Here is a 72089-nt window from a genome sequence, read left to right on the forward strand (position 1 = left end):
AGTGTAAGTGTAAATGTCCATAGAGTTTAAGTGTAAATGTCATCAGATATGAAGTGTAAGTGTAAACGTAAGTCGAAGTAAAGTGTAAATGTAAAGGGACTGTTCCAAAAGTGTAAATGTCCAAATTATGATGTCCCAAAAGTGTAAGTGTAAATGTAAACATCTAAAAGTATAAGTGTAAATGTCAGGAGAAACGAAGTGTAAATGTGCTGTTGTGAAAGTGTAAATGTCAGCAAAAGTGTAAATGTTGTCAGAATGCTAATTCAAATAAAAAATATAACAATAAAAATGCAAAGGTACAGCACATTTACACTTTTGCTATTGTTATAGTTTTAATTTGAGTTAGCATTCTGACAACATTTACAGTTTTGCTGACATTTACACTTTCACAACAACACATTTACACTTCGTTTCTGCTGACATTTACACTTACACTTTTGGGACATCATAATTTGGACATTTACACTTTTGGAACAGTCCCTTTACATTTACACTTTACTTCGACTTACGTTTACACTTACACTTCATATCTGATGACATTTACACTTAAACTCTATGGACATTTACACTTACACTTCATATCTGATGACATTTACATTTACACTTACACTCTGTGCACATTTACAGACTCGCTAAAACATAATTGAGTTCAACCTGACAGGCAGGAGCTGTGTAGGGAGGTCGAGAAGAGGTTTACACCGTACATTGGGCAGGAGTTTGAGGGGGTTGAGGACGCGGTGACTTTTTATAAGATATACGCCATTGCTTGTGGGTTTGATGTGCGTAGGTACACAACAAAAAAATGGCGTGGCGGTGAGATCAAGTCAAAGCTCGTCGTCTACAATCGAGAAGGTTTCGCTCACAAGACGCCCAGTAAAGATCGGGATGACGGACTGGTTGGGGAGAAGTCACAGAGGATATTCAGGGTCACTAGAGTGGGATGTTGACACGTCTGTCGTATACCTGTCAAAAATAAACTAACTAAACTAACTATATAGCTAGGGAAGTCAGGTCGATCTCCACAGGGAGACAAGATATCTGTAGTGGTCCGTCTATTTGGTCACAAATGGGGGGGGGGGGTTGTTTGAATTGTTATCTAAACTACGAGTTTTTAAGGAAAGAGAAATAAAGGGCAAGAGCAGTAAGGGCAGAGAAAGGAGATAAACTATCAGATAGAGAGGGACATGTCAGGATTTCGGTTCACTACGGTAGTCCAGTGACTCAGCTGTAAATGACTCAGAGGAATTAATGTAAGACGGATGTTGAAAGGTCCTTTCGGTCCACTTTCTATCCTAAAATACCGCTAACTTAATTTTCATTCTCGTCAGGGTAGTCTACTGTTCATAGCAGGCCTATTTAGTCCAATCTTTCGATCTAGGATTAATTTTAGCCAAATTAAAGGTTAACTCAGAAGTGTGCACTCAACTAAGTCGAATAAATACAATTAAATTTCTATGGTGACAGAGCCTTGTAATTAATTCATCTAATTCATTCACTACATCGTCACTTTCCTACCGCAGATCCCCTAATCCTAACATGAAGGGGTTTAGCTACTCATGTCGCTAATTAAACTAACAGCAGATAATTTTCCAGCAGTAAACATAATGAAATAATAAGTAAATTGCATAAAAGAGAAAATAGGGCAAAGGAATTAAATGGAGTAAACAAAAAATTAAAGGAAACAATGATTAATTATTAAAAAGGAAAGAGAAAGGAATTACAATCCAAGCGAATCCGGCGTAAAGAACACAAAATCCGAGTGAAATAATCCCAAGAACAAAGTTACAGTGAAGGGAAATAAGCAACGCAGTAAAGTTTACAGTAGAACGTTTTAGATAATAGAAAGATAGATCCTAATGACCTAGTAAAGCGTGCTTAAATAGCAAAGTAAATAAGTTTAGCGAAATAAACATAACACGGGCTGTTTAGAAGCCCATAACAGCAAAACCAATCGATCGAGTGGATTAAAACCACTCGATCGAGCAAAACCTCATCAGCAACTACTCGATCGAGTAGAAAGTTACTCGATCGAGTAACCTGTCTTTCTGCAAGCTAAGGATCGAGTGGAAAACCACTCGATCGACCACCCTGGGACGTAAAAACCACTCGATCGAGTGGTAGAACTGCTCGATCGAGTACTTTGTCTTCATTTCAGCTCAAGTCCGCGCCTAAATGCCTCGTAATCCGTGCCATGACGCTTCCAAACGTAGTATCTCACTCTGGAAGAATCCCGTCTCCTCTAAATGCATGCAAAAAGGACGAAAAAGGGTATGATTCCACTACTTTCGCGTTCATTTCTACAAAATGGACAAAACGAACCAAAGTAGCCAATTCGGGGCAAAATACTATAAAAACAGTATAAAAATGCATAGAAATACGTGCTGAAATAGGCTAAAAAGACTATATAAAAAGCACGTATCAAATCTCCCCAAACCGAAACTTTACTCGTCCTCGAGTAAACTAAAATGCAACTAATGGAACGGAAATGATAACTCAGGGCTAGCTTAACTTGTCTACTTGAACCAATTTAATGCAACAAAAACTAACAGTTAAAGCTAAGCAGTCAATACGCAAACGAATTATAAGCTGTTCAGAAATATAGCCAAGCTATCGACCTTGCAAGACCAACAAAATCGGACTCTCTCGTGGTCACTCTTCTCTCATGAAGCAAAGGGTGAATGTTATATGTAAAAGAGAGAAGAAAAGACAGTCACTCACCTAACTGCGACCTACATAGCATGCATGCAAGAAAAATGAAAGACAATTCAAGTACTAATGCACACACTCCAACCAATAATGTCCGTCACAGCTGAGGGCTTACAAATAATTTGGGAGTAGTGAGGTTCAGGTGAAAGAGGGCAAAACATGTTATGGAGATGTGGAGGTAAAAGTGTCAAGCTAGTTCCTAACAGGACCATAATGAAAACCATCCGAATCTCAACTGACTGAAAAACTAAGTACAAGTGCCCTTCATTTGGCACAAAGCTCACTAAACTCAAACACAATCTCCTCAAAAATATAGAATAAGAATGGAGGAGTCAGACGGTCACAAACTTTCCTTTTTCAAACACCGTCTGAAATAACTAACTGAGAAAAATCAATTTTTTCAAACTTTCTTTCTTTTTTCTTCTTTTCTCACGTTCAGCTTTTCTTTTTTTTTTCTTTTTTTTCATTTTCTTTTTTTATTCTTTCACTTTCACGTCTTCTCTTTTTTCTTCTTCTTTTTCAATTCTTTTTTTTTTTCACCTATTTCTCCTTCCTTAATTTTCCAACAACTCCAAACACGGAAATACGGGCCAAAATGCAATCGGAAAACTCATACCCAAAAGAACATACTAACTAGCTTGACTAGGCAGGCTTAATTTGGAATGTAGCTAATGGGTCAAAAAGGCAAATTTGGCTAATGTGGAGCTAAATGGGTGAAAAATATAAAGAAAGGGAAATTTGCAAGCACCTCCCTGCATGTGACACCAACCACAAACCCGAATATGTGCATTTGACGAGAAATTGAATGTCATAAAAGTGCAAAAAAAAAAAAATGAACATGCTATGCAAGGAGTACTACTCTCAATTCCTAATGATCTGGTCATGAATGTCACCAGTTATAAGACTCTAAAACTCATAATTTTTCAAGTAGTTTGCCAATTTATCAGGTCAAGTCTAAACAATCAGCTATATTTGAACAGAAACTCGTAGACTATGCGTATGACAAAGCTAATAACTATCAATAAAGTGCAAGACTCAAGTAAAATGACAAGTTATAGTGCATTATCATCATGGAAATCTACCGTTCCGACTCAACCTATATGCAAAAGTAAACGTGAATATTTTTTTGATTTTTTTGAAATTTTCTAATTTTCTAATTTTTGGTTTTTGATGAAATAAACAACAATGAAAGTTGAAAAATAAACGTGAATGCAAAAACAAATGCAAATGCAGACTCAAAAGGATGTAATAAATGTACTTGCGGATAATCTGGGTGAGAGTCGAGGGAAGTGTCCCCTCGGACTGTGACTGTGCCAGAAGTAGAAGCAGCAGCTGAAGTAGAAGCAGTAGAAGTATAGGTGGCTGGGGCTGGCGCAGAACGAGACCGCCCATCTCGACCCGACCCTCGGAACCCGAAGTAGTAGCCCGTCCAGAGATGGTGTGAGGGACCAGGGCTGCTCTAAAAGCAGCTGCGGCTGCTGGCGAGTCCACCACAGGAGTAAAAGTAGTGGCTGGTGTAGGAGTAGGGGCTGTTATGGCCACCACTGAAGAGGAACTAGCAGCAGTGCTAGCAGTGGTGGTGACCGTAGAGGAAGTGGCGGCTGGCGAGCCGAGAAGCGAGCTAGCCGTGGAGCAAAAGCGTACCCGCAGTGAAACTAGGAACACCGGGGTCTGCGGTAGTCACTAAAGTGGAGACAAGGTGGCAAAGAAGAGGGGCCCTTTGTCTCGCATGAAAGAGACGGACTAGAGGTGGAGCTGGTAAAAAGTAACGAACTAGACTCCATCCTGTAACAAGGGTAAGGGGCATGATAAGAAAAATAGCGTCTAAAAGTGGCTTAGACAGAAGGAAAAACCAGCAGAAAACATCATGTAAATCCCCTACCAGTCGAAAAATTCGACTTTCATCACGTAATTCCCAACAATCCTCCAAAATTTCGAATTAAAAACATGCAAATGGTGATAGGGGTGTGATGGTAGTCAACAACAGCAGTGATTTAGCATAATGAAGTCAACTAAGCAATTGATAGCAACAAAGACCAACTGGCAGTCGAAGTTTTCGACTGTAAGAGCCCCTAATAGCATGTAAATGGCGATAAGGCAGCCATAACAGGTAATGTCAACAACAATTAAGCAACAATAACGTTACTAGGTAGATTACAGCGACAAGAACCATAATGACAGTCGAAAATTTCGACTGTCCTGAACCCATATCGCAAAAATCGTGTAAAATTCGAATTAAACATGCAACAGCAGTGGGGAAGGGGAATTGATCATCAAACAAGACAAGTAAGGGCAAACAAAGGCAACTTAAGTCGAAAAATTCGACTAAACCAAAATTTCGAACCCTAATTCCAATTTTTCCTCATAAATTTCAAAATAAACGAAATTAAAATGCATAGAGGATGAAGGAATCACTTACTTGATGATAGAAATCCTACAAAAGCAATTAATCTTCAAACAAACAAGCAAAAGAGGCGATTTTTTGATCTCAAAACCGCAAACCCTAACCCGTTTTAAAAACCGTGTAAACGAGTACAATCAAGGGGGAAATTAAGGGGTTTTGAAAGATTAATTAGCAAGCAATAGATTGTAGGAGGCGGATTTGGTGATTGAGCAAGAAAAAATGGGGATTTGGGGAGCTTTGAATCGCAATAGGGAAGGTGTAAGACGAAAATTAGGGAAAAAAATGAACTTAGACAACAAAACATAAGGGTTTAAGGAAAACTCCCTGCGTCCTGTGCATTTTCACTCGATCAAGTGGTTTTAAACCACTCGATCGAGGACTTTGATGATCCAGTTGCTCGATTGAGTAGAATTCTACTCGATCGAGAAGTCCCACTTATTGCTTTACTCGATCGACAAAAGGAAACACTCGATCGACCATTTTTTCACTCGATCGAGTACAAAAAGTACTCGATCGAGCTCTTTTCCCGCGTAAGCTCTTGAATTTCGTCAATTCTTCCCTTGGAATGCGTAAAACTTCCCCAAACCTGCATAAAAACACGTGCAAAAATATCCCAACATACCAAATACGCATATAAACAGTCTATAGTCTTAAATCTACGCTAAAAACAGTCTATAAACTAATTGTCCTACTAAAAGCAATAAAACAAATTCAACGGAAAATTCAAAAATTATCTGTTACAAAGTGTTACACGGGGCATTTCCCCGTTTAATTCCCAATGCAATTCAGTAGCCCCTTGAAGGGCTCCTGAATGGAGGACGTCATCTCAGCAACGTTGATTGTCCTCTTTAGCTTCCATGAGCATGAATTATCATTTGAAACGGTAGGAGGGGAGTAGTTCACATCCACACAGGCACGAACTTTCCTCATCCTTGCTCCTCTATCACCGTCTTTAGCATCCTTACTTCCAATTTGATTGACAATGATTTGCACAACATCCTTTGTGACTCCTTCATTGCTTTCATCCGTACCTGCAGCAAGGAAAACATACGAACTTTCCTCCTTTTTGCTCTCAGTCTGAGGCGGAGGGGTAACAATTGCAGCACAATACTCCAAATTCTCAACTGGAGTGTCAATAATAGGGTCAATAGAAGAGAGAGCATTGCAAGGCTGAGCTTGCATGGGAGCCCTCCGGGACTTAGACTGATGAAAAATCAGCTCCTCATCCCCTACCTGAAAGGTCAAAGTCTTCCCCCCGACGTCTATAACCGCACGGGCAGTAGACAAAAATGGTCTCCCTAAAATAATAGGGGTGTGTGCATCTTCGGGGATGTCTAAGACAACGAAATCAACGGGAATGAAGAACCTCCCAATCCTCACAGGTACGTCTTCTACTATACCTAGTGGCCGTGATATACTACGGTCGGCCATCTGGACTGTCATGTTAGTGCAACTCAGCTTTGTCAAACCAAGTCTCTTAGCAAGAGACAGCGGTAAGACACTCACGCTAGCGCCTAATCGCATAGCGCATTATCAATCAAATAGTTACCGATATGACACGGAATTGAAAAACTACCCGGGTCTGACTGCTTAGGAGGTAACTTGTTTTGAAATAGGGCCGACCCCACCTCAGTCAAAACTACGGTCTCACTATCACTAATACTCCTCTTACGCGATAAAATTTCTTTCATAAACTTAAGATAAGAGGGTACCTTTGTCAGCAACTCAGTGAACGGCACAGTGACTTCCAGGCTTTTCAGAAGTTCGACAAATTTGTCGAATTGTTGATTGGCCTTTGTATTCTGCAGACGCCTTGGGAAGGGAACCGTGATAGGTATCTCAAGTCCCTTGTTTCTCTCTTCCAATGTGTCTTCCGGAGCAAGTTCTGTATCCTTTGGACGCTTCTTACCTCTCGAACGAGGTCTTTCCGGTGATTTATCGCTTAAACGAGCACTAGAAGGCTCTCGAATAAGCTTCCCGTCATCAAGACTACTCGATCGACCAATATACCCATTCGATCGAGTAGAATCTTCAATAATATCACTCGATCGAGTGAAATTTTCACTCGATCGAGCAACTCCATTTTGCTCTTCACTCGATCGAGTAGATAAACTACTCGATCGACCAGTACCATTTCCTTGATCACTCGATCGAGTGGAAAAATCACTCGGTCGAGCACTTTCATCCCCAAATCTGCTCGATCGACCACCTGAAACCAGTCGATCGAGCACTTGCTTTGCCGTGAGCTCACTTTCTTCGACAGAACATTGTTCATCATCAGTTACAGCTCTCCTCGGGTCTGATTTTTATATTTCTGGTCCCTCATAAGAACGATCGCTTCTCAGATTTATCAAGTTTACCGTCTCGTGTGGATTCTTCTCATTTTGAGTCGGTAATTGACCCTGCTTTCTTGAGGATTGATTCATGGCTAGTTGGGCAACTTGAGTTTCAAGTGCCTTTATGGACGCATCTTTCTGTTGATCACTCAGCTGAAAATGCTTTGTAAAAGCTTGTAACATAGACTTAAGCTCACCAATTTCACTCACCCCACCGGAAGATGATGCACCATGGTTAGGAGGAGTAAAGGAAGGAGGCTTTTTAAAGCCTTATTGATTCTTATGTGGAGGAACATAAGGCTGCTGCTGGTGCGGAGGAGGAGTAGGATTAAGCACATTTTGACTAGTCCACCTCAAATTGGGATGGACTGCCCCTTGATTATTGTAATAGGAACCTCCTCCTTGCCTATATTGCTGAAAGGCAAGGACTTGTTCCTTCTCCACAAGATAGCCTACAGCAGTGTGGCCATCATTACTCCCACATCTCTCACAAGAAACGGTCTCTCCTCTAGTAAGAACATGGACCGTCTGAGGCTCCCCAGCAGCTTGTAACTCCAACTTGTCAAATCTAGCATTCATGGTCTCCAGCTGAGCCAAAACCTGCTTATCAACTGCATGAACTGTTCTAATCCCATCCCTCGGGTTACCATACTCAGCACTGTGATTAGCCATCTCTTCAATTAGAGACCACCCCTTGTCATCATCGGTGTTCTCCTGAAATCTCCCACTAGATGCCGCATCAAGTATGGCTCTTTGGTCGTCATACAACCCATTGTAGAACTGATTAGCTAGAAACCATGGGTCAAAACCATGGTGAGGAATAGACCTTACCAACTTCTTGAATCGCGACCATGCTTCATAGAAGCTTTCATCGGGAGCATGTCTGAAACTAGTAATCTTGGCCCTCAGCAGATTGGTGCGCTGTGGAGGGAAATATCTCTTGTAAAAGGCAAGAGCAAGAGACTCCCAATCTGTAACCCCAGCAGAGTGCGGTCAAGTCGATCACCACTCTCACTGGTGAATCGGCTAAAGAGAAAGGAAATAGAACCTCCTTAATCTTGTCTTGAGTTACCCCCTTAGTGGCGGGGATAGTAGAACAGTAATCAATAAAGGTCTCCATATGCTTCCTCGGATCTTCACCTGCCACACCTCTATAAATATTTCTCTCCACCAGATTGATATAAGAAGGACGGATGTCGAATGTATTCCCATCCTCAGTCTGGAGATTGAAACCTTTCGGAATAGAGGATGCTTTAGGCACTGAATGACTGGAAAGCTTAGGCATCTTTTATGTAGGAATCAGACTGTCTTCGAAAAGAGAGTGATGTAGCTCTGGCTCGAAAGTACTCAAGTCTTCCTTTCGTGATTTCCTTTGCAGACGGAGTCTATGCCTGAATAGTCTCTCTGGCTCTGAATCAGCTGAAACTAATTCAAACCTGTCTGACCTGGGCATAAACAACACTGAAAGAAAATAATAAGAACGGCCTCAAGGAATAGAAATTCCCTGAGACGGATAAAATAAACGGAACGAGAACAAATAAGGCAATTGCCTCACCGGCAACGGCGCCAAATTTTGACACGTCTGTCGTATACCTGTCAAAAATAAACTAACTAAACTAACTATATAGCTAGGGAAGTCAGGTCGATCTCCACAGGGAGGCAAGATATCTGTAGTGGTCGGTCTATTTGGTCACAAATGGGGGGGGGGGGGGGGGGGGGGCTATTTGAATTGTTATCTAAACTACGAGTTTTTAAGGAAAGAGAAATAAAGGGCAAGAGTAGTAAGGGCAGAGAAATGAGATTAAACTATCAGATAGAGAGGGACATGTCAGGATTTCGATTCACTACGGTAGTCCAGTGACTCAGATGTAAATGACTCAAGTGAATTAATGTAAGACGGATGTTAAAAGGTCCTTTCGGTCCACTTTCTATCCTAAAATACCGCTAACTTAATTTTCATTCTCGTCAGGGTAGTCTACTGTTCATAGCAGGCCTATTTAGTCCAATCTTTCGATCTAGGATTAATTTTAGCCAAATTAAAGGTTAACTCAGAAGTGTGCACTCAACTAAGTCGAATAAATACAATTAAATTGCTATGGTGACAGAGCCTTGTAATTAATTCATCTAATTCATTCACTACATCGTCACTTTCCTACCGCAGATCCCCTAATCCCAACATGAAGGGGTTTAGCTACTCATGTCGCTAATTAAACTAACAGCAGATAATTTTCCAGCAGTAAACATAATGAAATAATAAGTAAATTGCATAAAAGAGAAATTAGGGCAAAGGAATTAAATGGAGTAAACAAGAAATTAAAGGAAAAAATGATTAATTATTAACAAGGAAAGAGAAAGGAATTACTATCCAAGCGAATCCGGCGTAAAGAACACAAAATCCGAGTGAAATAATCCCAAGAACAAAGTTACAATGAAGGGAAATAAGCAACGCAGTAAAGTTTACAGTAGAAAGTTTTAGATAATAGAAAGATAGATCCTAATGACCTATTAAAGCGTGCTTAAATAGCAAAGTAAATAAGTATAGCGAAATAAACATAACACGGGCTGTTTAGAAGCCATTGAGCGAGTGGATTAAAACCACTCGATCGAGCAAAACCTCATCAGCAACTACTCGATCGAGTAACCTGTCTTTCTGCAAGCTAAGGATCGAGTGGAAAACCACTCGATCGACCACCCTGGGACGTAAAAACCACTCGATCGAGTGGTAGAACTGCTCGATCGAGTACTTTGTCTTCATTTCAGCTCAAGTCCGCGCCTAAATGCCTCGTAATCCGTGCCATGACGCTTCCAAACGTAGTATCTCACTCTGGAAGAATCCCGTCTCCTCTAAATGCATGCAAAAAGGACGAAAAAGGGTACGATTCCACTACTTTCGCGTTCATTTCTACAAAATGGACAAAACGAACCAAAGTAGCTAATTCGGGGCAAAATACTATAAAAACAGTATAAAAATGCATAGAAATACGTGCTGAAATAGGCTAAAAAAACTATATAAAAAGCACGTATCAGGTGTAAAGCGAGGATACGACTATATATGAAGAATGGTCTTTTATTAATTGACCGGTTCCACGAGGGTCACAATCACGAGCTTATCTCACTTAAGGACAGAGAGTTCCAGAAATTGTCGCGTTACATAACAGATTATCACAAGATGATAATCGTTTCGAACTCAAGGGTTTGTAATATATAATCACTCTCTATACTAAATAAATAATTCCATTCATGTTATATTTATATGACGTATCTGTTAATGATTGATTGGCAGCTGAAGATAGGAGCAACAAAGACATACAGAATCTGCAAAGAACAAGTGAATGGATTCGAGAACATTGGAGCAAGCTTAAATGATTTTAAGAACTTCCATAGGGATGTTAAATGATTCATTCACGAACGGGATGGTCAGTTGTTTGTTGACCATTTCAAGGAAATGTCTGAAACAAGAATAGGTTTCTACTTTGACTATGACCTTGACGATGATGGCAGCCTACGTAGGGCCATATGAGCGGACGGTACTGCCCGAGATAATAACAAAATTTTTGGTGATGCGGTGTCATTTGACCCAACTTACTCCACCAATAAGTATTCTATGGTATTCACACCATTCACAGGTGTTGACCACCATAAACGATCTGTGACGTTCTGTGGGGCTCTAATTGCAAGAGAAGATTATGAGTCATTTAATTGGGTTTTCAGCCGGTTTTTACAAGCAATGGGGGGTAAGGAACCCGAGTACATAATTACAGATCAGGACCCAGGTATTATCAAATATGTCCCTCTTGTTTTCAAGACAGAGCGCCATCGGTTCTGTATGTGGTATATAATGAACAAAATGCCCAGTAAGTTTGGTGTCTCTAGGAGTGATTATAATGACTTCATGTGTAAAATTAATGACATTATATGGGACGATAAGCTTGAAGCAGCAGAATTTGATGGTATCTGGGAGCAAATAGTTGAAGATCATGATGTTGGCGTAAATGATTGGTTTACAGATACGTATGCTATAAGGGGACAGTGGGTCATGGCGCATTGCAAAGACTTGAGGATGGCGTCGATTATGAGGACGACTCAAAGATCACAGAGCGAAAATAGCTTTTTCAAGAGGTTTGAGCATAAGTCAGGAACATTGGTTGAGTTTTGGATGCGTTTTAAGAGCGCTATGGACCAAAAAAGACATACACAGAACCAGCTTGATAACATGGATAAGCACTCGTCCGCAGCGGCGTCAACACATCTGGCATTAGAGATTCATGCTTTCCAGAAATTCATAGAAGAAGCCATCTTCTCAATTGATACATGTAGAACAGGAGGTTTCACTGAGAGAGGCGAGCTAGAGGTAACTACTGTCAAAGATTCATCCAGGAAGAAGAATTTTGAAGTTGCATACAGTCCAGGTAGTTTACACTTCCTATACCTTAACATTTACACTTTTGCAGTTCATAACATTTACACTTTAAAATGATATGACATTTACACTTTACATTATATGACATTTACACTTTCCATGATATTACATTTACACTTTCAATGATATGACATTTACACTTCCTATAACTTAACATTTACACGTTTCCACTTCATGACATTTACACTTTCAATGATATTTACACTTTAAAATGATATGACATTTACACTTTATATTATATGACATTTACACTTTCCATGATATTAAATTTACACTTTCAATGATATGACATTTACACTTCATATAGCATAATATTTACACTTCTTATAACTTAACATTTACACTTTACAGTTCATGACATTTACACTTTACACTTTCCATGATATGACATTTACACTTTTCTTGATATTACATTTACACTTTCAATGATATGACATTTACACTTCCTATAGCATAACATTTACACTTCTTATAACTTAACATTTACATTTTACAGTTCATGATATTTACAATTTACATTATATGACATTTACACTTTCCATGATATTACATTTACACTTCCTATACCTTAACATTTACACTTTTCCACTTCATGACATTTACACTTTCAATGATATTTACAGTTTCAATGATATTACATTTACACTTTCAATGATATGACATTTACACTTTACATCATATGACATTTACACTTTCTATTTTTATCTCATTTAAATTCCTATAACTTAACATTTACACTTCTAATAACTTAACATATACACTTTACAGTTCATGACATTTACACTTCTTATAAGTTTACATTTACACTTCTAATAACTTAACACTTAAACTTTACAATTCATGACATTTACACTTTACATCATATGACATTTACACTTTCCATGATATGTCATTTACAGTTTCTGTTTTTATCTCATTTAAATTTCTATATAATCAGTTACACTATTTTTAACATTCACACTTACATGCTAGCTTTAACTGATGACACAGGTACACATAAAGTAAGCTGCAGTTGTACGATGTCTGAAAGAACCGGAATCCTATGCCGCCATATAATATGGATTTTTTCAGCAAGTGGGATAAATACTATACCAGAAGATTATATTGTAAATAGATGGATGAAAGAGTATCTCCGATTAAGGATTTTCAATAGTAATGGTGAAGGGACAGAAAACATGCAAGTCATCGATGAAAAACAAATTGCAATGTCAATAATGTGGTCAGAAGTTCATGAAGCTGTAAGGCTCCGTCGAGACAAAGGAGTAGCTGATGTTGACGGCTTTTCCGCTGTAATTAGGGCATTTAAAGAGTCGCTGTCACCATTAGGGGAAGTGTTGAATAAAAATCAACAAATGGAGAAATTTTTGAATTGTACGGCATGTGAGGTAGTGACGATATTGCCACCAAAGAATTCAAAAAACAACGGTACCGGAAAAAGATTGTTGTCAGCCAAAACAAAAGCAATGGTGTTAGCTATAAAACCCAAACGTAAGTGTAAGAATTGTAAGAGAATGACAAATCACGACAAGAGGAACTGCCCTAACCCCTTCTCAGCACACACGCCATTATGCGAAGGGTCGTCTGAACCAGAAGAGGATGAAGGAGAGGAGGAGGAAGAGCTGGAATCAGAACAAGAATAGACGTCAGAGCAGTGATAAATGTTGCTCTATATATTTTGAGTGTGTAACTTTAAACTTTGATGTGCTATAACTGGTGCGAGCGATTAGGAATTGGTCTCATGGCAGCGTAACTTTGAACTGCAGTTGGTGTAACTTTTAGTAACACCAACGTTAGAGTTACACTGTCATAAGACCAAAATCTCTATGTTTTATTAGATAGCCAAACATTGTGTTACTTGAACTTATTTTGGATTACTTATGTTATTTCAAGTAACAGTTACACTTATTTTCAAGTAACTTGTGTTAACATTTACACTTCCCATGTCACCACATTTACACTTTACCTTTCATTCACATTTACCTTCCATCTGAAAGAAACTGAAATTCAATTTCAGTGTGTTTACATTCACACTTTCAGTATGATAACGTTTACACTTTCAATAATAGTTTCATCTGAATGAAACTATTCTTCAATTTCAGTGTTAACATTTACACTTTAAGTGTGTTAACAGTTACACTTGCAATTTAGTCACATTTACACTTTGAAAAAACTATGATTATAACTGCCAAAAAATATACCATTACACACATTAATGTAAACATTGCCAACCAAAATACAAATAGTCAATATTCTTTTCTAACTTCAACATTGCCAAACAAAATACATTTCCATCAAAAATATGTCCACAAATTGTTTACTTTTTCGATAACACAGCCTTAATTTTGCGCTTCTTTTGTAACTTGCCCCATAAATCTTCTTTTCCAGCGATAAACCCATTCAACTTTGCTTCAAAAATGTCTATGTTGACATTTATGTCAGCTAGTACAAGGGTCGCCACCAACTCGACTACCAAGTACCGTCGATTCCTCTTCCTCTCCAAGTCTGGATGCTCAAAAGGTTGACCCTCGTACATCAGCATATACATCATACAGAAAATCCCTGATTCTGTTATGTTAGGAAGGGGTGTTTGGCGCCTGAATGGGATTTGCCGATGGTCAAAGCTAGTAATCTCGTACCCCCTGTCCGTTCTGACATCCAAATAATCGCTAACAGCTGATGCCTGCCATTAAAGCACTAACAATTAAATAAACCATATATTGTTCATCTCTTCGAAAATGATTTATTGGCATCACACTTACTTCTTGGCGAGTAACATTGCACATTTCAGACTGCTCCCAGTTGGCATGATGTTGGTAGTCAAGGAGATCAACAGTTTGCGCTCCAAAATTTATACATACGCATGCAAAGTGCCCACCAATGTTGACAGGTATGAAGATAAACTCGGCATTCAGGTTGAAAGTTCTATCACAGTACTGGATGAAGGTATCCCAAATTAGATACAACCGATCAGTGATGGCATTAGACTGTGAGCCTGCTTCACGTATATCCAAAAGCTGTATGATACATTCCTGTTCAGAGAAGTGAGTGAGCCTACATAATAATAGTAAAAATAATGTATGGCTTTTAGGCTTGGGGGGGGTACCATATGACGTATCCCAAAGAAGGCCATCCTAGGAAGTAAGTATTCAGCGGACTCCAAATGGCTCAGCAAAACAGCCCAGGACTCAATGACAACAGGCGACATTACAACTTCAGGAAGCATGGACATGATGTCGGAACAGCGTAGCGCAGCATGCCTACTGTACCAAGATATTGATTCGCTGCAATGAAACACACGTATAGTAGTAAGAAATTGAGAATTAGTTTCAAATTAAATATCGTAACTAATTGACCCTGTTATATGAGTCTGAGAGATACTAACGAATTTTTAAAGTTGTAGTCGTATAACAAGCAATAGTCCACCGCATGCTTTCGACGTGATCGAACACCCCTGACCAAAGTTTGATTGTTCCGTAAGAAAGTCGAAATAACAAGAGTCTCCGTACCAGCAGCCCCACAGTAAATTGAGCATCCCAAGCCATCCCCCCCGCCCCGGGGACGGCTCCTTACGGCTGACAAAGGTTGGCTACCTGAAGACTGCACTGACGCTTGAATAACGACGGGGCTGCTTTCCGCCGGTATGGCTACAGGTTTGACCATAGGGCTTCCTTCTACGCGTTTAGGGGGTGGGTCTGCAGTACGGGGTCGTTTACTGTACGTAATCTCTTCCTCATCGTCCAGACTCCGCTTCTGTGCAGCATTGGAGACCGAATTCAGACCTTGACCATACTTTTCCCTGAATTGGGTTATCCTTGCGCGAACGCTTTCCCTCACTTTGTTATGGTTACTCAGGATAAGGATTGACACCACTTCAGCCCGGATGAGGTTGATAACGTCCATCTCACCTAAGGCGCAGTCAAAAAGCTTCTCATTGAAAAGCAGCATGTGTATCATCATGTACACCCCGCAATCATACACAGAATACCCCCTATCTTGCCATTTAAATTCGACATTGACAAATTTAAACCCGGCGACCTTTGAACCTCTGACAATCCCTTTAGACTCCAGATACTCGCCCATTAAATCACACTGTAAAAGGTATTTCAAAAAAATAGTCAATTTAAAAACAGTGTTTACAATTCCAGAATACATATACACAAAAGAACAAATTAAGGTATGCTATTTATAATTATTACCGCAATACGCGAAATTCCAAAATATGGAAGCTTCTCAAAATCATCGTCGTAGCGACGATTGTCCAAATACTCTATCTGCTCAGATACGAAGTTTATGCATGCACTTTGTAATGATCATTATTGCCGGATAAGAGGGATGAAGACACTGGCGGATGTGACAACAAAGACATAACAGTTACACTCAGTAAAATTTCACATTTACACTTTCAATAATTCGTCACATTTACACTCCCTATGTCATGACATTTACACTTTCCATATCTTCACATTTACACTTTATATGTAAAGACATTTACACTTCCTATATAGTCACCTTTACACTCCCTATGTCATCACATTTACACTTTCTATATAATCACATTTACACTATACATCATGACATTTACACTTCACTATGTCTCACATTTACACTTCATATGTCATGACATTTACACTTTCTTCTTAATCACATCTACACTTTATATGTCATGACATTTATACTTCACAATATCTCACATTTACACTTCGTATTTACACTTATCCCTATCAGAATCAAGTTCAAAAGGGAGACACATTTACACTCTCTATGTCATGACATTTACACTTTTTATATAATCACATATACACTTTCTGTGTGATGACATTTGCACTTTCCATATAATCACATTACACTTTCTATATAATCACATTTACACTATACATCATGACATTTACAGTTCACTATGTCTCACGTTTACACTTCATATGTCATGACATTTACACTTTATTCTAAATCACATCCAAACTTTAAATGTCATGACATTTACACTTTCTATATAATCACATATACACTTTCTGTGTGATGACATTTATACTTTCTGTGTGATTACATTAACACTTCACAATAGGTCACATTTACACTTACCATAGCAGATCCAAGTTGAAATGGAGACAAACAGGATTGAATCCAAGCATCCCACCCAGCCCAGATTTCGTCCTTTTTCTCAAGAACAATTCCTTTCTTCTTGGCTTTCCAAATATCCGCGTAAAGACCTTGTGTTCAAACGAAGGGGCGCTATTAAATTTAGACACTTACGTTACAATTAAATTGAAACTATACAAATTGCATTGAGTGAGGATAGGACAAATACGGTGTGACTAAGCCCGAAGAAACAACGAGAGGATGCAACTGGTGCAGTTTGGCCATACATCATCTTATTGATTAGTAGGCACCAACAATCGATTACAGAAGACATAACTTCTTGTTCAGGTTCAAGGGTTAACATGTCTTCCCGTGACACGAATAAAAAGTCTGAAAATACTGCCAATTCTTCCCTACAAAAAAAAGAAAAAATTATATAAGACGAACATGATTACGACAACTTATAAGTATTAATATGTTTGACATAAAAATTAATCGACTCACCCTTTCAACCAAGCTTCTGATTTGTTAAATACGTAGTCCAGGACGTATTTCCTTTCCTTAAAAACATTCCTAAATAGTTTCTTATTCAGCTGCAGGTCTACAGTAACAAAGCCCTACTCAGGCATGGGTTCCCCACAATCCATGGTACAAGTCAGATTCTCAGGGACAAGCGGGTTGTGCAGAAGGGCGTTCACCTTACTCTTTGACCATGCCACTACCACTCTCTGACCCTTCTTGAGATGCATCTTCACGGTCTGTGGTCGAAACAACGCCCGGCTCAACATCCGGTACTTTCGTACCACTAAATTGGGGTCGGTCAACGGGCTGTTCCGCTCCCGGTGCATCAATTACATCCACAGCCTCGCCAGGCACTAGTCCCACCACCAGTGATTCGGGCCCATGGTAGGGCCCCTGATCTTGAGGCGACTCCATATCCATTCCCTGCACAGCCTCGTCCTGGTCTCTCGGTGCACCGCTAACATCCACAGCCTCGCAAGGCACTAGTCTAACCACCAGTGATTCGGGCCCACGGCAGGGCCCCTGATCTTGAGGCGGCTCCATATCCATGCCCTGCACAGCCTCGTCCTGGTCTCTCGGTGCACCACCCTGTGCCACTTCACCGTCACCGCTATCTGACAACCTTCGCAGCGCGTTGTCAATATCAGTTGTCGCTATAAATTTCAACTGAAATAAAGATGAACCATCTTCAATTGACGGGACTACCACATCCGCATCCACCTTGTTCGCTACTTTTGAATAAGACACTTCCCCTTCACCAGTAACATGCCCCTGTTCTTGAGCCAGCGCCAAATCTATACCCTGCACAAACTCATCCTAACATCTCTGTACGCAGCCCTCTGCCAATTCACCATCACCAATATCTGTCAAACCTTGCAGCGCGTTCTCAATATCAGCAGTCGAAATAAATTTTAGCTGAACTGAAGATGAACCATCTTCAATTGACTGAACTACCACATCCGCATCCACCTTATTCGTTGCTTCTAAATTACCCTTCTCAACAACATGTTCAGCTTTCTCAGGGGCACCGCTAGTAACAGGCACTTCCCCTCCCAAACTTTCCTGCTCCTCGTTCAATGAGGGCTTCGTGTAAGCTTCTTGAACTTCATCCGGGCTATAAATTCTCTCTAGAACCTGCCGATCCGTTAATTGAGTCAAGTCGCCGGTTAAATATAGCCCGCATTCCTCTTCCTCTCGTCGACAGGCATCGTTAAGTTCAGCGGTGTTGTAGAAATCAGCGGTCTCCATTACCTGTGACATCGCCGCATCACCTACTTTATGACCCAAATCAGAATCTTCTGCAAGTGATACAGCCTCTACAGTAGGCGTAAACTCGAACTTTGGAACCTTGGTCTTTTTTTTCTTGCTTGCCTTTGTTTTTTTCTTGGCCCCCTTCCCAACATCTGACAATGAGGGAGCGTTATCATTAGATTTCTTCATTTGGGAAGCTAAATTTCCAACTTCTTCAACATATTCCTTCACCTTTGCACCTTCGAAAAAAGCTTACGTCGCTTGTGACGGAATAAGACCAGTTGAAGAAGTAGCACCTGTTGTTAAATTCTTAATCATTGCAGCTGCATCCGCATACCAGGAATAGAAGGCCACAGTGTTCCTTTGAATCTTCAAGTACAGCTCGTGTACACCCTACAGTTGGTAAGAAAAAAAGATTTAAGAGTCCAGATACACAAAATATACCTGCTCTATATATATATATATATATTAAAAAAAATAGGTCATTAATTTAACATTCATAACATAATACTTACATCTACAGCCCTAGCTTTCAACTCATCGTCATCTTCAACACCGGGGGGGGGGGGGGGAGTTCAATCGAATAAACTTCTTATCGGGTGTTGTACCCGACGTTGAAATCAGAAGAGGCGTAGGGCTTGCCAATGGCGCCTTGGGCGCGCCAGCTATGGCCAACATCGTATTACCAGTGTCCTTCTCATCAGGGGTCTTGTTTTGACATCGGGGGTACTTCACCTTGGACAAAGTTAGTCGACCCAATGGAACCACGTCCAGCTCATCCTTTAACCTCTTCGATAAAGTCTTCAGATCCCAATGCTGAATAAGTGGAAGGCCATCTCGGCAACTCCTACCACGGTCATCATACCGCTAAAAATAAGTAATCATAAGGAAAGGGATACAACCAAGCATATGTGACTGCACGCTGCGAGCCTAGATAAACATTCTAATACATACGAGCACCAGTCATACTCCGGTATCTCACTCGCATCTTCAACCACTTTCAAAAGTTTCATTTCAATGTCGTTGTTCAATGTCGGCGCAAGGAATGATGAAATGCTAAGCAGCACAAACAGGCGGTAGAATTCATCCCCTCCATCTTTGAATTGCTCTGACTCAATATAATTAAAGACGTCTCCTAAAGGAATAGAATCAGAATTTGATTTCACTTTGAACTTTTTGCACCACAGTTGTTTTATGCGCACATATTTTTCATCTTTAGCACCAGGCATATGTCCAGTAGGTACTATTTCCATCTCTCTCTCACCAACAGGTAACATGAAACAGTCATAGACATCATACTTAGTAACCATAAACTCCTTCAACTCCTACGCCCTGAAAACATAAGAACCATTCCTGAAAGCATCGAGAAATTCAGGAACATATGAAAGCGGGAAAGTTCTGAGTTTAAGATGAAGCAGCCCCCCCAAATCAAATCCTGTGTACAGCGGCTCGTTGAGCAATGTTAAGCTTACTAATAAGCTTGTGAAGCCTGTTGGGGCGACACTTAACGGAAACAGTAGGGGTAACTTGTGGTTGTTCTTCGTTTTCAGGTAGTTCTCCATCAGATACCATCTGAATCAGGAAAAAAAAGTACATAAGAAATGCACAATATCAGTCACCCTATAACAGTCTACACATTTACATTTACACTTACTCTATCCTCACATTTAAACTTCCAGTATCTTCACATTTACACATCCAATTTAGTCAAATTTACACTTTATTTGTTCACATTTACACTTCTCCTATCCTCACATTTACACTTCCAGTATCTTCACATTTACACTTCCAATTTAGTCAGATTTACCCTCTATTTGTTCATATTTACAATTCTCCTACCCTCACATTTACACTTCCAGTATCTCCACATTTACACTTCCAATTTAGTCAGATTTACACTTTATTTATTCACATTTACACTTCTCCTATATTCACATTTACACTTTCTATTTGTTCACATTTACACTTTTTTTTGGTTCACATTTACACTTGGGCTGTCCTCACATTCACAGTCCCAATTACATCACATTTACAATCCCTAAAAACAGGCTCGATTGAAACCCTAACAAATACATTCACACTACCCATCAGTTCAGATTTACACTATCAATTTAATTAGCAATTCAAAGACTATCATATTTACACTACCCACTTAGAATTAAATTCAAACATGCTAATGAATCAAAATGTTTATGGATAATCAAATATAATAAAAATCACATAAATTTAAGCATGCAATAAAATCATAAACTCATAAATAACAAAATACAAAAATGAAATAACCCCAATATAACAATTACGACTCAAGGATAATTTACAAATTTAAAAAGTTACAACAAAGAAAAGAATAAAGGATGATCAATGAATTACCTTCAAGTGAGGTAAAGAAACAAAGATAGGAACTACGAGCGGTTGAATGGGATAAAATATAGAGAAGAAAATGGATTTGTTGTATTTGGTAAGGAAGAGGGAATGTAGAAAAGAAAATGGAAGAAATGTGAGATGAAAGACAGGAATTAGTAAGGACGGTTTTTTGAAATTATTAGAGGAGTTGTATGAGAGAGTGGAGGGAAGTTGAATAACGTGTGTATGACTGATGGAGGAACAAACATGCAGAAGTTGAACAGTAAGTCTATCACCCTAAGGGGAGAGGTAAATACTCTACATATTATTATAATGTTAAAAGTTGCTTTTTGGTGTAATCTTAGTCATTCATCCTCACAATCTAAGGGCTCTAAATGGGACTTATGGACTCAATGACTTAAGGTGGACTCATTAGATCTCATTTATATATATGTGTATATATATATATATATGTATATATATATATATATAGTGTAAAGTTCTCATAAGTCCTTAATATCTTTTGAGTCCCTAAGTCCTTATTACGGCCCTTGGATTAGGAAAATGGAGAGTGGAGATTTTCCTACTTTAATCCCAATATAGGCGTGAAAAAAAAAAAGGAAATAGGTTGAGGAGGAGAGAGGGTGTGTATGTCAGTACTATTGCCTATTACCCACTGTGCACACACAAACACATGCATAATCATCCAACAACCTTCCTCAACACAATTCTAAGGAAACTCCACCAAAACACAATTTGAAAAAACTCATCTTCCTGGCGATAATTTTGGCGATAATTTAGAGCAAAACCTACATTCTTCATTTATCATCTTCCTTTATCATCTTCCTTTATTATCCTCCATTCTCACAAACAAACAACAAGACCACCGTCCAACGTCAAAAATGACGGATTTGCAAATGATTCCATTTGGCCATGGTAATTTTTGGATTGTTTATTTATTTTCTTCATTCAAAGTTAGGTTATATATATTTTTTTTATCAAAACATTAGCTTAAATATGAACAGTTGCTTAAATATGAGAAGGAAGTGTATTTTAGGTTATTTTTGAAGCTTGTTTTTTATTATTTGAAATCTGTAAATCCACTCTTTCAACATGAGCTCCAGCATTATAGAGTTCAACATCAACTCTGTGAATAAGAAGTTAAACTTTAAATGTAGTATCTGGTAGAGTTCAACATCATATTTCAGTTTCTTATTTGTAAGAGTGAATGTAGTATCTGCAACGTGACAGTAAAAAGACGAATAAAGTGTAACTGTAACATTCAAAAGTGTAATTCTGACGGATGAAAGAGTAATTTCAGGATTAACAAAACTGTAATTATAATGGTCGTAAATGTAATTTTAACTACAAATGGTGTGATTTTAAGCAACAAAAGTATTATTGTAATTATTATGGTAGATAAGTATAATTGTAATTGTAGTCGTACAAAGTGTTATTTTAACAGCTAAAATTGTTATTATAACAGACAAAAGTTATAAATTTATAAACAATAATTCTAATAGGAAAACGTATAATTGTAACAGAGAAACGTGTAATTTTGACTAGTAAAAGTGTTATTGTAACAGACAAAATCTGTAAGTTTTTAAACTGTAATTCTAATAGTAACAAGTATAATTGTAACAGACAAAAGTGTAATTTTAACAACCAAAAGGGTTATTGTAACAGAAAAGCTGTAAGTTTTTAAACTGTAATTGTAATAGTAAAAAGTATAATTCTAACAGACAAAAGTGTAGTGATAACAACAAAAAGTGTAATTTTAAGGAAGATATAATTTTAACAAATATATGGGTTACTTTAAATTGTTATGAAAATAATTGATAATAATGACACTATTGACAGATAATATTGAGCACAATGGAAAACGAAAGCCGAACGAGGAAGAATTTTGCAGGGACGTTGAAGCTAAGTTCACCCCTTATGTTGGTCAGGAATTTCTGGAAATAGAGGAAGCAATGACATTTTATAGAATTTATGTTGTTGCTTGTGGTTTTGATGTGCGTAAGTACACGACTAAGAGATGGCGTGGCGGGGAAATAAAATCTAAACTGTTGGTTTGCAACCGGGAGGGGTTCAAACATAAGGGACAACTGGAGTGTAGTGGCCGCCAGGACTCAGGTAGGAGACACAAAGTCAGGCGCGTTGGCTGCAAACCGAGAATTAGGCTATTCATGAGGAATGGGGAATTAAGAATTGACAGATTGCACAGTGGCCACAACCATGAACTCGTATCAGCCAGAGATAGAGAGTTTCAAAAGTTGGCATGCAACATAACAGACTATCCCAAAATGATAATCCTTTATAATTCAAGGGTGAGTATTCCAGGTTTTCTGAAGTTAGCCTTCGCCTTCTTGAACTTACAGTTTTGTTGGTTAGAATTACACTTTGTTTGAGTCATTGGAATTCTACATTTGTCTGTTAAAATTACACTTTTGTATGTTACAATTATACATATATCCGTCAAAATTACAATTTATTTTGTCAAAATTACAGTTTTGTTGATTAAAATTACACTTTTCTTGATTAAAATTACACTTGTTTATGTTATAATTTCACTTTATTTTGTTAGAATTACACTTTTGTCTGCTAAAATTACACTTTTTGCTACTACAATTACACTTTTTCTTGTTAAAACAACACTTTTGTTTTTTGAGTTTATACTTTTGTATTTGTTTTAATTACGTTTTTGTTGATTAAAATACATACATCTAAAAGATTTTCAATAATCAACAGCTGAAGATAGGAGCAACGAAGACTTACAAAATTTTGAAGGAACATGTTAATGGGTTTGAAAACATCGGAGCTAGTTTGAATGATTTTAAGAACTTTCACAGAGATGTGAAAGGCTACATTCATGAACGGGACGGTCAGATGTTTGTGGACCACTTTAAGGAATTGGTTGTTAATAGGCCAGGGTTCTTCTTTGACTATGATGTTGATTCTGACGGTAGCCTTAGTAAAGCTATATGGGCCGACGGAATCGCTAGAAGGAACTACTCAGTTTTTGGGGATGCAGTGTCGTTCGATCCGACGTATTCCACCAATAAGTATGACATGTCCTTCACACTTTTCACCGGGGTTGATAACCATAAACGATCAGTCACTTTCTGTGGAGCGCTTGTTGCTCATGAAGATGCAGACTCGTTTAAATGGGTTTTCACCCGTTTTCTGGCTGCGATGGGTGGGAAAGAGCGCAAGTATATTATCAACGATCAGGATCCTGGTATTCTTAAAGCGGTGCCATTGGTGTTCAAGACAGCGCGGCACCGATAATGTATGTGGCATATCATGAACAAGTTGCCAAGCAAGTATGGAGTGACGAGAGACGATTATTCAGTCTTTGTAAAGAAATTGAATGCCATAATATGGGATGAAGACAATGAAGCGGCAGAGTTCGATGCAAAATGGGAAGAAATTGGTAGGGAACACAATGTTAATAACATTGACTGGTTCCAAGAAATGTACGCCAAAAGGAAGCAGTGGGTTATGGCTCATTGTAGGGACCTAGATATGGGGGGTGTTATGAGGACAACCCAAAGATCAGAGAGCGAAAATAGTTTTTTTAAGAGATTTGAGAGTAAGTCAGGAACATTAGTTGAGTTTTCGATGCGTTTTTGTAGCGCGATGGACCAAAGACACACACGTAAAAGCAGTTGACAATTGTAACAGCCACACTTTTCCTGTAATATCAACGTATCTAGCTATCGAAGTGCACGGGGCGCAAGTGTACAGTCATAAAGTATTCGAGGAATTTCAAGAAGAGGCCAAGTGCTCAATCGGCACTTGTAAAAGCAGAGGATTTACTGAGTGTGGCTCTTTAGAGGTGACCACTGTAAGAGATGCAAACAGGGACAGAACTTATGAGGTCACATACTGCCCAGGTATCATTCTGTAGCATTTGTTTGTTAAAATTATACTTTTATCCGTTAAAATTACACTTTTGTTGATTACAATTATACTTTGGGTTGTTAAAATTATACTTTGGTTTGTTAAAATTATACTTTGGGTTGTTAAAATTATACTTTGGGTTGTTAAAATTATACTTTTATCCGTTAAAATTACACTTTCGTTGATTAAAATTACACTTTGGGTTGTTAAAATTACACATTGGGTTGTTAAAATTGTACTTTGGGTTGTTAAAATTATACTTTTATCCGTTAAAATCATACTTTTGTTGATTAAAATTACACTTCTGCCGGTTAGAATTACACTTTTGTGTATTACAGTCACACTTTATTCTGACTGATTTAACTAACATATTACTCTATATTGTTGAACTAGATACATTGAAAGCCACTTGTAGCTGCAGAATGCTTGAGAGTGAAGACATTCTTTGTCGGCATGTCATATGGATTTACTCATCAAACGGAGTGAAGATTATTACAGAACAATGTGTTGTTAAAAGATGGTGTAAAGATGCAAGGTTGTCTAAAATGTTCGATTGTAATGGTGAAGCAACTGAGGACGTTGATATAATAGATGGAAAACAGATTGCTATGTCAGTAATGTGGTCAGAGATTCATCAGACAGTTGGTATGCTCATGGGCAAATTGAAGAATGATGTCGACAACTTTTCTAGTCTAATTAGACAGTTTAAGGAGAAACTTTCACTATTAGGATCACCATTGAATAAACAACAACAGTTGGAGAAAATTCTTGGTTGTTCTCCTAGTCAGGAGATAACCATTTTGCCGCCCAATAAATCCAAGAACAAGGGAAGCGGAAAGAGGATGTTGTCGATGAAGGAAAAAGCAGTTGCTTTGGCAAGGAAGCCAAAACGTATGTGTAAAAATTACAAGCGATTAGCTAACCATGACAAAAGGAACTGCCCTAATCCTTTCGCAGAGCACCCACCGTTGTCGCAATCGTCAGAACCCTCGTTGGAGGAAGAAGAAGAAGAAGAATAAGAAGAAGAAGAAGAAGAAGAAGAAGAAGAAGAAGAAGAAGAAGAAGAAGAAGAAGAAGGCATCTTAGAATAATCAATATAATACCTAATAAGCAGTACATTTTTTTGGGAATGTCTACGCAAAATACGAGGTACAACATGATGTTTCGTATTGTGTTTAGACATCAAACTGTAAGGAAGGCAACTGGTCGCCATTGGTATTACAATGTATTTTGTTGAAGTATTTTGAATAGGACGAAACAGTTATAATGTACAACACCAGAACGTTGAATTTTTCACTCTTGACTATTATGACAATTTATGTTCTTACAATTGCAGATATCTAGGAAATAAAATTGCAATGGCCTCATATCTGGTTAGGGTAGGATTGTTATGATCAGAATTACACTTAAACTCATTATAATTATAGATTATGTGATTAAAGTTACACTTCATCTATAGTAAAGCCTTATAACATAGTTTGGTATAACTATATTTTCATAAAACACCTAAAATTACACTTTTGCCTTTTAAAATTACATTTATATTTTGTGTTATGTAAGATCTATCTGTCACTGCTATGTCCGGTTAGAATTACACTTATGCCGGTTAGAATTACACTTTTGTGTATTACAGTCACACTTTCTTCTGACTGATTTAATTAACATATTACTCTATATTGTTGAACTAGATACATTGAAAGCCATTTGTAGCTGCGGAATGCTTAAGAGGAAAGGCATTCTTTGCCGGCATGTTATATGGATTTACATAAAACACCTTGTCTTATAGAATGTTGAAAGATAACAATAAGCATCTGCTAACATTGTTTACACAAAAACTAACTGTCTAGGTTAAGGTTGCTAACATCTGATAATAATACAAAGTATGAAATAAATGTTTACATAGCCAAGGCAATATTCCCACAAAAACTTAACTACTAGAATAAGGTTGTTATTTTTTCACATTGGCACGGGCGCCTACGCTCACGTTGTAATACCTTCCACATTTTGTCCTTCGTGCTAACAAAAGCTTTGACCTTCTCGAGCACACCTTCGCGCAAGACGTTCATGTCTGCTAGAACGAGGGTAGCTATAAGCTGGATCACCAAATAGTGCCTTGATTTCTTCTTCTCGGGGTCTTCATGCTGAAAAGGAAGACCCTCGTATAAGAGCATTGCCATCATGGTGAACAGACCCGACTCTGGTTGGTTGAGAGTAGGTGACATCCCGCTGAAAGGTATCTGGCGTAACGCATAATTAGGAATTTCCCGTGCTCTAGTGTTCTTCTTTTCCTTAACCCGTGATTCTAAATAATCACTTACTACGCTAGCCTGCAAAACTGATTGAAAAAAAAAAGATAGCATTTGGAAGAAAGGGATGGACAATAACTTACAATTAAACGCGCTGCTTTTCCAAACTGCGACTTTTGCAAATCAGAATGCCTTTGCCCGTCTAGCAAGTCGACTGAATTTGATTTGTGATTGATACATACGCATGCGAAATGGTCGTCAATGCAGAACGAGACAAATAGCAAGTCTGTTTTCAAGTTGACGGTTTGCTCACAGTCGACGATGAAGGTGTCCCAGAGCTGGTACAGGTTGTCATAGTTGTTGTCTGATTGTGTGCCTGGTTGTTCAAACGTCCCAAGTAATCCCAACAGTATATCCTTTTAAAGGCAATAGTGAACATGATTAATGTGGTTACTTTGTCACCTAAAATTACACTATTGTCCCTTAAAATTACACTTTAGACGGTTAGAATGACACTTTTGTTGTTTAAAAGAACTAAAGTGAAACATTCACATAATATAACTGTAATTTAGAAAAGTGTCATTCTAACTAACAAAGGTGTAATAGAAGTGGGTATAAATATTATGCAATGGTTAATGGAAGTACCATGTGACGTATACCAAAGAATGACATCTTCATTTGGTTGCCATATTCCTCCTTCTCCAAATGGTTCATCAAAATCGACCAGCACTCGATGACACTCAACGACATAAGGTTTTCAGGCACCAAAGACATAATGTCAGCTCTCCGAAGCGTTGCGTGACGGGTGTACCAGACCAGCTGTTCACTGCACTCCGTAATATTAAAGAAGTTGTTAATTAAAATAGACTAAATGTGAAAAATAATGTGAGTATGAGCCATTATTAATTCAGATTAACCGACCGTTCATCATAATTGTGGTCATCTAACAAGCAATAGTCGGCAACATGCTTCCTCCTCTGTTTAATATCCTTTATTAACGCTTGGTTGCTCCGGAGCATCTTTAACACCACATTTGTGTTGAGACCACCTCTACCACAGTCGAGAGAGCAGCCCAACCCGTCCCCCTTTCCACGAGGATGGCTCTTAACAGAGGATAGGGCTTTACCAAACGGAATGCGCATGGTAACAGGTGTCGCCTCCATAACGGGCTCTTCAGATTTAGTTACGCGAGCACGTTTTGTGGATTGCGGCCCTATGTCACCATCTGTTTTCCTCTTAACAGCATTCAACTTTCTTATCAACGGATGTCCAGCAGTTGCTTTGAAATAACCAACCCGCATCATGATCTCTTCTCTGATATTGTTAATGTCACAGAGGACGAGTATTGCAGCAATCTCAGCACGGTACAAACTCATAGCATCATCTTTCCCGAGGTCACATTGAAAAGGGCTTCCGCGGTAAAACATCATATGTAGCATCATGAAAACACCACAGTCATTTCTCGAATACCCTTGACCTTGCCAACTGAACTCAATGTTCACGATCTTAAACCCGCTGACCTTTGCCCCCTTAGACTGCCTTTTAGACACCAAATACTTCCCCATTATATTTGCCTGAACATGAATACGCGTCAGTGTGTTAACGTAGTATGACCCATATAAATTGGGTGACTTTTGGATATCGGACACTTACCGAAATACGTGTTATCCCTCCGTAAGGGAGCGTTTCTAATGGGTCATCGTATGTGCGGTTGTCGAGGTAGTCAATATGCTCGGTGAGAAAGTTGATGCACACGCAGCTGTAATGATCACCGTCACCAGATAACACGGCGTAAAGATCTGCATCGTGTGTCGCTAAGATCAGTAAAAGGAATCCTTAAAAATCATGATTTAGATTACATGTTTTGTTACCTACCATGTCCGTGTCAAGCTGGAATGGTGCACAACAGGTTTCAGCCCATGCATTCCAGCCACAAAAAATGTCTTCGTCTTTGTTCAATACTTTCCCAAGCTTTTGAGCCTTCCAAATATACCTTGCGGGGTCCTTTAATTTGAAAAGTGTTAAATGTGTGATCAGATAATTAAAAGAGCTATTTTATAAAAATAAAGTGAAACTTTAACCAAAAAAAGTGTAATTGTAACACGCAACAGTGTACTATTAACACAGAAGGGTAATGTTAAAAGTATAATTTAAACAATAAAAAGTGTAATTCTGACGGCCAAAAGTATCATTTTAACGGACAAATGTGTAATTTTAACATAGAAAAGTAACATTTTAACTTTAAAAAGTATAATTCTAACGGACAAATGTGTAATTTTAACACACAAAAGTAACATTTTAACTTACAGTGTGACTTAGGCCAAAGAAACAACGGGATATGTCCGAAGGTTTCATGATGTGGTTGAGTAGCAAGCACCAACCATCAATAACACTTGTCATGATTTGTCGCCCGAGTTCAAAGTTCCAATATCTTCCGGGTAATGAAATAAAACTCGCTAAATTGGACCAATCGTTCACTACAACAAAAACATTTACTTAGTCAACATATATATATATATATATATATATATATATATATATATATATATATATATATAATTAGGAATGTTAAGGGCCTCTTGTAAAAAATAATACACTTACAACTCGGAAAACGCGTCTGACTGATTGAACGCATAGTCAATCAAGTATTTCTTGTCACTAAACATTGGCACTAGGAGCTCCTGACTGAATGCTAGGTTTCTCGTCGCAAAGCACAATTCAGGAGCAGGTGCCCCACAATCAATAGAACACCCAAGGTTCTCAATGACGTGATCCATGCACGGTAAGGGCTCGCTCGAGTGAAGTAAAAAAGGATGGTAGCTCAGATCACTGTGAGGGACGTACGGTACCGGGATAGGAATGTCAGCGTTCTCTGCCTCTGGTACTACATCAGCTGTTACCTCTCCGTGGTCGATAGTCCCTTCCAAAGACTTCACGGCATCATTCTCCACTGCCGCATCTGTAATAAAAATAGTGTAATTTCATCATCAGAAAGTAAGTGTAACTGTGGCAGAGAACAAAATAAAATTTAGTAGACAAAAGTATAATTCTAATAAAATAAAGTGTTATTTTAACAAAAAAAAGTGTAATTTTAACCAAAAAAAGTGTAATTCTAGCAGACAAAAGTGTAATTCTAACAAAAAAAAAAGTGTTATTGTAACTAAAAAAGTGTAATTTTAGCAGAAAAAAATGTAATTCTAACAAAATAAAGTGTTATTTTAACTAAATATTGTCTAATTGCAGCAGACAAAAGTGTAATTCTAACAAAATAAAGTGTTATTTTAACTAAAAATTGTCTAATTGCAGCAGACAAAAGTGTAATTCTAACAATATAAAGTGTTATTTCAATAAAGTGTCACTTTAACTATAAAAAGTGTAATTTTAACTGTCAAAGTAGTATTTTTAGTGCAAAAAAATATAACTTCATCCATGGCACTTCTAAACTCTAAAGGTCAATGGATTACCTCCGTGATCCTTCAGTGCAGCCCCATCCACCACCTTCTCTACCACTGTCAGAGGACTTGCATCCAAATTTGGCTCATCATTATTCCACCCTGACTGATTTTCAGCATGCACAGATGTTGGGTCCTCCTGGAACAGCGCGTTTACGTCCGCACTAGAATAGACAGTACTTGTCCATTCTACGTCCATAAATTCATAAATTCCTTTGCCTGCAATGCAAATACATATTCCGGCTGCTCGTTACCCTTTAACGACCGCTCATCAGTCGTTGCGCATCCGCCGTTTCCGGCCCCCTCTTCATAATATTGAGTTTCTTTTGAAGCCTGTTCGGCTGCGCGCTCCGCTTCACATATCTCAGCAGTCGAGAAAAGGAACTAAGTGGCAGGGGGCAACTTCTTTGTTCTGAACTTCCACCAAGGCATTTTCCGCCTTCTCAGACTCCCCAGCATCAGGCCCACTAAATTCCAAAGATTTAGTATCCACTTGTACAACATCATTTAATGTTGCAGTAACCACTGTTGTACTTGCACATTGGAGACCAAGCTCAGCATTACCCTTCCCAATCTTGTCATCATCCTTGTCCGTCTCGGCATTCACAACTTCACTCACATGCACTACCGTTCCCGTAGCGTCAGGGGCCACTTTCGACAATTCTGGTACCTCTCCAATTCCTTGGTCTTCTCTGGCCGGCATTTCAGCTCGGCGCTCTGGTTCAATAATCTCCGCAGTCGAAAATAGGAATTGAGTGACAGTTGGATCAGCGTCGGTGGGCCCATCCTCCTCATTTTTCTTATCAGCTATCTGAGGTTCCCCAGCAACAGGCACCCCCATGTCCATAGTCTGCTCTTGTTCCTTTGCAAGAAAGATTCGCATAGAACTTCTTCTCAGCCTCATCAACCTCTTCTTTTGAATAATACTCTTCAAGAACTTTCCGGTCAAATTTAGGTGGTTCGTCAACAGCCACCTCCTTCCCAACTACCTTCCTCCTTTTGTAAATAACGGAAATATCACGAGTACTACCAATGTCCACGTTGGTGTCCTTACTGTCATCCTCTCTGTTAGCAGCGTCCTTAAATTCAGCCGTGTTGTAAAATTGCACCGCCTCCATTATCTGTTGTGTAGACACCTCCCGTGCTTTGTCACTGGCTAGTTCATCCCGAACAATTGAGGCGGCTACCGTGCCTTCGAGGTCTATACCAACATCTACAGTCACCTCTTTCTCATTATCGTATCCATCATCCTCCATATCATCACCATCCTCCTCATCCTCAACATGATCACCATCCTCCTCATCTCCCTCGTCCTCATCACCATTGTCCTCCTCTTCATCATCATCACCACCTTGCTGCTTGTATCCCTCGTCATCTACCTCATCATTCTCGATCATCAACACTGGACTTTGTTGCAAAGAAGACAGCGCCGATTTCACGGAATGATTTATTCGTTCAGCTATCTCCTGCATTTCCACAGCATAATCCTTCATCCTTTGGCTTTGAAAGAATGATTGCGTGCATTGTGTAGCGACAGGGTCACTAGAATAGTTCAGACCTCCTGTTAACCTTTTGAGCGTCATGGCTGCATCTGCATACCATGAATAGAAGACAGTAGCATTCCTTTGCATCTCCAAGTAAAGCTCATGCATATCCTACATTAAAAAACAGATAATTGGACAAGTGTTCAGTCAAAAGTGTTCATTCAAAAGTATAATTTTAACTTTGACAAGTGTAATTCTAAAGGCCAAAAGTATAATTCTAACGGACAAAAGTGTAATTGTAACATACAAAAGTATAATTTTAACTTTAAAAAGTATAATTTTAACGGACAAAAGTGTAATTGTAACATACAAAAGTATAATTTTAATTTTAAAAAGTATAATTTTAACGGACAAAAGTGTAATTTAAACAAACAAAAGTGTAAATTTAACAGTTTTTTATTGTAATTTTAACTTTAATAAGTGTAATTCTATCAGATAAAAGTGTAATTTTAACTGACAACCTTGTAATTTAAACAATTACTGATTAATATCGCAATTACAATTGTAGTGTAATTGTAGTGAAAGAAAGAGTAACTTTAAAACATGTAAATTAGCCTTGACAAATCAACAAATAACACTTACATCTACAGCTAGAGCTTTCAACTCCTCGTCATCATCAACACCAGATGGGAGTTCAATCTCGATGAACTTCTTCCTGTCTGAAGTTGAAGTCACTTGTAATGCCGCATCACTAACCATATTGCCAATGGCCAACACTTTGCTGTCATTAGGCACCCCGCCAATGCTTAATAATTCCTTTTGAAGGCACCGAGGATACTTGACCAAGGACCAAGTTTGCCGACCCAAACGGTTCTTGTCAAGCTCACCATGTAGTCTTTCAGAAAGCGTCTGTCGGTCCCAGTGCTTAATGAGAGGGAGGCTGTGGGGACAACTCGTACCACGGAAATCGAAACGTTGAAAGTACGTAATCATTAAGAAGGGGATACAACCGAGCAGAGTCTGTTTATTTTCACCAGTAGCTGCCGCAGCCTTCACCAAATGTTCCAACACATAACTACACCAATCATACTGCGTAATCGAGTTCACATCTTCAACGACTCTCAAAAGCTTGAAGTCAACCCCGCTGTATGACGTTGGAGTTAGGAATGATGACATGGCGAGCAGAACAAACAGCCTGTAGAATTGAGGACCTCCTTTTTTGTATTTTTTTCTTAAGATATCTTGGAAGACAATTCCTAAATTAATGCCTTCATTAACCCCTTTTATGTTGTACCCTTTCCGCCATTTATCTTTCAATTGCTTGTTCTCCGGCGCTTGAGAATCCTTTTGGCGGCCCGTAGGTACTAGATCAACTGTTTTAGGACCAAGTGGTAAGATAAAACAGTCATACACGTCATGCTTGGTGACCATGAACTCCTTATCTTTAGCTACCCGAAAAATATACGATTCGTCGCTGAATGCTTTGAGAAAATCTTTAGAATGACCCATTGGATATGTTTTGAGCTTAAGCTCCAAAATACCACCGAAACCGATCCTCCGTACCGCATCTCGCTGGGCATCATTAAGCTTTTCAACGAGCTCAACAAAAGTCTTTGCGACGCCGGCACTTGACAGACACCTTTGCTATTTTGTTCTTGGCTGGTTTGGCCTCAACGTGATCTGACATCTGCTGAAGAAACAAGTATTAATTAACAACGTGACATATAGACCTTACATAACACAAAATACAAATAACAGTAATTTTAAGTTTTTCAACCTCGCTCAACAAGTCGCTTCTTCAACTTGACAGCACCTTTGCTTTTTTGGTCTTGCTCGATTTAGCCTCATTTCCATCCGACATCCGTTAACATTACAAAAAATTAATTGTAGCAGATAAAAGAAAAATTCTAACAAAAAAAAGTGTAATTGTAGAAAGATAAAGTGTAATTTTAGCAGACACAAGTGTAATTCTAACAATATAAAGTGTAATTTTAGCAGACAAAAGTATAATTCTAACAAAATAAAATGTTATTTTAACAGACAAAAGTGTAATTTTAACAAAAAAAAAAAGTGTAATTTTAGCGGAGACAAAAAGTGTAATTCTAACAATATAAAAAGTGTAATTTTAACAGCAACAGTGTAATTTTAAAAAAAAAGTGTAATTGTAAAAAGATAAAGTGTTATTTTAGCAACAAAAGTGTAATTCTAACAAAATAAAATGTTATTTTAAAAGACAAAAGTGTAATTTTAACAAAAAAAAGTGTAATTGTAGAAGACAAAAGTATAATTCTAACAAAATAAAATGTTATTTTAACAAGCAACAGTGTAATTTTAGCAAAAAAAAAGTGTAATTGTAGCAGCATAAAGTGTTATTTTAGCAACAAAAGTGTAATTCTAACAAAATAAAATGTTATTTTAATAGACAAAAGTGTAATTTTAACAGAAAAAAGTGTAATTTTAGTGAAAAAAAGTGTAATTCTAACAAAATAAAGTGTTATTTTAATAAAAATGCATGTAATTTTAGCAAAAAAAAGTGTAATTGTAGCAAAGATAAAGTGTTATTTTAGCAACAAAAGTGTAATTCTAACAAAATAAAATGTTATTTTAAAAGACAAAAGTGTAATTTTAACAAAAAAAAGTGTAATTGTAGCAGACAAAAGTGTAATTCTAACAAAATAAAGTGTTATTTTAACAAGCAACAGTGTAATTTTAGCAAAAAAAAAGTGTAATTGTAGCAGCATAAAGTGTTATTTTAGCAACAAAAGTGTAATTCTAACAAAATAAAATGTTATTTTAACAGACAAAAGTGTAATTTTAACATAAAAAAGTGTAATTTTAGCTGACAAAAGTGTAATTCTAACAAAATAAAGTGTTATTTTAACAGCAACAAATGTGTAATTTTAGCAAAAAAAAAGTGTAATTGTAGCAAAGATAAAGTGTTATTTTAGCAACAAAAGTGTAATTCTAACAAAAGGGTAATCAAAAGTGGGATTTCTCAAAAAAATCTGGATAAACTGTAATTTTAACAGAGAAAGATTAATTGTAAGCAACAAAAGTGGGATTTTTCAAAAAACTCTGTGTAATCTTAATGAATATGAACATATGTGCTAAAAACGTTTGTTGACAAAATACAGTGATCAAAAATAAATGTCCTACATGTCCTAAATGTGCTAAAAATAACTGGGTAATCAAAATGAAGAAAGCAAATACAGTGATCAAATAGAACATTACAGCAACAATGGTGACAAAATACAGTGATCAAATACAGTGCAATTACATAACAATGTCCAATAAATTAAAAAAAACGTCTAAATAAATGAAGAGAAAAAAGCATAAAACTCTAAAAACCCAAAAAAAAAATCATAAAACTCTAAAAACCCAAAAACAAATTACCTTCTGAAGTAATCTGAATGGACGAAAATGGCAGCTTGCAAGTGAGAAAAGAAAATGGAGAAGAAACCGATAATAAGGTAACAAAAAAGCGATACAATTGGAGGATTTTGAGAGCAGTTTCGTTCTTAGGCGGTTGAAATTACTGGGGTTTAATTTGGGGGAAATATTTTGGGGGAAAATTAATTTTGAATAATAGAGAGATGATAAATGGGGGGAAGTCAGTAGGACGTGTGTGTGATGTTTTGATTGACAACTTGCATGCATGCTAATAACCTATGAGTGGTAGGATGAGAGAGGTAATTGTTTTAGCCATTAGAATAATATTATTAGTTGTTTTTTACTTTTAATCTAAGTCATTCAATAACATGATCTAAGGGTAGACAATGGAACTCATGGACTCACATGTAAAACATGGAGTTAGTTGATCTTATTACTATATATATATATATATATATATATATCAGGGTCGTCCCGGAGCTATCGGGGGCCCTGTGCGAGCTTCCAAGTTGGGGCCCCAAATATTACAATAAGAAAATATAACATGTTACATACAAAAATTATTTCCAGTGGTTCACCATTATAGAAGTTCACTTCAAAAAAAGTGTTTCCAATAGTTCATACAAAATATCTTAATAATAAAGTCAATTCACCATTACAAAACTTCACTCAAAAATTAAGGCTCTTTTTGTACTCGATGAAGCAAAGTCATCAATTAGTTCTTCGTAACTAAATTTTTCCAAAAGATTATTCTCGATAGTTATCATCTCTAATCCATTGAGTCGATCTTGAGACATTGTAGAGCGCAAATACAATTTCAGCAACTTGAGCTTTGAAAAGCTTCGTTCAGCAGATGCGATGGTGACCGGAATCGTCAACAAAATCCTGTAAGCTGTCATTGCATTAGGAAAACAGTCACCAACTTTTTTCATCAATTTAATTATCTCAAGAGGACCCATCTTTTCCTTAGGAATGAACTCTTTAAAAAATTTCAGATCCAAATACAATGAATGACCATCAACATCAGACTCATCTTTACTTTTAAGTGCATTCTCAAGGTTAATGCAACAAGACTCTAACATTGAATCATCGACAGAGCACAACTTGTCAGTGGAGAACATAAATCCGAATATATTTTCATATTCTTTGTATTGTTCAAACCTTTTTTTGAGTGAAGATATTGCTTGATCAATAAGATACAAAAAATAATGAATCCTAAACGATTCTTCCTCGGATATTCGCGATGAATCATCTGAGCTCTCATCAAACTGTTTTTTCCTTCGGATTTCACGTCTTTTAGGAAAGCAAGGATCAATATTCATATCATTAGCTATTTGTTTGGCAGTGTCGGGAGCTTTAGAAAAACCATTTTCTCTATACTTCTCAAAAGTTGAAATTAATGCCTTCACTTGTAAAATAGCAACATCAATGAGCATATCTTTTCTTTGCAAATGTTTACTAACCTCATTAACAAAGTATAATATTTCATACCAAATAACTATTGACACAATAAACTCAAAATTACCAAGTTCATTCATTGCTAGAGATTTAGCTTCACTTCTAATCTTACAATCATTATCCGCTTCTCCAACTTCAAGCAAAGCTTCTCTAATTTCCATCATTTGAAATCTTATTGCTTTCACACTATCAATACGACTTTCCCAACGTGTGGCCGACAATGGTTTAGGAGTCAAACCTTTCACATTATCCTTTAAAATCTGCCACCTCTTTGTAGAATGAGCAAATAATGTATAAATCCGTTGTATGATTCCAAAAAAGTCTGTGGCCTTAACACATGTATTTGCTATATCACACAATGCCAAATTTAAACTATGACAACTACAAGGTGTATAAAAAGCTCTTGGATTTAAATCTAATAATCGTTTTTGTACTCCTTGGTGTTTTCCTTTCATGTTAGAACCATTATCATAACCTTGGCCTCTAATGTTATCAATATCAAGATCAAGCGATTTCAACTCATTTTGTAAGGCATCAAATAATCCTAAACCAGTAGTATCATTTACATGTAAAAATCCTAAAAAAGATTCTTCAACTATAAAATCATCCAAAGAATTATCCACATATCGCAATATCATGGACATTTGCTCGTTATGACTAATGTCAGGTTTACAATCAAGGATAACAGAAAAGTACTTGGCTTGTTTAATTTTCTTGATAATTACAGATTTTATGTTAGAAGCCAACAAATTTATCAACTCATTTTGGATTCTATGACCGAGATAGTGATATTGAGTATCTTTGCTTGTTATACGACTCACATGCTCTTGGATAACAGGATCAAACTCACCTAACATCTCAACTAAACCCAAAAAGTTCCCATTACTAGTTTCATACAATTTCTCATTAGAACCACGAAAAGCTAGATTACGTTTTCCAAGGAATTTTATAATTGAAATAACTCTTATTAGAACATTCTTCCAGTATTCTTTTTCTTTTTGTGAATGTTTTTGAGCTGCTCCATCAATTGCTTTATTATTACCTAGTCTAGAACGTAATTCATACCAAGTCGTCATACTATTAACATGTTCTACACTCGTTTCATGTTGTTTAAGTCTTTCACCAAGATTAGCCCAATTATTAAATCCTCCCCTTACTAATTCACCTCTTCCTTGCCATTTTCTAAATAACTTGCAACAAAAACAGAACACTTTATCAAGATCTTTAGAGTAAACAAGCCATTCTCTATCACATTTTTCGCCATTTAGTAGAATTCTTGTATAAAATTTTGATGAGAAGTGTCGATTTAATTTATCATTAGGCCCATTCTCAATACTCAAATCCCTCTTTGGACCCTTAACTGCTAAATCGTCTACTGTTTTAGCATCTAATTTATCCCAATTTCTAGGATCATACATATCACATTTAGAAGTATCAAAACCAACATTGTTAACATTAGCAGCATGATTAATGGTATTATCATCATTTTCTAAACTCTCATCATGTACAATATGATCAATGTCATCCACATTAATTTCAAAATTTGTATGGTTGATGTTACTGGCATTTTTATCAATTGGCTTATCAAGTGGTACATTACTACTAACATTATCATCATTTTCATTCAAATTCCCACCATTATCAGCATTAACATCTTTTATTATAAATTTATCAAGTTCACCCTTTTGAGATCTAGTTAACTCTTCAATTTTTTTCTTTTTCTTACGTTTTTCATAACCGGAGTCGTATTTTCTAGTTTTGGAAGACATTTGAATAACAAAGCAAGTAATTAGATTAATAAGATGGTAAGAAAACACCTGATTATTTTGACTTGTCACAAAGCATTCAAGCTTATTGCCAATTAATCGTCAAGACTCCAACTCTCCAAGCGCTTTCAGTCTTTCCTGTACAAACAAAGAAAAACATAATCTTCATCAAGTACTAGAAAACGATGATTTTGATCAAAACAAATTAAATCACACAAAATTGTAATCATATAATTCAATAATTCAACAATAAAACAATTTTAAAAATTAAAAAAAAAACGACAAAATTACCTCATAAGCGAAAATAAGTCTCCAAGTTTACTGTCATACGACTCATACTGAGATTAAATTGATTGATATTTTTATGGAATTTGATTTTAATTAGGAAGGATTATATTTGGGGAAGTAAAAGGGGTTTTTTTTGGGAGGTGTATATTGTATTGGAAGATATGAGTAAATTAAGATTTTGAGAATTAGAAAGATTTTGGGTAATTATTGTAGTGGTTGACGTTATCCCTGCTCAACGGATATTTACCAATTTTTTTTTTTTTTTATAATAGCAAAACATGTTGGATTGGGCCCTAAATTTTTGGGGGCCCTGTGCGGCTGCCCAGGTTGCACACCCACAGGGTTTCGACTCGATATATATATATATATATATATATATATATATATATATATATATATATATATATATATATATATATATATATATATATATATATATATATATATATATATATAAGAGTTTCTTTGAGCGATCAAAAATTAATTTAGGAAAGTATCATAAATAATAATTTTTGATGTAAAAAATAAAGTGAAAAATCTTTTAATTATTATAATATATATATTCCTAAATTATATTAAAGTGATATTTCCAATTTTTATATCAAACTTTTACATTTCACTTGGCAAAAAAGTATCGTTAAAAAAATTATGAAAATAATATAATTAGTTTCGTGGTAAACAAATGCTATCATTAGAGTATAGATTTCATATTATTTGCACATATTAAAACTTTAGTATGTAAAATTTTGTATTTTTTAGTATGTTTTCTCCCACATTGGAAAATAACGTAGATGTGGTGAATATACTACATATAAATAGTAGAATTATCCCACATCAAAAGATTAGTATAAGGTGATGGGATCCTATGATTATAAATAGGAGGCATATTTGGAACTTATGATTATAAGAGCTTTTAAAATTTTCTATCATTATCTACGATATGATATAAAAATTAAAGTGGAAGCCGTTGGGAACTACCCGGGAAAGAGTTAAGAACATAAACAAGAAAATCAAAAAATACAAAACTAAAAGTTTTACTAATGGTAGTTTTCTAACACAATACAAAACTAAAAATTTTACTAATGGTTGTCTTCTGAATGCAGTAATAGAGCGTTAATGAGGTCGTTATATGTACGATGTAGAGATCCTTATCTAATGATCAAGACTAAGTGGTTTACCTTCAAAGAAAAATAATATGTATACAATAGTGGATTTTTTTAAGAAGAGACATGTACTTCTTGGTATGTTATATCTTTCACATTGAAAAATAATGTAGGCATGATGAACATACTACGTCTAAATAATTAAACTAGTTTTGTGACCCGTGAAAATCACGGATTTGATTGTTTTTGTTCTTTTATTTTTGCAGTATCGTTCATGAATGTGTTATCCGGCTTGTTTGTCTTCTTACTTATTATCTTGAAGATATGTTGGTAGGATACCTAAGCAAGAGAATAAAGAGGGTTCTGCCACAGTTCCTAAGGATAAGTATATTAATATCTAAGGGGGGTTTGTAAATTTATTATATTAGAGTAGTTGGAATTTGTTGGAAATCACAAACTCTTTATTGAACAATGACACCAAACCTATGAATCCCTCATTTTAAAGAACATATGAATGTCCATTCTTTGATTTCGAAGGCTGATATTGCACATAAATTAACTGAGCAATTGTATTGTCTTGCGTTTCATCAGAGCACTTTAAACAACTTATTCTCAAAGCCTAGAAGCAAAAGTAAACACAAATTATGGGAAAACGTAAAATTGCATTCAAAAAGTAGAATATTAAGTTTTCAAACTACTTTTATTTTTCTACGGTCCTCGTCTTCTTTGTACTTTTACTGATTGTTGTCTTGTTGTGTTAATCACTGCCAGTCCCCTTTCTATTTTTGTTCCCTGCTTTTTTTTTACGGAGTTTAGATTGTCTTTGGATTTCGAGAGCGCTTGGCTTTGTCACGGTGGTTATTCAGTTCACTCAACATTGACGGCTTTTGGCATTCTAGTACTTGATATATTGTTTTCAGTGTTGTTTTGGTGCGTTCTAAGAACCTTAGTCTCATTTTTATCCGGCAAAAAAACAAAAGGTTGGAGACTTGAACATCTAATTCTATTCCTTATTACCTAACGTATTCTAGTGAAAAAAGAAATGTAAAATAAAGTAAACATGTAAAATATATAAATGAATGGATAATAATAATATTTTATAACTGAATTTTACATATTATCTTTAGTCAATTAGAGACGATATGAATAATGCGTAGAAAGCGCTCTGTTAAAATACAACTTATGTTTATCTTACTAATTAGGCTAAAATTACAAGTTTATTTTCTTAAATGCAAAAGAGTTTGTTAAACTTTTTCAGCAAATAATATATTTATAATTCTTGTCGATTTGTCACTCTTGCAACATCATCCTTGTAAATTCAATTGAATTCCAATGTACCGGGAAAAATATTATTGAAATGATTTTTGTATAACGAAAGACCTAAGTAATATACTTAAATTATTAGAAAGGAGTTGATGACATGTGACTTATACAAATAAAATTTTAGAATAAATACGCATTCAATAATTTTTAAAATAAATTTCGTGTGAGCAATTTTTTAGAGGATACACGAGAAAATGTATATGTTCAACAATGACATCATTCTAATTTCATTTCTATATCTCTTTTCAATTAGAGTCATCTCTATATCTCTTGTTGTTGGTGAACTTTTATGTGAGAAGCTTTAACGCCTATCCCAATGAATTCCAAAGAAATAAGGATGCACAATTTGTATTATTATACTTCCATTTTTTTAATTATCACCTCATTTACTTGTGCACAATAATTAAGATTAGGAAAAAGTTTGCAATTGGTGGAGTAATGTGAGAATTTTACCCTTAAACGATGACATTTATTTTGTATTTTTTAAAAGAGTTATAAGAGGCATTTGGTAAAAAGCACGTCCCAATGTAGAAATTAAAGAAAAAAGAGTGATAGTATAAAAATAGACAAAAAAAAGAGAAGTGGAGTGATAATTAAAAAATATTCATAACAATTGATTATGAGAAAAAAAAATATATAGAAATCATTACAAAAAAAAAAACATTTCTCGAAGAAATATTGGGAGTGTTAGAAGAAAATATTTGATGGAAAACAAAACTGATTTAAAGGCTTGAAAGCATTCAAAGTTGAAACAATGGATTGGAGAATGATTATCGGATTCCAATAAAAAAAACCATGCAAATTATTTACCTTGATCCGCATTAAAAGATCCAATTTATATCCATGGAGCATATAACTTCAACACTTCCATTAAAAAATTTGATTTTATATTCTTGTTTGTCGAATAACATATTTGATTTATAACCTGATTCACAAAATACAAGTTGAAGAGTACGCGGAAAAACTAATAAAGTGCACGAAAAGGTGTAAGACAATTTAGTAGAATTTAAAAAATTTGTCAATTAATATTCCAAGGGCTGGAATATAAAATGTAACATTTCTCCAATAATTAGAGATTCATACTAAAAATTTAATATTGCGCATACACCATAATAATAATAAGAAAAGGAAAACTCAATAAAAATGAAAAATATATTCAAATCAAAAGATAATTGCAAAGAAGTTTCATAACCATTCTTTCCAGGTTTCATGCAATGTTTTTTATATATGAGTATTTCATCCTCCTGCAATTTTAATACAAACACAACAATAATAGTTAAATATGATTCTAACTCTTAATTAGTTCAAAACATAATAAGAATAAAAAAAGTTAAATAATTCAATTGGTTATATATGCATACTTTACCTACCAACTTTTTGGATAAAAATGAAAAATAGGATTGTTGTAATATTTATAAAAAAAATTTTTTGTAATTAAATATCTAATTAATTTTAAGAATTTATTTGAGAGAAGAAGAATGTTTCGTGAACTAAGGGGAAGATAACAAAAATTATGGTGAAATAAATACAAAGTATAATAATTATGAGGAAAAATCAAAAGACCATTTATTAAATAAAAGAAATAAAAAATAAATGAATAGGTAGATTGATACCAAATTTATGAGAGGAAAATAAAGAGTTTGTATTAATTTTTTTTTGTTTTTTTTTTTTTTGTATTTGCAACTAATATTTTTGTATTTTTTTTTGTATTTTATAAGTATGTAACACATGGTATTTAGAAATTACTTTTATTTAGATAATCAAGTATCTAATATAATTGAATTATTATTAACCAATAGAAAAATTACACAAAAATAATAATTAAATATGATTATAACTCTTAATTAATTAAAAAAATAATAAGAACAAAAAATTTAAATAATTCCATTGGTTATATATGCATACTTTACCTACCAATATTTTGGATAAAAATGAAAAAGAGGATTGTTGTAATATTTATATAAGAATTTTTTTATAATTAATTATCTAATTAATTTAAAAAAATTATTTGAGAGAAGAAGAATTTTTGTAAACTAAGAGGGAGATAAAAAAAAATTATGGTGAAGTAAATACAAAGTATAATAGTTGTGAGGTAAAACCAAAATACCATCTATTAAATAAAAGAAATAAAAATTAAATGATTAGGTAGATTGATACAAATTTATGAGAGGGAAATAAAGAGTTTGTATTAATTTGGTTTTTGTGTTTGCAACTAATATTTATTATTTTGTTTGTATTTTATAAGTATGTAACACTTGGTATTTAGAGATTACTTTTAGTTAGATAATCAAGTAATTAATATAATTGAATTATTATTAACCAATAGAAAAATTACGCGTGTATTAAAAATTAAATGCTTTAAGTAGGCTTTTAACTATATTGTATAGATATAGATATAGATATAGATATAGATCATATTTATAGATTTACATATGTATTCAATTTATTGATATTGAGCAAGTTTATTGCAATAATATTTAAGAAGGAGTTGCACATATAAATAATTTTAAATTAGAGTGGTGTAAATTTTTATTTTTCGTTTAACCAATTATACTTTTAAAAATTAAAATAAAATGTCAATGTTTTTTTTTTTTGCAAGAATGGTATGTCTCATATATTCCAAAAAGAAGGAGTACATGAGAGTTCTTACAAAGTAATATCCCCTATACAATATTTCTAGTGTATATAGATCTCCTATACAACTTTGCTATACAGTATGTACTGAGCTATTCTGAATTTAAAGCAGCCAAAACTTCATCATAGATGGTTTCAGGGGCAGAATTAAGGAGCATTGCACTAACAGTGAACTGAATTCTTCTAATCATAGTTGCTGTAAAAATGTCAATGTTTAATGTTAAGTATGTTATTATTTGCTCTTAATATTTACAAATTCTTTATTATTTCATAAACGACGTAAAATTATAATTATGTGATATTTATTTGTTACTTAAAATATCCTAAGAATAAACGTAGAAATTTAAAATTTGGTATGAATTTTGATTTTTAATTATTTTTAAATTTATCTAGAAATTAAAAATGCATGCCAAAATTTAATGCCTTTTATACTAATTTATTTTTTATGTAAATATTTTTAATTTGTGTATCGCTATAAATGGATCATTATACGAACATGACTTACCCTCTTAATTAAACACGTCACACTACATGGAGAATTGGTGACATGGAATTTTTGTAATGCAAGGTGGCATTTAGTAATGCGAGGTGGCATTGTCTATGTGGCCTTTAAAGTTTAGCCTTTTAATAATATTTATAGATTATGTATCTCATATCGAAAAAATAGTATACGGTAGGGTGATTCTATAAATATAAATTGGAGACATCCTTGAAACTTAGGTATTAACCCAAAATTTTTTGATATAAAAGATATGTACTTTTTAGTATGTTATATGTCCCACATTGAAAAATAATGTAGGTGTGTGAATATATTATGTATAAATAATAGAACTGTCCCATATATATATATATACATTTTCTATATTATATTAAAGTGATGTTTATAATTTTGATATAAAAACTTATATTTCATTTGACAAAAAAGTATCGTATGAAAATTATATAATTAGATTGTGACAAAAAAATGCTATCATTAGAGTGTAAATTGTATTGTATTTTCTCATTATTAAATCGGGTTGATGTCAAAGTAGGTGCGAAAAAAAATGGTATACTTAGTACGTTATTTGTCCTACATTGAAAAGTAATGTAAGTGTGGTGAGTATGCTTTGTATAAATATTAAAATTGTCCCACATCGGAAGATTACCATAAGGTAGGGTGATCTTATGATTATAAATAGAAGTCATAACCCAAAATTTTTTGATATTGTCAGAGAGAGCTCTTAAAAGAGTTTGTATTACTGTCTCTACCATAATGATTTATAACCTAAGTTAATCTTTATAAAATAATTTAATTATTATAATATATACTCTGTATTTCTTATTTTATATTCAAGTGATATAAAACTTCTACATTTCATTTGGCAAAATAATGTCGGTAAGAAAATTATGAAAATAATATATTATATTCATGGTAAGAAATGCTATCATTAGAGTATATATAAATTTCATATAATTTGCACATTACAGATGGTGTATTTCATAGTATGTTATATGTCCCACATTGAAAAATAATATAGGTGTGACAAATATACTCCATATAAAAAATAGAATTTTCCCACATCGAAATATAGAATAAGGTGGGTTGATTCTATGATTATAAATAGAAGGCATCCTTGGAACTTAGTCATCAACCCAAAATCTTTTGAGTCTCTTAAGTATTGTCTTGGAGAGCTCTTAAAAATTATATCTAATAACACTATATTTATCCATTTTTGGCCCATACTTCATCTCTTATTTGATCAATTTAATAACTCGATTAAGTTTTATTTAGTCGTTTTTGAATAAAATAGAATATTAGTGATTTTATGTTAATTTGTGTTAAGCTATATTATCTTCCGGAATTTCGGTACTGCTTCCGTCTTTTTGTCATGTAGGTACCGAGACGAGTGAAAACAAGTGCAATAAGACGAGCCAAAACGGATCAAAGAAAGATGAAAAAGAAAATGAGCTAAACGAAGACTTGGGCCGTCAATTTTGAACTGCACCAGTTTACACACAATTTTCCTTGAATTGGACTGCCTTGGTATGGTAATGTGGACCTATTGCGTTGTACTCCGTAAAATTTGTAATGCTCCACTCATTTTTTGGTGTTTCATAAAAAAACAAAAACAACAATTATTTTCCAAGGGGTTGGGATTAGATAGAGTTAGGCAGCTCTTCAATTTGTTTGGTGTTCTGGGCAGAGAACGAGAAGAAGGCGAGAAGAGTATTATTAGTTGAAGGCATTTTAGATCTAGTTCTGAAATAAATCAAAATTTTCACTTCCTTTTTGTTGTTTTAAGCTTAGATTATTAGCTTATTCTTTTAATTTCAACTTTTGTATGAAGAATTACTATTTCATTTCCTCCTTAATTCAAGTGGGTAACTAATTTTCTCACCCTTTTACTTCATTTCAAATTATTATTTATATCACTTTATGCAATTAGTTACTTAAAGTTTCAATCTTTACCCTACTCTTGTCATGTTTTGTGTTATAATTAGAGTAGTGGGTAGTATGTTTAGTGTTAACTATGTCATGTTTAGTCATTAGATTAATTAAAGTTTAAGTCATTATTACTCTATCATGTTTAATTTCATGTTTAGTATAGTTTTTAATGTGTCTTGTGTTAGATTAATAATGTCTAGTGAGTAGTATTTTCACTAGGGTGTGATTATACCCCGACATGAGTGTTTTGTTTAATTAATTCTACTTGGGTGGTTGTATAGGGGGATTAGTTGGGGTTAGTTATAGGAATTGATTTATTAATGCTCTATTTGGAACCATAGTTGACTCTTGACCCTTGTCCATCAATGAGAATTGATCAGGTTAAGACTAGACTACCCTTTTTAGTCCAATTGCCAATTTGAGTTGAATCCGGGAGGGAGAACTTGAGGAGGGTGCCAATTAGTTATTGGTTTGAACTTCACCTCTGGGAGAAGGGTTGGGATGACCGGGATTTATGGTAGACTTAATGACCTTGACCAATACTTGGGGGCTTTGAGAATAGCGTGTGTTCTCGGGTAGTTGAGTGTTGTGTTGGGGAGTCCGCCTTACGAGCCCGGGAGGGAGGTAGTTCGGGGTGACTGGTGTCCTACTATGAGCCCGGGAGGGAGTTAGTAGGCGAATTAGAGGCGTTTCTCCCTAATTAGTACCCCTAGACAACCAAATATAGGAATTAAGTGGTGAAACACAAGTGTCGGTGGTTGAAGTCACGCCCTAGTCCTCTCATTTACTGATTAAAACCCGTATTATATTGCTTGTTGCTTAATCTTAGTACTCACTTAGTTCATTTATTCCTTAATCTTTAGACTAGTTGTTAGATAACACCCAAACCCGTTTTTATTTGACTTGGCTAAACCATTGAATGTAACAATTAATAATCTAATTTGCTCCTCGTGTTCGACCCTTACTAGTGCAACGATACGTGCACTTGCGAGGTAAAACTTACACCATCAAGTTTTTGGCGCCGTTGTCGGGGAGCAATGGATTGATATTAGTTGTTTTGTTCTAGTTTAGACTAAGTCTTTGTTGCTTTTACCGTTTGCCTTGCTCCCACTTTCAATATCCAAACTCCCTCAAATCCAAATAGGAGTTAATTTAAATTAGCTCTCCCAAACATACATCTATGTAGCATACTTTATTAGTTTTTGCATCTAGATTACTTGTAATATATTAGCATTAATTATCATTTAGTTTGCATTCATGTAGGTTGCATTAGACTTTAAATTTTGTAATACATTGTCACATGTAGTTGCATTCATATAACAAAAAAAAAAAAAAAAAAAAAAAAAAAAAAAAAAAAAAAAAAAAAAGAAACAAACAAAAGAAAATTGAAAATTGAAAATTGAAAAACCCAAAAATACGTCCTTTTATTTTGAATAAAAAAAATGCCTCTTAACCACGCTTCATCCGTCATTGGATGTTGTAAATATTAAATGTGGGGAGGGAAATATCCACTTTGTGCATATTGTTAATATTTGTATATATCCACTTGTATATATTTGAAAAAATTTCAAAAATGACTACAAATCGAAAAATTTCGAAAACATTGAATTGTATATACATGTGTTTGGCTAACAAAGTGGCATAGGTACATTAACTATCCAAGGCAAAAAGGAGACTAGAAGGCCGCTTGGTATAGACGTTCTTATCTCTTTCTCCTTTTCCGTTCTTTCTCTTTTTATATTGTTGTATAATATGGAGGAGGATGGGATTTTTGTGCCTTGGATGTTCCTTTGGGGAACTTTGGATTGTTGATGTTGATGTGTTGCTAGGATTAGCCAACTTATTGCACGTTTCGTTTCATGTTTGTTTAATTTTCGCATGCATTTGTCAAATCTATATATGTGTTGTTTTTACATATAGTCTTGCATAAGTTTGTACATAAATGTTTTGCTTGAAATATGGTCAAGGGAGGGAACTAAATACCCCAAGGATGAACATGTTCCAATTGTGCCTTCCCCCTCCTCGTGGCTAGCACCCGTGAACATTTGGTTATTCATGGGAAAAGGAGTTTGTCTAACGAGTCTAGACCACCTTGTGAGACCAAAGACCGTAGGCTAGACCTAGGTCTCGACCTAGCTACTCATATGTGAGAATTAGAGCCTCCTAGGGTCGGTGCATTCATACCCGACCCCCGTTTAGGATTATGAGTAGGCCTCCTCGCGAGACGTGTTATGTCTAGACGCATAACTGTGTCATTCCGTCCTTAGACCGTGAGTTGCTTTCTTTTTATGCACATTTTAATGAAACAAATTTGTTTACATATACTTGAACCTCACATAGCCTAAATAAGTCTTGTTTTGACCCTTACATTAGTTCCCTTTTTGATGCACCCCTTTTGAGCCTTAGCCTATTTCATTTGGCATAACCACAATACAAGCTACATTCCATAATGACCTTAATCAAGAATGAGTCATACTTGTAGTAGTGAGCTAGGAGGTGTGTTGGGTCCTTTATTAGTGGCTGACATGAGCATTCTCTTGGGTCGGAATTTTGGTTTCAATTTGGCATTTGCATATAAATATGAGGTTTTGAAAAAGAAATGAAAAACAAAAGAGAAAATTAGAAAAGTTTTGAAAAATACAAAAAGAGGGAAGTTGTGATTGTAAATACTTGTTTTAGAAATAGAGAAAGAGCAAGCAACACTCCTACTCATCATTTAAGGGGTAGAAAAAGTCGTTGCAAGAATAATGGGCATTTGATGTTTTTTCAAAGTGAGTCGAGTTTACACATTTTTTGCTTGATTTTGGGAAACCGAACTCTTGTTAGGGTGTAGACGTTACTCATTTGTTGAAACAAGGGGAGGATTTTCATGTTTTTCCAATTTGAGTTGGGTTTATGCAATTTTTGCATAGTTTTGGTAATCAATTGTATGTTACGGCATAAATGTGTCTCATGTGTTGCAATAAGAAGTGGGAAAAGTGGTATGTTGACTATTCTTGATTTGAACCTCACATATCCAAACGTTGCTTGCAACAATACCGTTTCGTCCTTCTCCCTAGCCCCGTTACAACCCTTGTTTCATATTGTGTGCATTGCTCCATTTTTGCATCTCACTTGGTCATAGGATGGTCTTACACATTAGATTGTGGACACGTTCTCATGAGTCGTAATAAGAAAGTGTTTTGGCTACTTTTGTACACAAAAACACACGTTCTTAAAACGAATGACGAGTGAAAACCGTGAGGATGTCGTTGACTTGGGTACTTTTAATCATGGGTCTTCGGTTGAATCTTGTGTCGATCTTATAAATCTTAGAGGACTAACTCCATTTCCCCTTTCCCCGCTATTGAATTTGTTTCTTGAGCTTTGGTAGTCACATTTGGGTTGTTTGGGGCACCCTTAGGGAGTTGGCACCTCCGTTGGAATTCTGAGACGGTATTTCCCAACCAAGACCATGTTATTGAGACGAAAACTAGGCCACTTAGATGAAGAAAGTGGACCATTTTTGTTAGATGCATTCTATTACTTGCTTATGTGCTTACATGTTGGATGCATTGCATTTTTCCGCAAGCCCCTACTTGCCTTGTAAGGAAGCACATACCTCATTGTGTTTCGTTGTGTGTTGAAGGGACGGAGCAAGGCCCGTTAATTGCCTTGTGTCGTATATGTTTAGTTAGATAGTTTAAATAAGGGTCTTTCGCTTATTTAATACTTACTCGAGGACGAGTAAGAGATAAGTGTGGGGGGATTTGATAACACTATATTTTACCCATTTTAGGCCCATACTTTATCTCTTATTTGATCAATTTAATAACTCGATTAATTTTTATTTAGTCGTTTTTGAATAAAATAGAATATTAGTGATTTTACGTTAATTTGTGTTAAGCTATATTATCTTCCGGAATTTCGGTACTGCTTCCGTCTTTTTGTCATGTAGGTACCGAGACGAGTGAAAACAAGTGCAATAAGACAAGCCAAGACGGATCAAACAATGACGAAAAAGAAAATGAGCTAAACGAAGACTTGGGCCGTCAATTTTGAACTGCACCAGTTTACACACAATTTTCCTTGAAGTGGGCTGCCTTGGTATTGTAATGTGGGCCTATTGCATTGTACTCCGTAAAATTTATAATGCCCCACTCATTTTTTGGTGTTTCATAAAAAAACAAAAACAACAATTGTTTTCCAGGGGATGGGGATTAGATAGAATTAGGCAGCTCTTCGATTTATTTGGTGTTCTGGGCAGAGAACGAGAAGAAGGCGAGAAGAGTATTATTAGTTTAGGGCATTTTAGATCTAGTTCTGAAAAAAATCGAAAATTCCACTTCCTTTTTGTTGTTTTAAGCTTAGATTATTAGCTTATCCTTTTAATTTAAACTTTTGTATGAAGATTTACTAATTCATTTCCTCCTTAATTCAAGTGGGTAACTAATTTTCTCACCCTTTTACTTCATTTCAACTTATTATTTATATCACTTTATGCAATTAGTCACTTAAAGTTTCAATCTTTACTACTCTTGTCATGTTTTGTGTTATAATTAGGATACTGGGTAGTATGTTTAGTGTTAACTATCTCATGTTTAGTCATTAGATTAATTAAAGTTTAAGCCTTTATTACTCTATCATGTTTAATTTCATGTTTAGTATAGTTATTAATGTGTCTTGTGTTAGATTAATAATGTTTAGTGAGTAGTATTTTCACTAGGGTGTAACACCCCGTATTTAATAATATTTTATTATAAAAGTATTTTACTAAATTAATTATTTTGGAGTTTAATAATATATTTTGAATATATATATTTATCGCTTCCGTTCACTATTTTATTATTTCTCATTTTAATCTACTTTTGATTGGGTTAAAATGTCCGTGCACGATTTTACTATTTTAGTATAATAATTACTTTTCTAATATAAGCTCTCCTAGTGTTTTAATAATATCCAATTGGTTTGTAATAAGATAATCCATTGTATGAACTAATGGACCCAAAGCCCATTAGTTAATCTCATTATAAATAGAAAATCTAACATAGTAAGCAAGCTGCTCTCTCTTTTCTTCCTCGTGAAGAGTGCCGCAAGCCTTTTCCTCTGTTTCTCTCTTTTGTTCTCTTTTCTCCCTTTGACTCCATTGTTGAATATCTTCCCTTCCTTCAAACTCATACACAAATTATATTTCCATAATCCTTGCTCTTACCTCTACATCATATTTATCTTCAAATAATTTTATGGGGATTATTTTTATATATGGACCTATACACCTACCTTTAAGGTCTCTTATTTTATTGGGTAAAGAAGAAAAAGAGTCTTTCACATCGTTTTCAAGGGTTTCGATTTGTGCCTTTCTTTAGTGACGGTTTTTGCGGACGTTGACACGTGTTGGATCGAGACAAGGATTTGATGGTCGTGTTTTTCATGAGGGCTTTCATTATTAATTTGGATCATTAATTGCTAATAAGGTAACTAGGTGTTTTCTTTTAATTATGTTTATGCCAATTGATGTAAATTACATGATTTAATAATTGGTATGTGTTTAATTGTTTATTATCATGTTTAATCGCGTTTATATGTCTACGCATGCGTTCTATTGTTTGAATTGCATGTCATATCTTGCCTATGCTCCGTTTGGCTGTTTGGGGCGTGCGGCTAGGGTTCCCAATGGAAACCCTAGTGGCGGCTTGGTAGGGTTTATGTGAAGGCCTAGAGTTATAGCTAAACTAGTATAACCTTGAGTATATGGCTCAATGTTATAGCTGGGTTGGTACAACTCTGAGGTTGTGATAAAGTTATGGGTGGAGCCGTGTAACTTTGAGATTATGGCTCAATGTTATAGCTGAGCTACTATAACTTAAGTCACATGTCGATGTTATAGCTAATGCTAATGTAACATTAGGCTAATGAAGTCAATGTTATAGCTGAGCTAATATAACGTTGAGTTACGAAGTAAGGTTATTGTTGAAATTATAGTTGGGGTACTATAACATTGAATGGTTAATGTTAAAGTTATAGCTGGAGTACTATAACATTGAATGGTTGATACTTGTTTCACATGTTGGGTTGTGTAAGGTTATTATATGACAATGTGTGCATTTATCGTTGGTTACTCTTATTCATATGTTGGTAGGATAGTCAGTTAAACTGTTCTACTATATCGAGTCGTGATGTTATTTACGCATGAGTTGGACAGTCAGTTAAACTGTGCATTTGCATGGGTTGGACAGTCAGTTAAACTGTTCTTCTGAGTTGAGTTGTGATGTGGTTCACGCATGTCGTGTGCAGTCAATTAAACTGTGCATTTATTTTTTGGCTGGTCGAATAGATGACGGTAGTATCAGTTAAATACTATCGGAATGAATCAAGAGCTGGTCTTCGGAGGTTTATTGGTCTATGTTCGGGGTGGCAGATTCGTCGATTAAACGTTCGGGTCCCGAGTGTCGTTCGGTGTCTGATTAATGCATCGAGAGGTCTGGCCAGGTCTTAGGCATATAGGCAGTGGTGATACGCTATCCATAGTACCGTGGAGTATCAGTTAAATACTTCACAACCGATGGTTCGTCAGTTAAACGTTCCATCTGCTAGTTCATCAGTTAAATGTTCTAGCGGCGTTCGCTCTATTCGCTATGCTTTGCTGCTAGCTTTGTGCCTTATGTGTTGTGGATCATATCTACTTTGGTTTGTAGGTGTCCATCGTCTAGTTCTTGCATATGGTCTAAGTTAATATAGTCGCATTCGTCTAGTGTTATGAATGTCATGAGTAGTAAGTCTGAGTTTGATTTTCATGAGTATAGATGATCTCACATGTTTAATGTTTATGCATTTCAATTGTTATTGATTATTGGTTATATTCGATTGTTGTAAACATGACTGAGAGAGCATCTAGTTACTCCCGACTGATTGTCGACTCCCATTCTCAGGTTGAATGCTCGTCGCTGTTTGGAAGATGTTGTTTGGGATGCATCGAGGGGCGAGACGAATAATAAATTAAGAGTTTGCTTTTATGTTTGAGAACCTTCGAATAAATTATTAGTTGGTTTTGGTTTTAGTAATAATCCGGATTTGCTCAGGTGTTTCCGCCACCTAGACCCATTTGTTATCACATACTCTGATAAGATCTTTATATCATATGTTTTCCTTTGTTTTATATTCCGGGTTGTTACAGTTGGTATCAGAGCGAACACGCTCACAACTCTCGCTTAGTTGATGACTAAAATAAATTGATTTAGTAAATGAGTGAGAGTAAATGGGGTAGAAATAATTAAGGGTTTGATTGTTTATGCGTTAATGTTTCCGATCGCTATCAATTGTTTTACATGAGTTATTTTTGTACTTGTTTTTCGTTCCTTAATACTTTGTATTGTTATTATTTTTATTACCTGTTTTGGTTCATGTATTTGTTTGTTTATGTCTTAATGTTTATCGTTATTAACTTTATTAAATGTATAGTTCATGTATTATATTGTGTTGTTTATGGCTTGATGTTTTGTTTCGTCACTAATTGTATAAAATGTGTTGTTCAGGTATGACTTTTTCGAACATTCTTTGTTGATTCTAAAGACGGTCAATTTTCAAAATGTCCTTTGCATGTTATGTCTCGTGCATTTTGGTTATATGTCGGTCAAAACTTTTAATCCTTGATAACCTGAGATTTACTCTTATCGTACTTTCATCCTTTTTGGATCATTTGGTGGTGGTGTCCTTGGTTGAGGTAAATTCGAAGTTGTTTCCTTGTGGTTAGGATTTGGGACAACAAGTTAGGATTGATGGTAGTTATGGATGTTCAAGTATGAAAGAAAAGAGCGTTTATTATTATGGGTTTGGTAACGAACAAGTTTACTTTGGAATTAAAGGTGGTTGAGATAAAGTCTCACTTGGGATAGTGGTTGTTAAGTTCTTTTATGTACTTGTGGAAATCCTTATTGATGATAGAGGGAGATGATTTGTGGCATAAGATGTATGATTGTGGTTTCATGGTTTTACAAGAAATGAGAGATATGATAAGTAGATTTATCTTATGATATTATTTGGGAATATCGTGGCTTATGCTCTTAATGGTTAGATTTATTATTGAAGTTTCTCTTGTGTTAAGGGAAAAGTTATGCGAGTTATTTATGGATCGAGAGTAGAATAATGGACATGAATTCAATGTTATCATGAAGTTAAGATTGAGCACGTTGGGAATTTTGGAGACTATGCTCATCTTTAAATGGAATACCATATTTGAGGAGTAAGAATCGTTAATGTCTATTAGGGAGTTGTGAAAAATTTTATGATTTATCCATTGAGGATTTATTTACTGATCGTACGTTTTAAAGGATTGTTTTTTAGAGAGACAAGTTGTAACTTATGAACTTGTGAGATATTAATGTTAAGGTGTTCAAGTGTTGACTTAGTGAGCGACCATGTTGACGATGGTTATAATGAATTGTTGTGTTCATCTTTTGAGGGTAAAGAGATTGTTATGGATTGATTCATTAAGTGTGATTAGATGGAGTTCTTGAGAGTGAAGGACTTGAGAGTTGAGGGTTGTGAGAGTTTGTGATCTTGAGATTTGATAATCTGAGGATCTAGTGATTATAAATGGGCAATTATTTAGAGATTTATTGGTCCTGAGTTATTATAGAGATATGATGAAAGGATGTTACAATACGTTGTTATCTTGAGTGATAATTGTACGATATTTGTAAGACCTTGGTTATCGTGCTTTATTTATTTTATCTTAATGTATCGTCTTCGGGTAGATAAAACTGTTTTAGAGTCGTCTACTCTTGTCATCCTTGCACGTGTTAACCATGTCCTCTTCTATTTGAGCCTTCAGACCAAAGGTTTCTTTTATCTTTGTCCTCTGTTTGTTTCATCTATCGTTGCACTCTATTTGTTCATTATTTCAACTCTGGTTTCCTTGTTCTCTGACTTTTGTAATTACCCTTTTCACATTGATTTCTCTCTAAGCTTTTACTTTCGAAAGGAATGTGTTCTTTTGCTTTGTGGTATTGCACGAAAATGTTTTGTTTTGGTTTGCAAGTTATTTATTCTTTCATGTCAACTTGAAAACTTTTGAATTCTCTCTTTAGAACTACTTGTGATCATCTCGTAGTGGAAGCTTGGATCCTTTGGAGGGTAATGTTGGATACCTCGAGATTGATGTTTTGTTGAGGTTGATAACATAATGACATAGTTATGTGTGAGTATGAAGTGGGACAACGTATAAAGTTTTAGAGAAGGAGAATTAGAGGTCTTCTATGAGCTTTGAAAGTTTTGAGGATGTTATTCTTTGAGGGTACATAAATGTTTGTGTGCTCTATCTGAGATAAAATGTTTTAATAAAGAGTATGAATGATTAATTGAAGGACATAGATTCATACGATCTTGTGGTGGACTTGTGATGTTGAGATGATATTCATGGATAGTAAACCGTGATTAGAAAATGAGGTTATAAGTGTTGTTGTTATATAGACACAGATGATAAGATTTGTACGGTGATATCATTTTAAGAGCGATGATGGAATTGCGTTATCGGTGGATAAATGTGTTATGGTACAATAGGTACTAGCTTAACCTATGGTGTATGATTGTTGGGTGCATAATAATGTTGTGATCATGAGTGTTCAAAGGAAATGATTGGGTCTAGCGAGTGCGATAAATGATTTTGTCATGAGATTGAGGTTGCATAGAATTTTGAAAGTTTAGTCGGAGTTTGAGGTTTGAGATTGATGACTTTGGAAACTAGATGTACATCGAGAAGCATCGAGATTTTTATATTAGACTGTTGAGCTTAAGAGTTGTGAATGGTAGTAAGCACTACTCGCTTTGGGGATATTAGTGTAGGAGTGATTCTAATGGCACTCGTGAGTGAAAGAGTTTTCTCATTCGAAAGATACTTTGGTTTAGAGATTATCTGTTTGGGACTTTAGTCGATGCGAGATACCTTCTGGTTAAAATTACATGTAAAATGGATTTGGAGTTTTTGTTGGATCTTATTTGGGCTCGGAGTGATAGTAATAAGATTATAAGGGGTCACATATGATTTTTATGATGGTTAATGATACTAGAGAAGTATTTGAAGTACATGAAGACTAGTGGTTAGAAGTTCATGAGATGAAATGTTGTACCTTGAGGAATATCACTTAAAGGCGTTGAGTGTACTTGGTGAAAGTAAAGCAATCATCGATATTACGGCATATGAGATGTGGTGGTCTTTATGAGCGTTAACAATATGATTAAAGGTGATGCTTTTGTGAAAACGTTATGGTCTAATGACATTTGGGTCATATCAAGATAAGAGAGAAGCTATTCGGGAAAGAATAAGCTTAACGATCATTTTGGGTTGCGATGGTTGGAGTCTGATATGACTTTTGAGGTTGTAGTGTATGTGAAGATGATAATAACATTGAAGGGTTCAGATACTTCCTTTGATTTGAGTTTGGATATGGATCAGAGTGCGCAATGGTTAGGATTCCGAGATGACTTTTATTGATGATCACTTGTAATTCTTACCTTCTTTTGATCTTATCTGTGAAATTCAAGTTTCGAGGTCGAAACTTCTTTTTAGGGGGTTGGATTGTAACACCCCGTATTTTATAATAATATTTTATTATAAAAGTATTTTATTAAATTAATTATTTTGGAGTTTAATAATATATTTTGAATATATATATTTATCGCTTCCGTTCTCTATTTTATTATTTCTCATTTTAATCTACTTTTGATTGGGTTAAAATGTCCGTGCACGATTTTACTATTTTAATATAATAATTACTTTTCTAATATAAGCTCTCCTAGTGTTTTAATAATATCCAATTGGTTTGTAATAAGATAATCTATTGTATGAACTAATGGACCCAAAGCCCATTAGTTAATCCCATTTTAAATAGAAAATCTAACATAGCACGCAAGCTGCTATCTCTTTTCTTCCTCGTGAAGAGTGCCGCAAGCCTTTTCCTCTGTTTCTCTCTTTTGTTCTCTTTTCTCCCTTTGACTCCATTGTTGAATATCTTCCCTTCCTTCAAACTCATACATAAATTATATTTTCACAATCCTTGCTCTTACCTCTACATCATATTTATTTCCAAATAATTTTATGGGGATTATTTGTATATATGGACCTTTACACCTACCTTTAAGGTCTCTTATTTTAATGGGTAAAGAAGAAGAAGAGTCTTTCACGGCGTTTTCAAGGGTTTTGATTTGTGCCTTTCTTTAGTGACGGTTTTTGGGGACGTTGACACGTGTTGGATCGAGACAAGGATTTGATGGTCGTGTCTTTCATGGAGGCTTTCATTATTAATTTGGATCATTAATTGCTAATAAGGTAACTAGGTGTTTTCCTTTAATTATGTTTATGCCAATTGATGTAAATTACATGATTTAATAATTGGTATGTGTTTAATTGTTTATTATCATGTTTAATCGCGTTTATATGTCTACGTATGCGTTCTATTGTTTAAATTGCATGTCATATCTTGCCTATGCTTCTTTTGTGTGTTTGGGGCGTGCGGCTAGGGTTCCCAATGGAAACCCTAGTGGCGGCTTGGTCGGGTTTATGTGAAGGCCTAGAGTTATAGCTAAACTAGTATTACTTTGAGATTATGGCTCAATGTTATAGCTGGGTTGGTACAACTCTGAGGTTGTGATAAAGTTATGGGTGGAGCCGTATAACTTTGAGATTATGGCTCAATGTTATAGCTGAGCTACTATATCTTAAGTCACATGTCGATGTTATAGCTAATGCTAATATAACATTAGGCTAATGAAGTCAATCTTATAGCTGAGCTAATATAACGTTGAGTTACGAGGTAATAAGGTTATTGTTGAAGTTATAGTTGGGGTACTATGACATTGAATGGTTAATGTTAAAGTTATAGCTGGAGTACTATAACATTGAATGGTTGATACTTGTTTCACATGTTGGGTTGTGTAAGGTTATTATATGACAATGTGTGCATGTATCGTTGGTTATTCTTTTTCATATGTTGGTAGGACAGTCAGTTAAACTGTTCTACTATATCGAGTCGTGATGTTATTTACGCATGAGTTGGACAGTCAGTTAAACTGTGCATTTGCATGGGTTGGACAGTCAGTTAAACTGTTCTTCTGAGTTGAGTCGTGATGTGGTTCACGCATGTCGTGTGCAGTCAGTTAAACTGTGCATTTATTTGTTGACTGGTCGAATAGATGACGGTAGTATCAGTTAAATACTATCGGAATGAATCAAGAGCTGCTCTTCGGAGGTTTGTTGGTCTATGTTCGGGGGTGGCCAGATTCGTCAGTTAAACGTTCTGAGTCCCGAGTGTCGTTCGGTGTACAGTTAATGCATCGAGACGTCTGGCCAGGTCTTAGGCATATAGGCAATGGTGATACGCTATACATAGTACCGTGGAGTATCAGTTAAATACTTCACAACCGGTGGTTCGTCAGTTAAACGTTCCATCTGCCAGTTCATCAGTTATATGTTCTAGCGGCATTCGCTCTATTCGCTAAGCTTTGCTGATAGCTTCGTGCCTTATGTGCTGTGGATCGTGTCTACTTTGGTTTGTAGGTGTCCATGGTCTAGTTCTTGCATATGGTCTAAGTTAATATAGTCTCATTCGTCTAGTGTTATGAATGTCATGAGTAAAAAGTCTGAGTTTGATTTTCATGAGTATCGATGATCTCACATGTTTACTGTTTATGCATTTCAATTGTTATTGATTGTTGGTTATATTCGATTGTTGTAAACATGACTGGGAGAGCATCTAGTTACTCCCGACTGATTGCTGACCCTCATTCTCAGGTTGAAGGCTCGTCGCTGTTTGGAAGATGTTGTTTGGGATGCATCGAGGGGCGAGATGAATAATAAATTAGGAGTTTGCTTTTATGTTTGAGAACCTTCGAATAAATTATTAGTTGGTTTTGGTTTTAGTTTTAGTAATAATCCGGATTTGCTCAGGTGTTTCCGCCACCTAGACCCATTTGTTATCACATACTCTGATAATATCTTTATATCATATGTTTTCCTTTGTTTTATATTCCGGGTTGTTACAAGGGTGTGATTAAACCCCGACATGAGTGTTTTGTTTAACTAATTCTACTTGGGTGGTTGTATAGGGGGATTAGTTGGGGTTAGTTATAGGAATTGATTTGTTAATGCTCTATTTGGGACCATAGTTGATTCTTGACCCTTGTCCATTAATGGGTCATATGTGTTGTCTTTTTTTCTGTATGTGTGCTTATAATGTGGCATTTTGATAACATGAATAGATCGTTTCAATGATTATATAAGGAGTTGCGTGTATTTTTATGCGTAGTTATGTTTATTTTGTTAAACTTATAAAACTTGTATATTATGTTGGGAAATTGAGATGAACATGCGGGTAGTTTATACGAGTCTGCATGACTCAATCGAGTGGGGGGGGGGGGGGGGAGGGGCACTCGATCGAGTAGGTGAGGCACTCGATCGAGTGGGTGTGACTCGGTCGAGTAGGTAGTTTGATTTTTTCGGAGGTAAGGTGTTTTTGGGTACTCGATCGAGTACATAGGGGCACTCGATCGAGTAGGGGGCGCTCGATCGAGTGTCTTGTCAGCTCGGTCGAGTATGTTTTTGGGCAGGAGTCTGATTAGGTTCTGGAGTCGAGGCACTCGATTGAGTAGGTTGGGCACTCGATCGAGTGGCCTCAACTCGATCGAGTGGGTTCCGGTACTCGATCGAGTGGGGTCTGTGCAGGTGATATACGTGTTTTGGGTGATAGTATGCGTTTTTATATCTACCTTTTCTTATATAGTTACCAGATGCCGCCAAAGAGAAACGCCCTTTATGATAGAGCTGAGAGCATGACCACCGATGACATAGTTAAGATGTTGGAGCACCAAGATGCTCTTACGGAAGCTTTGAAGAGGGTGGGGAAGGATAAGGATGTTGATCATCCAAAGATTAGTCTCTACATAGCGAGATTTAACCCAAAAGAGTACAAGGGGACCGGGGAGCCAATTCTTCTGGATAATTAGCACAGAGAGATGGATAACATCCTGGATTTGGTGCACTGGCCGGATGAGATGAAAGTGGAACAAGCTGCGTTCTACTTGAGGGAGGCAGTAGGAGAGTGGTGGGACAAGGTAAAGGTGAATGCTAGAGATATGTATGCGAGGCAGGGGTTACCAGCTATTCCTTGGGAAGAGTTTAGAAAGGCTATGAGGCGAGAGTTCGTGCCGGAGCATGTGAGGAGTAAGCTGAGAGAGGAGTTCGATGGGTTTAAGATGACAACTGATATGACGGTGGCTGAGAACTACCGACAGTTCAATGAGAAGGCTAGGTATACTGAGGATACGGGATTGAGTGATGAGAACCTAGCTCTGAGGTTTGAGAAGGGGTTGACCCCCAAGATCATAGAGAAGTTACCCGTGGGAATCCTTACGGATATTAAGGAAGCTTATGAGAGAGCTGGGAGAGCTGAGAGGCTGGTAGAGATGACCCGAGAGAGGGGTGGTAAGAAAAGAAAGGTTGAGAGTGAGGGTGGTGGCCAATCAAACTACAAGAAGGGCAACCACACTCAGGCTAGGGCATATTTATCTGGTTCGGGGTTTAGTGCTGGGCTTCCTATGGGCGTGGCCGTGGGAATAGTAGCAGTAGATGGGGAATGACCTGTTTTAACTGTGGCAGTGTAGGCCACAAGAGACATGAGTGTACCAGTGCGGTGCCGGGAGGTTTTCAGAGATCGGCTCAGGGAAGCATTTCTCAGGGTCCGACACAGAGTTATGCGAGCAACAGACCAGCTGGGTCATGGAACAACATGGGAGGTCAGAGCAACAACGGTGGGGGCAACCGCAATGGCGGTAACTCTTATCAGAAACCAGCTATGAACACCACCAACAACCAGGGGTCGGATGCTAAACCGGCTACTTCAGCTAGTACTGTCCAGGGAGGTGGGCAGAAGACCAGTGGCAAGTTGTTCATGATGGAGAAGAAAGCACCTGAGGACGATGCTCATGTTATCACTGGTACTTTTCTTGTTAATGGTGTTTATACCTTTGTTTTGTTTGATTCGGGGGCATCACAGTCGTTTGTATCTTCGAGTCATGGTAAACAGTTGGGACCGACAGAGTATGAGTCTGTAAGAGAGGAAGTTTTTATACCTTCGGGTGAGTCTGTATCGTGTGGGAGGTTGTATAGAGATGTATCCATGATAGTTGGGCAAGTTGATCTACCTGTAGACTTGCTAGAGTTTCCTTTAGACGGTTTTGAGATGATAGTCGAGATGGATTGGTTGGAAAAGTACAAAGCTAAGATAGACTGTCATCAAAAGAAAGTGTCTCTGAGAGGTCCTAAGGGCATTAGTGTGTCTTATCGTGGGTTTGTTGTCAAACCCAAAGTTAAGTTGATTGCAGCTGTGACCTTGAAGTCCTATCTGAGGAAGGGGTGCCCGATGATCTTGTGCCATGTGAGAGATGATAGGATGGAGAGTCCGATAGTTGATGAGATACCAGTTGTGGGGGAGTTTCCAGATGTCTTTCCAGAGGAGATTCTGGGGTTGCCACCGAAGAGGGAGATAGATTTCAGTGTTGAGCTGAAACCGGGGACGAGGCCAATCTCTAAGGCACCGTACCAGATGGGTCCTAAGGATTTGGAGGAGCTCAGGAAGCAGTTATATGATCTTATTGAGAGGGGATACATTAGACCTAGTGTATCACCGTAGGGAGCGCCCGTTCTGTTTGTGAAAAAGAAAGATGGGAGCCTGAGGTTGTGCATAGATTACAGAGAGTTGAACAGAGTAACGGTGAAGAACAAGTATCCTCTGCCAAGGATAGATGACCTGTTTGATCAGTGGAGTGGTGCAGCACTCTTTTCCAAGATTGATTTGAGGTCGAGGTACCATCAGGTGAATATTAGAGAGGAGGACATACCAAAGACAGTTTTCACGTCGAGGTATGGCCATTATGAGTATGTGGTGATGCCGTTTGGGTTATCTAATGCACCTGCTGTGTTTATGGATTTGATGAACATAGTCTTCAGTCAGTTTTTGGACAAGTTTATGGTGGTTTTCATCGACGACATCTTAGTCTATTCTAAGACTAAGGAGGAGCATGAGGAGCATCTCAGGATTGTGTTGCAGACCTTGAGGGAGCATGAGTTGTATGCCAAGTTGTCCAAGTGTGAGTTCTGGTTAGAGAAAGTTGCCTTTCTAGGGCATGTGATTTCAAAGGAAGGGGTAGCTGTGGATCATGCAAAGATTGAGGCAGTTACCAAGTGGGAAGCACCAAAGAATGTAGCTGAGATCAGGAGTTTCTTGGGTTTAGCTGGATATTACAAACGGTTCATGAAAGATTTCTCCAAGATTTCTAGACCTATGACAGCTTTGATGAGGAAAGAGAACAAGTTTTGTTGGGATGAAAGTTGTGAGACGGCGTTCCAGACATTAAAGGAGCGTTTGACCACAGCTCCAATCTTAGCATTGCTTGAAGGGAGTGAGAACTTTTAAGTGTATACAGGTGCTTCAAAGAATGGTTTGGGATGTGTGTTGATGCAGAACGGTAAAGTAATTGCCTATGCTTCTAAGCAATTGAAGCCTTATGAGGAGAATTATCCTACACACGATCTGGAATTGGGTGCAGTTGTGCTTGCTCTCAAGATTTGGAGACATTACCTTTATGGAGGTGACCTTTAAGGTATTTTCAGATCACAAGAGTCTCAAGTACATCTTCACTCAAAAGGAGTTGAACATGAGACAGAGGAGGTGGATGGAGTTGATTGGCGATTATGACATGGATATTATCTACCATGAAGGGAAAGCCAATGTAGTTGCAGATGCTTTAACCAGGAAGAGTGTACATTCTTTGTGCACAGCAATATCCTTGATGAGGTTGAGATATGAGGTTGGGAAGTTTGGGATACATATGATCCAGAAAGGGGATGCCATGAGAGATTTGACAGTGCAGCCTGATCTATATGATGATATTCGAGGTAAACAGGTGTTAGATCCCAAGATGGTGGAGTGGAGAGCTGGAGTAGAGAAAGGAACCGTGTCTAGATTCTCTATTCATACAGACGGTAGTTTGAGGTTTGATGGGAGATGGTGTGTCCCTAATGATGAGGAGCTGAAAAAACAATCATGACAGAGGCACATTGTACACCATATTCGATACATCCAGGTGGTGACAAGCTGTACAAGGATTTAAAGAAGACTTTCTGGTGGCCTGGGATGAAGAAAGAAACAGCTGAGTTTGTGGCCCGTTGTTTGACATGTCAGAGAGTTAAAGGAGAGCAGCGGTGGCCACAAGGTAAGATTCGGTCTTTAGAGGTACCTGAGTAGAAGTGAGAATCCATTTCCATGGATTTTATCGTGGGTTTGCCAAAGAGCCAGCAGGGTAACAACATGATATGGGTTATAGTGGATCGACTGACCAAGTCAGCTCATTTTGTGCCAATGAAAGATAAATGGACTAAGGCACAATTAGCTATGGCTTATCGGAAGAATGTGCTAAGGTTACATGGGGTGCCTAAAGACATAGTATCTGACAGAGATGCGAGGTTTATCTCAAGGTTTTTGAAAGAGTTGCAGGAGTCTTTGGGAACGACATTGAAGATGAGTACAGCATTTCATCCTACAACAGATGGTCAGACAGAGAGAACAATCAAGAGTCTTGAGGATATGTTACGAGCTTGTGTGATGTATTTTGGTGGTAGCTGGGAACAGAGGTTAGATTTGATTTAGTTTTCCTACAACAACAGCTATCACACTAGTATTGGCATGGCGCCATTTGAGGCTTTATATGGGAGGAGATGTAGGAGTCCGATTTGTTGGGACGACAGTGCTGAGGCAATGGTTTTAGGACCGGAGATGATACATGAGATGGTTGAGTAGATTAAGATGATCAGGGAAAGGATGAGAGCAGCTCGGGATAGGCAAAAGAGTTATGCAGATCTACATCGTCGGGATATAGAGTTTCTGGTTGGGGACAAGGTTCTTCTGAAAGTGTCTCCTATGCGTGGAGTCATGAGATTTGGGAAGAAAGGCAAGCTGAGTCAGAAGTTCATAGAACCATATGAGATCTTAGACCGGGTTGGAGAGGTTGCTTACCGTTTGGCTTTACCGTCTTCTTTGGATTGGTTGCATAATGTGTTTCATGTATCTCAGCTACGGAAGTATGTGAGTGATCTGTCACATGTGTTAGAGGCAGAGAACATAGAGCTAGATGAGTCCTTGTCTTACCTTGAGGTGCCTAAGAATATTCTTGACCGGAAGGTTAGGAAGGCTAGAAATGGTTAGACGGTCTTGCTTAAGATTCTTTGGTCTAACCATGAGGTTGAGAAGGCTACATGGAAGGCAGAGGAGTCCATGAGAGAGCGCTATCCGTTTCTTTTTGATCAGGAATGTATGGTTACGGGGACGTAACCTTGTTTCTTTTAGGGGGTTAGGAGATGATCGCGAAGAGTTTTTGCATCTTTTTATGTTGTTTTTGGTATAGTTAGTAGTGAGTTGTGTCGGGTTGAGTTTGGGTTGGTAGCATGTGTCGGAGTTTTTGTGTTGAGTTTTGTTTTGGTTGTAGTGTCGGGAGTGTGGTAGTATGTTTTTTATTTTGTTGTGGTTTGAACTTCGGGGACGAAGTTCTTTTTAAGGAGGGAAGACTGTAATACTACGGTTTTATGAGTCTCTGGGTACTCTATCGAGTGGGCCTTACTCTGTCGAGTAAGGGTGTTTTGAGTTACGAAACAGTAGTCTGCCTGTAGGGTACTCGATCGAGTAGCCTTGGCACTCGATCGAGTAAGTGGCACTCAATCGAGTACGTTAGTTACTCGATCGAGTAGCTTGGTTGACGGGTAATATTTTGATGGGTTTTGTTAATGACGCGGATTAGTATATATTTTATATCGTCTTTTTCCCTAAACACTTTTCATAAATCTAATTCACTCAAAGGAGGTTTAAAACTACGTTGTTCTCTTCATCCGCGTTATTGACAAATCCCGGAGCTTGAGAGGTCGGATTTCATCGTTCCTTGTGTCCTTGTAATCCTTGCGTCAAGGGTAAGATCTACATACCAATTTTGTAGCATTTAATTAGCTTTGTTTAAAACCTAATTTGGGGGATTGTGGGGTTTTTATGGTTAGTTTTGCTAGTAGTAATTATGTGATCATGTGATAGGAGGAGGATTCGTAGAGGAGAGGTTTTGATACAGCTGTTGAGATCGTCTGCTTGTGTTTGCATTCCAGGTAGGGTTTCCCTACTCAGTATTAGTCACATAATGTGGTTTGGTGTTAATTGTGATTGTTGTTAAAGTATAATATTGGTACTGTGACGGTTGTTGGATTTTATCATTATTGATTGTTATTTATTGTATCTGTCTGTGATCTTCAGGGTGCGTCCCTGGCTGAGTTGAGTCACTTGCGGGAGTGGCTTCATGCCCATGATTCGCCTTCTGTGGAACCCGCCACAGAAGGGATGTGCACATTAATGGATTTGGGTTTACCGCTCGATGGAGATCAGCGGGGCTTAGGTGGGAACGACTGCGGTCCTCCACTGGCGGCGAGGAGTAACCTGTTGCGATGGGTAATCTGGCAGGGCTACACACTTTAGTGTGTAGTCAGTATTGAGGAGTTGGTGATGGAGTTCGGGTTGATGTGACGATTGAGCTGTGTTGATTTCTTGTCTGGTTGTATTTATATTATTGCGTGATTAGTACTGACCCCGTCTTTGTTTTATAAAACTGTGGTGATCCATTCGGGGATGGTGAGCAGTTGTTGAGCAGGTTTGATATGGTGCTTATGGGCTAGCTGGGATGAGTCATCACTTGCAGTTAGAATTGTCTTATGCTGTTGTCAGACATTTTGTTTAGCTATTAGGCCTTTGGATTTTTGGAGAACATGTATTATACTTTTATCAGTTTGGTTTTGGATTGTAATCACTTAAACGTTTTTACTATTTAAATTATGTTTCGTTATTGTCTTTTGATTTTCATTGCCTCGGGAAACCGAGATAGTGACGTTCTTATACCTGAGTGGTCCTGGTAAGACACTTGGAGTATGGGGGTGTCACACAGGTAGACGAAGCCATAAAAAGAGGAGGAAGGAAGCTGGTAAGGGACAAAGTGGGCAGCTACCTAAGAAGCCAAGGATACAGAGGACATGCAGAAAATGTGGCCAGCTAGGGCACAATGTCAAGACCTGCAAGAACCAGAATAAACTGCTGTACAACCAACCAAACCCATATGTGAATGGACAGAAAGACATAAAGCTCAAGTTGAAGCAAGAAAAGCAAAGAAACAGCATGATGCTCAGGTGACTGCCATGATTGTTGGAGGCAGTCAACATAGTCAGCAGCAAAGCCAAGGCAACATCAGCCAAACAAGTCAGCAGCAGCAAACTCAACCTCAAAGCCAGGCAGGGAGGCAGAGGAAAAAAGTCACCAGGAAGTAGACAAGTTCATTTCATTTAGTTTGGTATTTGAAATATGTATGGACAAGTTCATGCTTTTAATTTGGTATTTGCACTTTGTATGGACAAGTTTGGTTTTAGCAATGTAAGACAAGTTAATGCTTTTAGCTGTTTGCAATGTAAGACAGGTTTGGTATTTGCAATGTAATACAACTTGAAGCTTTTACTTGTTTGTAATGTAAAACAAAGTTAAGTAGATGATAATTCCAAGTATTTTTCTATTCATTGGAAACAACCTTTCCTTACATTATACAAAATGGCTCATGTGTACATAATAATCACGAGGAACTACATAGATGAGAAAGTCTAACTAACTAATAATTAAACAACTTAGCCAACAATATAGCAACAACAACCAACAAAATAATTGACACAATCTTGCAAAAGGAGCCTTTTCCTTTTTGCTCATACAAAGGGAATATTAAATCCCTTTCAAAATGCTTGATCTTGGACCGAAGTAAACCATTTTCAGCATTAAAGGTTTCAACCTTCACCACCAAGTGTTCATTCTCAGATTTCAACATGTCTTTCTCACTTTACAAGAGTTTCTTATCCAACATCAGCTCCTTTATAACATTTTTCTGCCATTCACTCTGACTTTCGTCTACCCAATGCCAAAACTGACAATGGCGAAACTTGCACGTCATGAATCTTCTTCCGGGGTTTTCAGGGGTCCATGATTTCAGTATAGCAATAGGTACCCGACAATGACATTTGGGGTTTTGGGGGAAGATCCATTGTGCCTGCCTCATTCAACCTTTTTTTAGTCCAATTTCCAATTCGAGTTGAACCCGGGAGGGAGAACTTGAGGAGGGTGCCTATTAGTTATTGGTTTGAACTTCACCTTTGGGAGAAGGGTTGGGATGACCGGGATTTACCGTAGAATTAATGACCTTGACCAATACTTGGGGGCTTTGAGAATAGCTCGTGTTCTCGGGTAGTTGAGTGTTGAGTTGGGGAGTCCGACTTACGAGCCCAGGAGGGAAGTGGGTCGGGGTGACTAGTGTCCTACTATGAGCCCGAGAGGGAGTTAGTAGGCGAATTAGAGGCGTTTCCCCCTAATTAGTACCCCTAGACAATCAACCCGAACTCGACCACCAACTCCTCAATACTGACTTGTGGACAATGGGGGCCCACGGGGCGCTTGGGAGAGAGAACAAGCGTTTGCATTTTGTTGGAGTCGCCACCCATTTTTATGGGAAATTGGAACCGTTCGAATACCTCGTGTCATGTCAAGACACAAAGTAGAGGCATGAACACTAAGCAATCGTTACCCTTTGCATTCTATGTCTAGAATGACTCTCGTGGATGCCAATGAACACGGATGTTCACAGAGATCTGGAGTAAGGGGTGAGGGTACGTATTAGGAAGCTCTTTTGATCGAACACCTAATCCCGCCCGCCTCGATAGCAGTCTCTACTAATGATTAGGGACATCATCTATACTCGATATATCGTCGATTATATACATGCAATGCAACATACAAATTTTAATCCTAGCATGTGAAGATTAACTAAGTCGGTGAACAATTAATTTAGCACACAATTGGGTCAAAGTAGGATTTAATGCTCAATTACATATGAAAGCGTGCAAATAAATTACAAATGCGATAAATAATACAATAATAGAAAATTACAATAATTACATTGGGTTTAGCGATTTATGTCGAAAATACCTTTGAAACGGATAATTTGAGAAAAACAATGAATAAAGGAATTAACGAACAGAAGTTAAGGGGATAATACGGTTAATAGTTAATTATACGTAAGCTAATTAAACTAGGTCAAGCAACAACGGAGGTTCAGAGACAGAACCCATCCTGGAACAGGCGCAGCAGGACTGCGCCCTCTGGAGGCGCAGCAGTTGCTGCGTCTGTTCCAAGGGTGAGTTCTGGCTGTGAAGCCGGAACTGCAAATCGTTAATGTTAATTGGTTAATTTAAGGATTGATTATGATATTTACTCGGATGAAAGTGATTAATAGGTTATTTACATGCGATTGATGGTCATAAAAGCAATAAAACATAGATGAGACGGATGCAAACGGATTATTTACATGAACGAACGATTGATTAGTGACATAGGTGAACAAAATAGGTTAAACATGACGAATTAATGACGAATTAATGACGAAAACGACAATAGACAGATGAAAATATACCAAAGATTGAATTCCAGAAACCCGATATGAACAAATCGAATTCCTACAACCCGGATTGAATTTTATGACGAAAACCCGCAAATATGAGATTATAAGGGATTTAAGTCGGATTTAATGATGAATTATGCGTGTGAATGAATGTTAAATAATATACATGAGATTATTAGACTATTGTATCGAAGAATTAAAGAAAACAAACAAAGATTGACGAATTACAGAGGACGAAGGAAGAAGAAAGGAAGCAGGAACTGCGGCAGCCTCACGAAGAGGCGTAGCAGGAACTGCGCTCCTTCGAAGAGGCGCAGTAGTTGTTGCGTCCTTTCTCGACGGTTTGTCTTCTGGAAATCCGTAAAAAAAAGTTTTAAAGCACGGTTTTAGAAATCGGTTTTAAAGATGTTTTCGACATAAACCTTACATTAATGATGATACAAAAAGTAAATAATAAATAAAGAAGGATTTACACCCTCAGACTTACATGTTTGACGAAACGAGAAGAACTAAGTTATCGATTAGTGATGCTCGACTCGAATGTAGATGAAAGTGCCCTCGTAAGAGGAAAAACGGTTAGATTAATTAAGTTGATTATTGTGGAGTTGGTCAAATTGGTCGGTCATGCAAACGAGGCTGGTACTCAGAAGGATCCGAGCTTACGTGGTCGAATGTTCAAGCACGTAGACGCCAAAAAGTAAGAACAAAGGTCTAGAATGCAAAGGGAGAAGAGAAGGGCGGACACTCGCGTGAGAAATATGAGGAGCGAAGGCTCCTATTTATACTAATCACGTGAAGGAATTAGAGTTTCGGAGAGACTTTGGAAGTGAATCTCGGAAAGATATAAAAAAGATACGAAAAATACGCAGAAAAGGGCCCGGGAAGAGGCGCAGCACCTGCTGCGTCTGTTCCCAAGTGATTTCCTCCTGCGGAAGAAAGATTTCCGTGTTTAAGTTATGGAAGGACGAAATAATTTGGTTTTCCTTAATATTTTGTATGAATATTACGGGAAATTGTTTACCAAAGAATAAAGATTGTGAAATATTTATAAAAATACGGAATAGAAATATCCGGAACATTCCAGAACATTCTGACTCGGGATTTAACGGTTATCAGAAAATGGAGACGGTTTTAGGCCCGGACTCCAAATGTACTCTAATTACTGTCAAAACGACCGTATCGGCACGTAGATGACAACTAAGAGGTAGACATCAGTGTTTGAGCAATCACTTGACGATAAACTTATGAACTGTCACAAATCGTTCCGCGTACCAAACATGCGGCCCAATCATCACCGGGTGGTTTGCGGGAGGTGCAGAAATGAGGTATCTACAGAGCCTCCACTTTGACTGAGGCTTGGACAAGGCGAAAGTCAAAGTATAGCCATCAGGTCAATCGAAGATTACAACCTGACGACTATGGCGACGCGAGGCGGCTCAAGGGGTCTGAGCCAAGGACCTGTCGTCGGGAACATTTTAGAGTCTGTCGACTATCGGAGAGGGTCGTTTAAAGTCCATTAGACTACGTAAGGAGGCTCGTCAGCCATAAGAAGAGATCATACCTGAGACTTCTTCTCGAGATGCTTCCGGAGGTGCATAGGAGCTAAGGGTAAGCATAGGAGCTAAGGTTAAGACCTAAAAGATAAGTAAGGATTGGTGCTAGGGTGTGGGGCCCTAAAGGAAAGCATCAATGGGAAGGAGGCCCGAATATAAGTTCAAATTAAAGGGTAACTAAAGCTTGAGTATAGGAACTCTATCGGTTTGGGAACTTCTGGAGAACGACACCTTTGTCGCACTCCGAGGGGAAACAAGAAATATTGTGAGTAGCAGGACACGGGCGGGAACTGCTGGGAGAAATCTGTTCGTGTTCAGCTTCAAACAAACTTCGGAAAAATAGGGGCTAATGTTGATCTCCATGTCTCGAGAGGAAGTGACTGTCGGTCGTGAACTCTCGTTGGGGAACATAATCGGGAACTAATCTCCATGTCTCGAGAGGGAAAGTCTATCCGCTTACTCTCGCTGGGGATATATGATGAAGGCGTGTCGAAACACCTGTGAAGGAATATCTGCTCGTCGTGACAAGCAAAGTCTTGGAAGCGATAAACAACGTAAAATACTCTGCTGTTGGCTTAGAAATGCGGGTCTGAACGAAAGACAGTCGTTAAACGGACCAAAAAAAGAGATAAAATAGCATTGGGGAAGAGGCGCACCAAAGATGGGCCCATAAATAACGAACTCATAACGAATTTTTGAAAACTCGTATGGAGGGAATACCAGGAAGAGGAGCAGAAAGAGCTGTATCTCTTGGAATAGGCGTAGCACCTGCTGCGTCTGTTCCCAAGGGTGTATTTTCTGCGTAAAAAAGCGATAAACAGAGGGATTGCAATTCATTTGTTCGAAACATAAATCACCCCTTTCTCTCTCAAATCCTAACCATTTCTGCCAAGATTTGATCCAAAAGCTTGCATTCATCATGACTAATCGAGGTATGTGTACCATTCTTGCATTAATCTTCTATATTTGCTTAATTTGGATCGAAAAAATTAGGGTTTTCAACCCAATTAATTCGAAAATTTGGGGCTTTTCCCCCAAATGGATTTGCCTTGTAGAATTGATATTAGAAATGGATAATTGGTAGTATAAGGAACACAACCATGTATTTGTTTCAAATTTTCGTTGAGTTTTGAGCATTTGAGTGAATTTGAGACGGTTTCACAGCTAAACCGTAAATTGCTTCGAAAATAGCCTTAAGATTGCCCATTTGCGATGAAACTTGATATTTGGGATCCTTGGATGATGGGTAAACTTCCTACCATCTCAGAATTTTGGTTTGTGACGGCTTTTTCAGGGCACTTTTCTAGGGCATAATCGCCGTTATAACGAAATGCTGCCGAAATTTCGACTTGAACCCAGAACTAGGCTTCAACTTAGGCTTGACTTGACCCTAATTACCACATGAGTGATCGGGTTCGTGAGAATATGGCCAAAGATGGCGAGAAAAGAGCGATTTCAGGGCTT

General features: G+C 36.9%; 3 protein-coding genes and 1 non-coding gene across 4 annotated transcripts; 3 read left to right on the forward strand and 1 right to left on the reverse strand.

The window, feature by feature from the left end:
• The first annotated feature begins 8251 nt into the window (after nt 1-8251).
• On the forward strand, nt 8252-8358 carry LOC141654589 (small nucleolar RNA R71). The gene has a single exon (XR_012548145.1). It is a non-coding gene; the product is annotated as a small nucleolar RNA R71 (small nucleolar RNA).
• A 2692-nt stretch (nt 8359-11050) lies between these two features.
• LOC141651282 (protein FAR-RED IMPAIRED RESPONSE 1-like) lies at nt 11051-13506 on the forward strand. Its single transcript, XM_074459000.1, has 2 exons — nt 11051-11855; nt 12839-13506. Exons 1-2 carry the CDS (start codon nt 11051-11053, stop codon nt 13504-13506), a joined length of 1473 nt encoding a protein of 490 aa, XP_074315101.1.
• A 10624-nt stretch (nt 13507-24130) lies between these two features.
• LOC141651283 (uncharacterized) lies at nt 24131-25983 on the forward strand. The gene is made up of 3 exons (XM_074459001.1): nt 24131-24299; nt 24697-24957; nt 25358-25983. The coding sequence occupies exons 1-3, from the start codon at nt 24131-24133 to the stop codon at nt 25981-25983; spliced, it is 1056 nt and encodes a 351-aa protein (XP_074315102.1).
• A 10148-nt stretch (nt 25984-36131) lies between these two features.
• On the reverse strand, nt 36132-39239 carry LOC141652168 (uncharacterized). Its single transcript, XM_074459782.1, has 2 exons — nt 39052-39239; nt 36132-38898 (listed from the first exon to the last, which is right to left on the reverse strand). The coding sequence occupies exon 2, from the start codon at nt 38761-38763 to the stop codon at nt 36202-36204; it is 2562 nt and encodes an 853-aa protein (XP_074315883.1). The 5' UTR covers nt 38764-38898; nt 39052-39239; the 3' UTR covers nt 36132-36201.
• Between the last annotated feature and the right edge of the window lie 32850 nt (nt 39240-72089).

Source organism: Silene latifolia, chromosome 4 (genome assembly GCF_048544455.1).
Source record: "Silene latifolia isolate original U9 population chromosome 4, ASM4854445v1, whole genome shotgun sequence".
Classification (NCBI taxonomy): domain Eukaryota; kingdom Viridiplantae; phylum Streptophyta; class Magnoliopsida; order Caryophyllales; family Caryophyllaceae; genus Silene; species Silene latifolia.

Coding starts and splice junctions, on each gene's coding strand:
- LOC141651282 (XM_074459000.1), top strand. CDS start 11,051: ATGGTATTCACACCATTCACAGGTGTTGACCACCATAAACGATCTGTG. Junction 11,856..12,838: donor TGAAGTTGCATACAGTCCAG/GTAGTTTACACT, acceptor CTTACATGCTAG/CTTTAACTGATGACACAGGT.
- LOC141651283 (XM_074459001.1), top strand. CDS start 24,131: ATGTCCTTCACACTTTTCACCGGGGTTGATAACCATAAACGATCAGTC. Junction 24,300..24,696: donor TATCAACGATCAGGATCCTG/GTATTCTTAAAG, acceptor GCGTTTTTGTAG/CGCGATGGACCAAAGACACA. Junction 24,958..25,357: donor TGAGGTCACATACTGCCCAG/GTATCATTCTGT, acceptor TTGTTGAACTAG/ATACATTGAAAGCCACTTGT.
- LOC141652168 (XM_074459782.1), bottom strand. CDS start 38,763: ATGTCTTCCAAAACTAGAAAATACGACTCCGGTTATGAAAAACGTAAG.